The 72,089-nt window shown below is 33.7% G+C and overlaps 3 protein-coding genes and 1 pseudogene across 3 annotated transcripts; 1 reads left to right on the top strand and 3 right to left on the bottom strand.

Annotated features, from left to right (window-relative positions):
• Window positions 1-580: 580 nt before the first annotated feature.
• Window positions 581-10,514, bottom strand: LOC128189934 (fibroleukin-like). Its single transcript, XM_052861760.1, has 4 exons — window positions 9,779-10,514; window positions 8,303-8,399; window positions 1,491-1,655; window positions 581-978 (listed from the first exon to the last, which is right to left on the bottom strand). The coding sequence occupies exons 1-4, from the start codon at window positions 10,226-10,228 to the stop codon at window positions 728-730; spliced, it is 963 nt and encodes a 320-aa protein (XP_052717720.1). The 5' UTR covers window positions 10,229-10,514; the 3' UTR covers window positions 581-727.
• A 7,391-nt stretch (window positions 10,515-17,905) lies between these two features.
• LOC128187657 (uncharacterized) lies at window positions 17,906-18,852 on the bottom strand. Its single transcript, XM_052858063.1, has 3 exons — window positions 18,636-18,852; window positions 18,362-18,465; window positions 17,906-18,175 (listed from the first exon to the last, which is right to left on the bottom strand). The coding sequence occupies exons 1-3, from the start codon at window positions 18,850-18,852 to the stop codon at window positions 17,906-17,908; spliced, it is 591 nt and encodes a 196-aa protein (XP_052714023.1).
• A 16,732-nt stretch (window positions 18,853-35,584) lies between these two features.
• LOC128189931 (fibrinogen-like protein A) lies at window positions 35,585-46,524 on the bottom strand (annotated as a pseudogene).
• Window positions 46,525-55,750: 9,226 nt separating this feature from the next.
• Window positions 55,751-67,261, top strand: LOC128190622 (fibrinogen-like protein 1). Its single transcript, XM_052862740.1, has 4 exons — window positions 55,751-56,561; window positions 56,750-56,846; window positions 63,952-64,116; window positions 64,387-67,261. The coding sequence occupies exons 1-4, from the start codon at window positions 55,941-55,943 to the stop codon at window positions 64,635-64,637; spliced, it is 1,134 nt and encodes a 377-aa protein (XP_052718700.1). The 5' UTR covers window positions 55,751-55,940; the 3' UTR covers window positions 64,638-67,261.
• Window positions 67,262-72,089: the final 4,828 nt, after the last annotated feature.

A 72,089-nucleotide genomic window follows, 5' to 3' on the forward strand; every position in this document is an offset into this window, starting at 1 on the left:
TCAGAGTCGATGTACTGTCCATTAGGGTTGGTGTAGGTACAGCTCTTGAACCACCATCCCGATCTCCTGTAGGTGGCACAGTTACTGAATGTGTGGTATAAGTTTTTAAATTAACATACTATAGCAGAAAAAAAATCTGATAATGAGTAAAGTAGCTCTAACACACAAAGTAAGGTTAACGAACAGTTTATTTACTTGACAAAGATTTATGCCAGAATACACGAAGAGGCATATTAAAGATAAAGACATTGAACCCAAATAAAAAAAAAATATAAAGGGGATTGTCGAATATGTATTTAAGATTAAGATTCATCCTAGATATGGAAAACTGTCTATTTAATTTGTAATTGTTTGTAAAAGAGTGATGTCTAATTTCAAATGAATATAAATACTCTTATTGGTGCTAAAATTGTTCGTAATTTTGCATAAAAAACCGGTACCATTCAATATTAGAAGTGTCATCGCACTATTTAATAATTTATACAAACTAGACAAAATGGTTTAAACATTTCTTTTACATCATAATTCTTATAAATCAAAGCAAAATATAATTCATTTAAAATACATATATTTATAAATAATAAACAATACTTTAAATATTTACATATGGTGCAAAAGTGTCTGATAGTCAATTGACAAACAAAAACATGCAGGTAAATAAAGTAAATACACAGAGAGAGAACTGCTACATTTGGCAACATAATGAGGATAAAGTTACACTTCGGTGTCAGGCTCGGGGACGAATCATCAACTGCATTGATTTTAAAGATATCATCAATTTTTTCCAGTGATTCCATATCATGTATCCATGACTAGTTTTCTCAGAGTCAGTGTACTGTCCATTAGGGTTGGCCCAGAAACAATTCTTGAACCACCCTGCCGTTCTGTACTTGGTGGCACAGCTACCGCTGCTCTTCCCGTCGTTATCCTGGTCCGGGGTAGAGAACATACTGTTGTTGCTGTATTCCAGGCTATCCCCTACAATCACAGTGGTTGTACATCATTGTGTGAATTATTTCAATAGATAGAACAATCAATATGAATGGTATTAAAATACTTATACATAGATGTATACTGGTATATCATATTGAAGTTTTGTTCAACAAACACTCTTCTCAAACACTTTGTATGATTTAAGAAAATAATCTAGATATCAAATCAAACCATTACTGATCATTGTCGTTATTATGACAGCTGTTATTGTTGTAATCCAGGCTAATCCCTACAGTTACACTGGTTATGATGAGTGATTTATGTCAATAGAACAATCAATTTAAAAAGTGTAACCCTAAAACATACACCTGTATTTCAAATAAAAAAGTTGCCATCAATAACCATACTTGACAATTTGAATTGCTAAAAAAAATGACTAAAGAAAAATTACTTATCATTATTAAGTGCTGACTAATTTTGTTTTAGTTTTACTTGGTCAGTCAATGTGCAGAAAATGATTAAAGTTCTGAACGATGGACACGCTGTATAATTGTTACCTGCATTCCCACTGTATCCATTCACCTGTAGCTGATATTTACTGGCCTCGTCCCCGACAGAAAAATTAGAGTATACAGCATAGGCTTTCTCTCCATTAAATCTCTCCATATCTACTCGCAGTTCTTGGGGGTTCGTTGATGTCAAACTATGTAGCATGTCATTTCCTAAAAAAAAAAATCAAATGTGTATTACATGATAAGCCGGGCTCTGCTGAAAGCAGAGTCCTGGCTATAGCAGGCAAATCGCCAATGTAAATTTAAATAGCACAACTTCAAAAGTAAACAAAAAACCAAACAGCGTCATGGAAAAGCTTCCGCTATACAAAATAGTTACACAAAGAGCCACGTTTTGTCAAAAGTGTTGGCATTTTGTTTCTTTTTTTTAAATTTCGAATGAATTGTCTATCTTTTTTAGTTTTCTTATTAATAACGTGTTTTTAAAACATTACTATGCATTTTGGACACATACACTGCGCATGAAATCTATGAACTACTTTGCTGCGCGATGAAGAAATGGGGATTGAATATATAATGCTTGTTGCAAAATTCAAGGCAGCAACTGTTGAACTTTTTAACTTCTACTAGACAGACATATTTTTTTGTTTATAGCCGCTTACAAAACTTGGTCGCTCTCTGATGCTTTGCCGACATTAAAAGCATATGTGTGAGAGAGAGAGAGAGAGAGAGAGAGAGAGAGAGAGAGAGAGAGAGAGAGAGAGAGAGATTTCAGTCTCTACTACACAATATGCATAAAGACAGTCCAAAAGAGCCCGGCTTTCAGTACTTCAGTACTTTGATTTTTTCTTAGTTCCGTCGAACGCATATTTATATAACGTATATTTATTTAATCAGACATCATGAGTCTTAATCTTCTCATGCGCAAAGGACAATTCTGCTTATGAACAGTACACCGACGCTGAGAATTTTTTCCAAAAGGAGAGGAAGTCCATGGTGAGGACTGTGTGAGGAAGTCCATGGTCAGGACTGTGTGAAAAATTCTATGGTCAGGACTGTGTGAGGAAGTCCATGGTGAGGACTGTGTGAGGAAGTCTATGGTGTGGACTGTGTTTGGGGAATTCCATGTTGAGCACTGTGTGAGGAAGTCCATGGTGAGTACTGTGTGAGGAAGTCCATGGTGATGACTGTGTGAGGAAGTCCATGGTGAGCACTGTGTGAGGAAGTCCATGGTGAGTACTGTGTGAGGAAGTCCATGGTGAGGACTGTGTGAGGAAGTCCATGGTGAGGACTGTGAGAAAGTCCATGGTGAGTACTGTGTGAGGAAGTCCATGGTGAGTACTGTGTGAGGAAGTCCATGGTGAGGACTATGTGAGGAAGTCCATGTTGAGCACTGTGTGAGGAAGTCCATGTTGAGGACTGTGTGAGGAAGTCCATGGTGAGTACTGTTTGGGGAATTCCATGTTGAGCACTGTGTGAGGAAGTCCATGTTGAGCACTGTGTGAGGAAGTCCATGGTGAGGACTGTGTTAGGAAGTCCATGGTGAGGACTGTGTGAGGAAGTCCATGGTGAGCACTGTGTGAGGAAGTCCATGGTGAGGACTGTGTGAGGAAGTCCATGGTGAGGACTGAGTGAGGAAGTCCATGGTGAGGACTGTGTGAGGAAGTCCATGGTGAGGACTATGTGAGGAAGTCCATGGTGAGGACTGTGTGAGGAAGTCCATGGTGAGGACTGAGTGAGGAAGTCCATGGTGAGGACTGTGTGAGGAAGTCCATGGTGAGGACTGTGTGAGGAAGTCCATGGTGAGGACTGTGTGAGTTTATTATGTTTTATATGTTTGGAGAGTCCGTACCTTACCTACCCCAGGCCCCTCCCATTAGATTCGTGCATGATGTTTATCTTTAAACATCTAACTGATTACAATAATCTCTTGAGAAAGAAATTCAATGTCTAATGATAGTAACCATTTTATTTAATGTAATTGAAAATGTGTGTTTGCTTATTCTTGTCAAAATAATTCTGTTCATTCGTTAATATTTACACCTACCGAGTAGTACTTTATCTATGTTAAAAAATATATATATATAGTTCCTTTCACCTGCAATACGGATTCAAAACAATGTCTTGTGAAATTTTTGGAAAGGAAGTTTATTTGTTGAAAAACAGAATAAAGTGAAGGTCAGCATGACAAATTGTATATGTATGAATCCTGTCCGCATGTTATGTCCCCTAATCGGCGTTTACTTGTACTACACTCTTTAACACACATGTAACCTACTACATCTATGTAATATTAATTTACATACAGTTACCTAGCTTCACCTGCAAAACAGATTTAAACCAGTGTCCTTGATTTTTTTTTCAACCGAAAGTGTTTCATTTGCTAATAAAATGATGGTCACCATTATAATTGAATGAATTCTGTCTGCATTGTATTATGTTCACACGCCGACAACTTACTTTATATATTACAACTGGCAGTGCCTATATATAGTACCACAAATGCAATCGCACTGCAGCCAGAAAGCATCATAGCAGTGTCCTTATTCCGCATCAAGGTTCTACTTAGTGTATTGAGAAATAATTTGAAGGTAAAAAGTTTTATATAAGGATGAGAGTGGAGGTCAGAATGTCAAATGGCATGGCAATAATACGTATGTAACGTTATTTTTTTTTCAGCAGATTGATCGCTAACAATTGATCTGCATCCTACATACTATAGTCTGTCCCAAGTTATTGCTTCCATCCCTTTTTTATGATCTTTAATAAAAATACACATACCTGTGAAAGAAATACAGTTGAAATCGATAAAAGGCAATATATCCAAGATATCTTCATTGAACAATTATCATTTTCACTCATTTAAGTTCACAGGAACGAAAACAAATTTCTTACGGAAATGTTTACATCTTTTCTCCATTCGAAAGTACTCGGGATACATCATGCAATTTTTCAACCTTAATAATGGCTGATGCAATGCAAAATCCCGACCCATAGACTTTCTAATTTTGGATGAAACCTGAAGCGGTAGAGGGGGCGTTTCAAAACAGATAATCTGGAAATTTTTCATATTAGTGGATAAACGTAGTTTGAGCACAAAGGCACATTTATGATTATCGAAAGAAGCTCGGGACAGAGTATAGTATACACAGAGGCTAAATACAGCCGTTCCTACCTCCGAATATTGGCATATGGTCCTTGTAGTTACAGAACAATTGGCCGGTAGTTACTAATTGTTTTAAAATTGTTCTTAAAATGCATTAATCACTTCTTTCAAATGCACAATTTTCACTCAAAAGGGGGAATAAAAAGGTGGGACAATTGCAGTCTTTTACCTTTTCCATTTGCCTGATCATATATATTCACATATATCACGAGATTGTCGATTACTACCAGTGCACTTTAGTGTATGTTTACGTACGTAAGCGTTTTTCACACGACAGGTAAGTTATATCCATTGCATACGCAGTTACTGTTTCCTCCACGCAGATTCCAAACTCTGGGTTTTTCCCCGTTTACCCACTTTAACGGTCCTTTTGAGAGATGGTTTACTTCTTGTGACAATCGCAACTCCTCGGGCCTTTCCGGCAAGCTCGGAAAAACACCTCGAATGTATTAACATTACCGGGTGTTAGAATTTTATACAAAATGGAGTCGCTTCCCATTAAAATAAGTATCGACTAGACAGCCTTATAAGTCGTTTCTGTGCTATATTTTAGGGTATATCATCTACTTTATTGAAGTCTAGCTTACATCTCAACAGGTCGTATATATCAAGTTTTATAAAAAGGGGGGGTTGTCATGGACGCCTAGGTAATACATTCGAGGTGTTTTTCCGAGCTTGCCGGAAAGGCCCGTGGAGTTGCGATTGCTTCTTGTGAATGACATGTACGACGTATGCTACGCCATAAAGGATTATTATGCCTTCTGTCAGTTTGTCATTATATATTCAATACTCATCTATTTACGCACAGTATTAAAGGATTTATATAGCGTAAGCATACTATGCCGAAATAGAGCACGGCAAATGTTTTCAACGAAAATCTTTCAAGCGCCGACAGCGGGATTCGAACTCACGACGCTAAAATCATTCAAGCTGGAAGCCTAACGCGTTACCGCTATGCTAAATTAGACGTTATTAAATCTGACGGTATTTATATATATAAAACGTAGATATGTACGACTGACATCAAGCAATTAAAATTATTCATTTTTCCAAAAACACTTCATTATTGACGGTAATTTTAAAGTTAAAGTTTCTTATAAACTTTTGAACAAATTGATTGAACATTTTTCAAAGAAATTCTACATGAGAATCACAAAAACGCTTTTTAAATGACGCTTGATAAAGAATGTACAAGAAAAAAATTCATTGAGATTTCGTCTGCTAAACATTTCGAGTTTTCTCGGTAAGGACGTTTTCTTGAAAAGAACATAAACCTTTGTTGACTTTTTATTGTACAACAACTTGTTGATTAAATAAATAATCAAATCAATTGATTAATTTGAAGAAAAAAAAACAAAAAGCTTGCTTTTTCAGTGATAATTTATAGGGACTTGTCAACACTCGAACGCCACAGCTACTTAAATATAGCAAAGCACGTCAGTATATTCAACAGTCGGCATAATAATAACAATAGTGTTGTGTTGTGCATGTACTATGCCTAAATAGTAGTCAGGGTTTGATACATAGTGCACTCGCCTCCGGCTCGTGCACTATGTATCAAACCCTGACTACTATTTAGGCATAGTACATGCACAACACAACACTATTATATAAATAGTTACTGTAGCATAAACATCGCCCTGCTTACTAGCATCGTCCTCCCTAGGAAAAGCAGGCCTGTTTATAATGCATATACCATCATGCGTAATCCCCACTTAAGCATGCATCCTCTCTATTCGGCACTTGAATCTGTATTTCATCAATCGAAAACGCAGTTTATACTATTTTTGATGAAACGCAAAACGATAGATTTTATGATATTGACACTTATACAAATATATATAGTATCGAAATCATTTTTGACAGTCCACTGACATTTGAAAACACTTTGACTTAGTCTGATCAATTGAAAAATAAAGATGTTTTCCTGTTTAAAATATTATTGAGTTCTTTTCTTTTTACATGCCTTTTGGGTACGAATTGAGTGAACTACAATAATGGAACCGGAAACGGCAAGATACTTACGAAAAAAGAGTGAGGGTGCAGTATATAAAAATAATTCAGAAATCAAACGTGCACATATTCCGGATCATTTGAGATTGAGTTTAATTAACCCGGGCACCTTTTTCGACAGGAAAGACTTTATGCACAAAGGAATAAGTCAGTGTGCAACACAGAGGCCCAATTTTGTTCTGTAGCGGTTCTTTCAAATCTTCTCGGACTCTCACTAAATTTTGCACTTAATGGAAGCACACATGAAAGTCGGTCAAAGTGACATATATAATTATATTTCCTTACAATATTGTTAACAAACATGCAACATACAGCATTTGATTAAATAAAATAATGATACTTTTATATTTATTACGCGATTTTTTTCAAACGATGTTATCCCTTTAATTGTCTTCTATAATGTTACATTGCGAGAAGGGCTCAGAATTGTACACGTGGGGATTACTTCAACTTGTGCTAATTGTTCATATTGATGTCAGTGAGTGTTATTTACAATACTTTGCCTCTTATTACAGTTATAGAGATATCATTTCATAAACTATTGGGGGGGGGGGGGGGGGAGGGGGGGGGGGGCAGGCTAACCCAAAAAATTATTGACAAGGAAAAAAAACACAATTTATATACATACGCCTCCAAATTAATGGGGGATAACTCCATGATTATTTAATTTTCTATATGTTTTTTTTAAGAAAAATGTTTGCTGCGAGAAAAATTGGGCAGGTCCCCCTCCCCTCCCACTGATGCGAAATGCCTGATATTTACACATGCACAGATGCAAAAAAAAATTAGTAAGGAACAGGGATATGGTTTATATCAATTAAACTGACTATGTGAGTTTCCTATGAATCAATATGTTTATATGTTTGCATTACCTAGGAAGAGTCCGGACCTTACTGATCCGTAACCCCCTCCTCTTAGTTCTGTAAAAATAAAATCGATCATTGAGCATGTTAGGATGATCGCTTTTAAAAACGAAAACATGTATCATTAAAAGAATGGTCACCTGGAAAATAATCAAAATGATGTTGACGGCCGGTAATTATAAATTTAGCGTTTGGTGAAGAAGCATGTTAATGAAAATTGTGATTAAAAGTTATTATGGTTAGAACGGGCCCTAGATTCGCTTCTTGGTTTACTCTTGAAATCGGACTCGCTTTCCTTGTTCGTTCATGGCCCGCCTGAGGTTCGCTCGGGGTCCGCCCTTGTGGACCCAATCAAAATCCGGGAGGACACACAAAAGCGAGGACGGGTTTAGCCAATAGGTCCGCTTTCTTTTATATCATGTGTCAGTTGGTACACTAACAGTAAACATAACGACACTTTTTACATTTCCCCCATCGTCGTCATTGAAACTTCTACATTCATATTTTGGGGTCAGTGTAAATTTACGTCATGAAATGTATGTACAATTACCAACATCTTTTATGAAATCAACACCAACATGTCGCCTAATCAATTGTATTTTCATACAGCATATTAGTCTTTCCAATGTATTCATACACAGATGGTCACCAAAACGCCGTAAAATGTGTATCACTTTGAGCTTGCTGTAATTTCGTATTTTTTTCATTCTAATGTACCTTAAAAACAGCATGAATGAGTGATGTGTGTATAAGAGAGAGAGAGAGAGAGAGAGAGAGAGAGAGAGAGAGAGAGAGAGAGAGAGAGAATAAATTACCTATCCAATACTCGTGGTCAGCAAATCCAAACCCGTTCTTGTAGTCCGTCCAGTTACGGTAAAAGTCCACCGATCCATTCACTCTCCGCTGAATCACCTGCCGAATTAAGACAACATCAATTATGGTATCCGATCTATAATAGCCCCATTTTCAATGAATCTTGATACATAACAGATATGTTTAAGAAATAAAGTACGAGTTATCGTGAATGTTGCAGAATAAACTCCGAGGTTAAGAAATGTTGTTTTGAAATATAAAAGCCGAGGCGTTAGCCGAGGCTTTTAAACAACATTTCGAGACCGAGGAGGTTATCCTGCAACATTCACGAAACAAGAACTTTATTTCTATTCTACTAACAGCCCAGTATTTCTACAGTTCGCTTCTCCTATAGAAATACGATCTAGGTCATTTTGACGGTTGTTCCGTGTAACCCCAACGGTTTTGTTAGTAATATGGATCAAAGGAATCACATGCAGACGACAGAATTTTTCTTTGGATTTTTAATACTCTTCACTTATTTATAAAATATCTTATCTTAGGAGTTATATTCCTAATTTTTTAGGGCAATTTAATACGAGTATTACTACTACACGTTATATATTTTATGTAAAAATACGCAGTGAAAATGTGCTGGGGAGGTCCAAGGAACAGCCGCATTGATCTCCTAAAAATAAACATTTGAGGCAATACACATCGTTTTGAATGGAACTAACACGTGAAAATGACATGATTTTAAAACTTTTTACGGTTTGAAGTTTTACTTCCATGATCACTGCGAGACAAATAGGTATTTCTGATCTGATAATTTACTGATGACGTTCGTGGTATATTGGAGAATAATGTCCGCGGCATCTCTTTGATCTAGGCAATAACTGTTGTAGAGATGGGCTTGATACTCATTCATTAATACTCAGTATACTCAGACATAATTTTCATGGTTAAGTATCAAAATGTAAAAGCAAAATGTGTCCTAATAAATGACCTTTTCCTTTTCTTGAAGAGCCTTAGCGTTTAATTTATAAAAAAAAAATTACTAAAAAAATTATTTATACGGTAAAAAATTTATTTTCAATAGTTTATGTACAATAACTTCTAATGATGAAAAACATTTTTCACCCAAGCATTTAAAAATAATATTGATATTTAGTATTTAATTATTTTATTTAAAAAATGTGCTTGTCTCCATAGATTTTAATACAATCTTCACTGCTTAGTTAAGAGATATTTTTGAAAATTTCTCTCTGTAAATCTTTTTCTACTCTAAAATGCTTTAAATCAATATCAGAGTATTTAATACGTGATGGATATTCAAGGTTAGAAAAATTAAGTCCTAATATGGATCGGATACCTTAAAATATTTTTGTGCATAAACAATGTCGGCATTTACGAACCGACTTAAAATGAATTCATTTATGAAAAAAAGCTATTTCTTTTCGATCGATCGATCGATCGAGAGAGAGAGAGAGAGAGCTTACCGTCCATCCTCCGTTGTCAGTGGTCATATCACAGTACACAGCCTTTGCTTTATTTTTATTTAAATCAACGATATTATACACACCATCCCTCCCTCTGTTATATGGATAATTGTTCAAAATGTCAGCACAGTTTGTTGTAATCAGAAAATCAGTTTTAGATTTTAAAGACTCCATTTCCTGCTTTAGGAGTCGCTGCTCGGTCTGAGTTGTGGTAATAAGATCACTGATTTTCTCAACTTTCCTATATAAATTGGTGATCTTTGTCTCGATGACGTTTTCGACTTCCTTAAGTTTTTTCGTTACCATCTTTTCAATACCTTGACTAAATTGCTGAAGCTCCGTTTCCAAGTCTGCTGACCTCTGTCTATCTCCAATATCATCAAACAACACCTGTCCATTAAGTGATACAAGCAATGAAGTCAAAATCAGAATTCCAAACAGTCTACCCATTGCCGAGTTATCCGTCAGATCCGCTTACGATGCTGTGAAACCGATATCAAGTCATAAAACCATAAGGTGTTGTAAAACAAATGGATGTTAGTGTGGTAGTTGTTTCAATATTTTCGGAAGAGATCCAACTAGATCTAACTAAGTGAGCGCGTGTCACTGAAGCTACACTGACAGACCACCCTTTATATCTGACAAGGTTTATCTTGATTATATTTCATATTTCGTCCGGATGTCTAATTTTGATGCAAAATTAACAAAATTTATCTTGAGTATCACAAGGAAGTTTAACACTCTCAAACAGTCCATTAGAGTTCTAGGAAATGTTGACAAACTCGGGGTTTTAGAGGATGAACTTATATCGATTTCGTCCACTTGACTTAACAGTTTACTGTAAGCAGGTTTTCCAAAATGATTAATTCCATTTTGAGATAGAATATATGGCGTTCTTTAAAGTTAATAAAATGAAAAAGCCAAGTGATCCAAAATGAATTATCCACTAATTCAGATTTACACACGCGTTTGTGTGAGCTATGCTATTTCAGATTTATTTCGACCAAGATTTATTTTAATATGTTATATACGATTAGAGCTCTGGAGGAGGGGTTTGGGGTTGGGAGGGGGGATGAACGCAATGACGCAACGATTTCGCCTACTTGACTTGAGGGTTTTCTGTAAGCAGGTTTTTCCAAATAATTTCAAATCCCATTATGAGATAGAAAAAATCATGGCATTCTTTGAAGTTATTAAAACAAAAAATCCAAAAACCAAAATAGATTTTATAAAACACCATATCCACTCACTCGGATTTACACATTCGTTTGTGTGATCCATGCTTTTCAGATTCATTTCGACCTAAATTTAATGTAATATGTTTTATGAATAGCCTTGGATGCTTGACGTAAAACATCTTTATTAAAGCATCAATTTTGTCTTTGAAAATAAAAGCAAAACGTATTATAATTGTTTCAAAAAGTTTCGATGAGTGTCTGTGAGTATCAGTGATTGTCGTATCATTTAGTTGTCATACTTATGAGTTGTCCATTTGATGACTTGTGTCATTTAGTTGTCATACCTATGGGTTGTCCATTCGGTGTCTTGTTGTATCATTTAGTTGTTAACGTATGAGTTGTCCATTCCAATACTTGTTGTACATATGAGTTTCATGCATTACTTATGTTTAAATGACTTGTATAGGACCAATTTTAAATATGTTTAGACAATTATCCCCCGAAATAAATGAAAATCATTAATCCACAACAAAATTTTACAGTTACATGTATAATTAAAATAATTGGAAATCATAATTCAAAATAATATTATAGTTTACTAAAAATATCAATAAAGATCTTTTATATTAATAAGTTCGTACCACCATTTACAGCTAGATTGATTAATGTCCTACACAACTACTGTGTTTGAGTTCAGGTAGGAAATGCAAATGATGATAGTCATTCATCTATGAATTGTGCAAAAGTGTTGCGGGAATGGACCACTCCTTCACTTCTGCATTTACAACTTTTTGGAAGCTTATGTCTGATTGACCCATGGCCTCTTGTCTATATTTTTAAAATCAATTTTTCATTTATATTTATAAGAACCCTATAACCTACTTTTTACGGACCAATTAGGGTCAAATTTTGTAAAATATTTGTGCAGTAACCGTATTTTGTATTTTCTTTATTGTTGTAACATTGACTTTATTGATACCTTTTTTGGGAGTTGATTTTAATCAACTCTCCTATGCAGTTACTCAGACAAACCGAAAGTGAAACAGTGCTTGGACCTCAGCACAAATCATTGCTGCTGACAAGACTTAGTTCTTGAAATTAATTGATGAATTCGATGTAATGTATGCTAAAGCATTGTTTTTCAAGGAAACTTATTTATAGATACCTTGAAAATAGTCAGATTTTAAATGGTACGAACAATTTAAATATTTTTTGTAGTCGGATGTATTCCTACGCCAGAGTTAAATATAGTCTCGTTCTATCTCTGTAAATCCTTTTCGGAGATTTACGGTGTCAGCCGAGCGTTTGGTTGAACGAGACTAGAGTTCAATATTGCTTGGATCCATACAATTTTCGAGAAATATTTCTATCAATGATACATAGTATGATTAATTTAATTTTATCTTTAAATATTATTTAACATTATTCATATTGGGGTTTCTCGACATTCTTGTCAAAAAAGTCCAAAAATTCATATTATAAAAATGTGCGTAATTCAAATGATAAAGTAAACTACATGTACTTGTCATGCAAGATAACAGATCATTGGTTTTAAAATAAATAAACATCGACAAAATCAACTCCCGTCAGTTCTACAGTACTTTGATTTCTTTTTTTGTAGTGGTAGTTTTTTTTTTGTTTTTTTTTTGTTTTGTTTTTTTTGTGTTTTTTTTTTTTGGGGGGGGGGGGGGGGCTACATTGATTTATATTAAAAATCATTGTAAAATAGGTTTCTTTTTTTTTATATGAAAAATAAGCCATTTACCACACGTTTGGTTTAAGGGGTCATCTCAAAGCTTGTTAATTTTTAACATAGGATCCTATGGGATTTTGCTTGAAATGTATCAATTTTGCACATTTTTCACATTTTTTTAAAACTTCTGCCCTAGGGGTTTCTTTTCATGTTCTACATATTAAAGTTATTGCTAAAAGGCATCAAATGGTCAAATAAAAAAAACCTTTTACCTCCTGGTTAGCTCCAGGGGTCTTATAAAAGTTCGTTTTTTTTGTATTCCCAATATTTCAGATTTGTCAGATAATGGCTATTTTTTATTTGACAAAGGTGAAAATGGTGATCCTTATAGTATTATTGAAATATTCAGACATATTTAAGTAGTAAAAAAATATATAACATCACATATTAAGGGTAATTAATATAAAATACATGGTTACTGTCTTGAACTAATTGAATCAAGCTATATTTAGGCGGGTTAAGAAAACGTGACAGAGGGTTAAGCTTGCTGAACCCTCTTCACGATTTCGACCCGAGCCCAGATATAGCTCATACTTCGAGACATTTATGTTTATTCCACAATATGATATCAAGTTTACGCATCAAACGAGCTATTTTCAACAAATTTTCATGAATAACTGTAGTTGAAACTATCACGCCATGGCGTCAACCAAGCAAAATGATGACGTCACAATAGAAATAAAACGCTGCGCGAAAGCGTGCGTACTCGATCAGTACTCGGCCTCGTTAAATTCTAAAGAAGGTCTGCGGGAGAACTTGGTGAGCATCGAGCCTTTTTAAGAAAATATTTTATGTTTGCTATGAATATAACCTAACACGATGTGTTTTGATCAATTTTAAATTGACATTTGAAATTAGGTTTCTTCGAATTAAATTTCGCCTGCAGAGTTTTTGAAGCACGTGCTAAAGCTTTTCAGTAAAAACAAGCAACCAAATAGAGTATGAATAATTGGGTTTTCCCCTGGGTTGTTTTAAGGGTAGTTTTCGTCCGGGTTAATATAAGTGTTCAAAAGATGTGTTCGACTGATATATTTTAAAAAGTTGTTTTTTCCTGTTTCAACGAAATGTTTATCAAGAGAGGTATCGAAATAGTAACACTTATCAGGAATCTGATCGACCAGACCTAGAAGTGAAATGCTGTACATGCTTTATTCATCGAACCAAAGATGCGTATTCATAACTACTATGAGCCTACTTTTTCTGAAATATTTATTAAAACCTGTTTAATCTTTTTTTTTTTTAACCTACTTTAACTTTGTCTATTGCCTGTATGTGTAGATGATTCTGTAGTTCTCTTTGAATCTGGAGACACATCACATGACCTCTAACAAGACTTACGTGTGTGTGCACGTCTTGTTATTGACACGGAAGTGAATTTTTTTCTACGTTTTTGTGATGCACGGAAGCCTCTACTTTTTTTTTTTTTTTTTATAACTGTTTTTATTACCCCAGAACATGTAAGAGTATTCTTATAGCCGAGGTTGGGGAGCCTTGGAGTCTATAAGTTAACATTGTATATACTGAAAAAAATTTTGAAACGGGGTGTTTTTACAAATAACATCATTCATACACCCACTCATTCAGTTGCATGTATATGCACATTACTCTACATCATAATCAAGTACAAAAATTCATCATTTTACAGTAAACAAAAATAAATTACTTTGTAATATCTAAGATCATAGGGGCAAAAGGCTTAAAATCAACAATCATCATTAAAGGACAACCTCGCCCATCTTACATGAAATTTCTCTAATTCACAATTTTTCGTGTAAATAAATTTTTCACATTTGTAATAATAAAGTATTTCACGTTTGATTCCAGTAAAGGAGGGTAATTCTTTTCTACTCCTTTTTCTATATATATGTCTCTTTACAATACATATTATTATATTGAAAATGTTATAATATTTGTAGTATCTACCAAATATAACATCTATTTTGTTCAATGGTATATCTAATTCAAATTCGTCTTTCATCCAAACTAGTAAATTATCCCAGATTTCACTCACATATTCACATTCCCAAAAAAGATGACAAATAGTTTCTGCATTACATCTACAAAATGTACATAACTCTGATTCAACTATTCCTATCTTACATAAATAAGTATTAGTCGCAATAATTCGATGTACAATCCTGTATTGAAACCATCTTAATTGTACGTCGTTAGTTATTTTGAAAAATAATAAGTTTTGTCTTTTCCACCATATGTTATTTACATTCATGTCTAGTTCCTTTTCCCATTTCAATTCTGATTTTGGTTTATTCCATTTCTCATCAATAAAAATATCATAAAAGTCTCTTGAGCCTTGTTTATTTTTCCTAATTATCCGTAAAAATTCTGGATAATATGGAATATTTTGAAGAATAATTTCTGTATCATAGTTTAACCGTAACTTTTTAATACAATCTACAATTCCTAAAAAAATGTGTAAACGGAGGTTTAATATCATATTGGTTACAGAATTGTTCGTATTTCATTATTGTACCATCATTGTTGAAAAAATGTAGTATTTGATGTACACCTTTTAAAAACCATTGCTTATAAAAGACATATTTGTTATTAATACATATAGACTCATTAAACCATATCGGGCTTAAAATAGATAATTCACTGTCAGTACATTTTCTAAGTTCAAAAAATGACAAAAAAACATCTTTCCAAAATAGATTTTTACAAGTTTTTGACAGTTGATATAGTATTTGTCTTCCAACAATTGTCATATTTAAAATATTTGGAAAAGTACTTATTATCAAGTCTTTCCAACTTGACTGACAAGCATCATTAAAAAATCGCATCAAACGAGCTATTTTCAACAAATTTTCATGAATAACTGTAGTTGAAACTATCACGCCATGGCGTCAACCAAGCAAAATGATGACGTCACAATAGAAATAAAACGCTGCGCGAAAGCGTGCGTACTCGATCAGTACTCGGCCTCGTTAAATTCTAAAGAAGGTCTGCGGGAGAACTTGGTGAGCATCGAGCCTTTTTAAGAAAATATTTTATGTTTGCTATGAATATAACCTAACACGATGTGTTTTGATCAATTTTAAATTGACATTTGAAATTAGGTTTCTTCGAATTAAATTTCGCCTGCAGAGTTTTTGAAGCACGTGCTAAAGCTTTTCAGTAAAAACAAGCAACCAAATAGAGTATGAATAATTGGGTTTTCCCCTGGGTTGTTTTAAGGGTAGTTTTCGTCCGGGTTAATATAAGTGTTCAAAAGATGTGTTCGACTGATATATTTTAAAAAGTTGTTTTTTCCTGTTTCAACGAAATGTTTATCAAGAGAGGTATCGAAATAGTAACACTTATCAGGAATCTGATCGACCAGACCTAGAAGTGAAATGCTGTACATGCTTTATTCATCGAACCAAAGATGCGTATTCATAACTACTATGAGCCTACTTTTTCTGAAATATTTATTAAAACCTGTTTAATCTTTTTTTTTTTTAACCTACTTTAACTTTGTCTATTGCCTGTATGTGTAGATGATTCTGTAGTTCTCTTTGAATCTGGAGACACATCACGTGACCTCTAACAAGACTTACGTGTGTGTGCACGTCTTGTTATTGACACGGAAGTGAATTTTTTTCTACGTTTTTGTGATGCACGGAAGCCTCTACTTGACATGCGGCGTTTCCTGACTATCTTTGCGCGGTCTTAAACATTTTTTTTGTCCAATTTGTTCATTGTAATTGATTATTGACACCCACGTGACCATTTCGTGTGCCAAAACAGTCACTGTACAGTATCACATGTATCCATTATTATATAAATTAGGTATAAGTTAATTCCAGAGTCGGATCCAGGATTTGACGTTAAAGGCGCAAGTTATACCCAGGGGATCTGGGGGCGTCTAAGCGGCCCAAGTAAGTCCATAGCCTTGGTGTGGGTCAGGGGCAAACCCCCTGAAGCTCCCGGATTCTTGAGATTTTGTATGGGAAATTAAATTAAATTATACTAAGATAACCAGGCCAGCTTGTATTATAATACAAATACAAATACAAATATTTTATTGGCACAAACACAATTACAATAATTGGCAAAGGCCGAATGAATATATAAGAACATGGAAGAGTCGTTTAAACACTAGCTCGTTTATTACCATGTACTCAAAGGCAGTTGAATAGTCACATTTAATCCCAAGAGTAGCGTGACTAAAATGAGTGTTCAATTCCGTCACTGAAATCATATACTAGTTATTATAAAAAGTGGATATACATGTATATCAAGAATGACAGAGTCAGGATACACAATCTTTCACCCTATATTATTGCGTACTCCATCTCGTATTTTTGTGTTCACTGCTTATGCTTATGTCATATGTTACAATGGATTTCACAAAGTGTGAAATTTCGCAGGCATTTCTGGTAAAACATAAACAACGAAATTCATTATATAAAAGATAGTAAAACTCAGTAGAATTTAAATTTTATAACCCACTTTTTTCTTATTTCTTTCAGGAATTCAAACACGTGAACTGCAATGAATGAGATATTCATATTACATGTAAGCATACTGTCCAAAATTTGACATAACAAAACTGTTATGTACTTTTGATTCTCAATAATCGAACTTTTCTTGCGCAAATTATTACTTTTTTATTTATCTAAATATTTGTAAAGGACAATACATTACAGGGTCTCTTAGAGAATAATACAATTGTATTCGATCCATCTTTCAAATTTTTATTTATATCGATAACATTCACAAATTAATACATTCGCTTACAGCCAGCAGTTCAGTTTTTGGAACTCGAAACGAATTCAGCTGTTTAGAAAAAAAAAACGTAAAATGTTAAAACCAACGAAACTAAAGTGTATGTTTATCAATCGCAATTTCTCAGGTCTTTTAAAAAAAATATGTGTCAATTTTTGCTTGTCAGAAACGCCTTTTTTCAAACGAAAAGGTTGATAGTCGGTTGCTTTGGTGATTAATTTTTTTTTCTGCTGGAGTTATCTATCTTAGAGTGGTGGCTATATGTGTCTTGTCAAACTGTCAGTACTTCATATGACATTAGCACTTGTATTGTTTAACTACTCTAGTTTTTTTTCTGAATTTTTAATCGGTTCTTAGGGGGTAGGGTGGGGGGGGGGTAGTCGTTTTGTTTTGTTTAATAGTTTGTTTAATGGTTTTATATTTTTATTTTACTTCTTCTTTTTTTTAATCAAATAACGCTAACATTTTCTAGACAAAACGTGTTCCCATGCCAGAAAAAACAAATATCAGGTTTTCGAAAATACGCCCTTTCCTATTGCTTGGATCATCCTGTAGGCATAGTGTCCTCACCTTCTCTTTAAGCTCCTGGACCATCTCCCCCTTTGACGTTTTCTCCAAAGACACAATCCTCTCCTCCAAGGTTGTACCAACATCATGCTTCCTTTTTTGTGAAGGTCCTGCAGTTTCTAAAGGTACTGGTGTACTGCTTCCCCCTGTGGATGCACTAGTGCTAGGGTCCTAAAATATGACGTTATAACACTCTTTTAAAATATCATACCGCATATTCGGTTTATATGTAAGGGCAAAATTAGGTATTCATATTTAATTTCAAAATTCCAGATGTATATTATGTATATGTACCGGTTATTATCTGCATGTATGAATTGTTTCATGTGCATTAGCATATACATATATAAAACATACCGTTGAATCATCTAATGCCTGGCCTCTTGGTTGCCCCACTTCATTTGCAAAAATTATCAAGCAATGCAATAACCATTTTGCCTCGTTAACATCAATATCACTTCCTGTTTTAATAAAATGAAAGTTTATATCACAACAAATTCTTTCTAAAGATACCAATATTAATCCCAACATTTGCATATCATAGGTTAATAACTCTTGAAAAGATTTAAAGCTTTAATTTCCAACCATCACATAACCAGTTCAATAATTATTTAAGAAACTTAACCCCTACCAGCTAGTTCCAACAGCTCAATCATGTTTTCCCCTGTCAATGAGTTGACTATATTCTCTATCTCTTCCAACTCTAAGACGTCTGTCTTTTTTTCCTTAGACATGCGCGCAAATTCTTTCAGACCCTCTGGTCTTCCTCCTCTGACCTTCTTAATGACAGGTAAGAGCTTCAACCCCTTCAGTGAATGTCGCTTCTGTAAGACAGTAGGCTGCACCATCTATAACCAATGTATACAAAAATAAAATATCACGCATGTACGCATCAAGTGGGATAACTCTAATATAACTTAATAACTCAGTTATCTCGGTTTTTTGATAGATATATTATACTAACATATGTTCAAATATAGTCCCGTAAATTCTTTATACGAACTTAATGATGGACAAACAAGTTCAAACTTCAATTCATTTATCATGCATCATCTGGTCTAGCTAACAAAATCATAAACCGCACGTGCAGCTTGCCGCCTCGAGAATCTGCAAACGTGTCTCAAAGCTATTCTTTATATATATGCTACCCCTTTCACTTAAAGGTTATATGTCTTGCAATAGCTTTACACATATTTTGTAAGTAAACCACCTAGGTTCATTACAATAACTTATTTTATTTTATTTATTTATTATTATTTTTTTTAACAATTACGGCTCACCTAGGCCGAATATTCATACCACTCAGGTATGTGAAAATATTGACCACCTAGGTCAAAAACGGCCACCTAGGCCTAAAAGAACCAACTAGGTTCTGCCCCCCGGGCAATAAAATTTAAAAATTGTAATTACCTTTCCTATACTTCGCTTCGAGTACAGCTCCGTAGCATGCACGTCTGCTCGAGGGCATGGATGTCTAAAGAATGAATTATACGTCACATGTACTTCCGCTTGGGTATTAACCAATGAGGCTCTGACAATGAAACACGTAATGTCTGTCTCTCCGTCTGTCTGTAATTTTTTCTACGCTTAACTTCTTCTCCTGGAGTTAGTTTCACTCAAATGCGTACGCATATCGTACGTCTAAGCTCGGCATAAACCGAACTTAAAGGCGAAACTTTGCAACCGGCCTAAGTTCAGCCAAAATTCAATGCCTGGCAAAGGGTGGTTGTCACATTTGTTGTAAACATAAAATAATTGCTAATGGTATTGTTAAGATTATCATTGCTTACCATTATGTGAAATTATACAATCTGTCGATGACATGCAATATAAAATTCACAAATAATGAAATTAAGGAAAGAAGTTTGAATGTGTTTATTTGTGCAAAGAGTCTTAACTTTAGTCTAATTTAAGGACTTGCACCAAAACTTAGTCGGGCGTATAATGCAATTTCATAAAGCGGCTTAACTATAGAAAACGCATCACTTGCACAAAACTGTTTCTTAATTGTAACAATAACAAAATTTCTATTGTATACGTCATAAGAAAACATGAATCAAGACTTGAGGAACTAGCAATAACAAACAACAAAATTCTTTTACTTCAAGATTCAATAGAAGACAACCTCCGAGCAACACTTGTCAAAGTCAGTCGACGGGATGCCTTTCTTTTGTACGTGCACAATTGGAGATCTGGCATGCTGAATTTACAAAGATTGTTTGGTCCCTATCAAACATACAGCGGACATGGTTCATACAAACTAAACACTTTATCTTTAATGATGCATGTTTGGCTCTCACAGGGACCACTTCCTAACCCATGATGGTCTCAAAGGGACTGCTTCCTAACCCATGATTGTCTCAAAGGGACCGCTTTCTAACCCATGATTGTCTCAAAGGGACTGCTTCCTAACCCATGATGGTCTCAAAGGGACCGCTTCCTAACCCATGATGGTCTCAAAGGGATCGCCTCCTAACCCATGATGATCTCACAGGTACCGCTTCCTAACCCATGGTGGTCTCAAAGGGACCGCTTCCTAACCCATGATGGTCTCAAAGGGACTGCTTCCTAACCCATGATTGTCTCAAAGGGACTGCTTCCTAACCAATGATGGTCTCAAAGGGACTGCTTCCTAACCCATGATGGTCTCAAAGGGACTGCTTCCGAACCCATGATGGTCTCAAAGGGACTGCTTCCTAACCCATGATGGTCTCAAAGGGACTGCTTCCTAAGTGATTGGAAGTGAGCCTTACTATATCTTTTAAGGAATTAAATCCCTTCACTAATGTTTCATACTTAGTTTGGTTGAAATAGTCTTAGAAAAAGATGTCCAAAAACAGATAGTTAGGAAGGTCAATTGCTTAAAAAAAGTTCCATCTAACAGGAAGATGAGTTAATAAGAGGGATTGTGTTCTAACTTTACAGTTCATCTGCCCCCCCCCCCCCCAAAAAAAAATCTGAAGAGTAAAGAAACAGTCCTGGCCCCGCCGTCACCAACTTTCCTCAAGTCATTACTCAGCCTCAAGTTCAGCCTCAAGTCTGAGTTTTTACCTCAAATTCATGCACTTTTCCTTTAAAGATTTGAGTTGAGGACTGAGCTGAGGGATTTAAAAATGTTGGTGACGGTGGGGCATGATAAATTAAATCTTTATTCAGAAAAGAATACAATGTACAGTAATCACCTGGTTATCGATCCAGATTTTACAATGAGATATCATAGCTACACAGTCAATCCACGGTTAAACAATTATCATGCAATTATTAGAATGTACTAAACTATACATTAAAAAAAAAATTTCCTTTTGAATCTTAAACCAATGAGCTATATTTTTGCAATTATATGCGAAACAAAAAAAATTGTAAAACTGTTTTCTTTTCTAATTTTAAATATTGTTTGGGCAATGCAAGAATTGATTTAATATATATACTTATATTACATGTAATAGTATAAAATGAAAAAAAAAATCTTTGAATTAAAGTTATCGCATATCAATGTTTATACATTTCTGATTAATTAACGGTCGTTTACAAGATAATATTTTTATCTACTGAGTATGATTACCTCTATTTCTTACGGAAACTTATAGTCAATTCACAGTTCAATAGAAACAATCACACTGAAATCAACACGCCCCGTATATCAGTCTGAATAATAGAAAGACTTTCGTTGCTTTGTGTCGCTATTATATTGTCGATCTTTTCCTCAATGTTTTTGACTTTCTCGAGTTGTTTTGTTACAATCTGTTCAATACCTTGACTTAAGGTATCCGATGTACAATTGACCAAAAAATGATGCCTGGTAAGGTATATATTCAATGTACTCGTTTGATAGGTAAGGATATGTAGTTTCTAAAAATAGATGTTTTTCCCGCCAAATCACTATGGGGAAGTAACTCTAGCTCTGCAAATCACGCATGGTAAAATACTACTTTTCTTTGACGAAAACATGTGTAATCATTAATAATATTTATCAAATAAAAATTGCCAACATATTTTAATAAAAATAAAGTTTTTAAATAAATTGATTACCTTCATCAATATCTTTTTTTATTTTCTCGAATTTTTTTTTTACAATGACCATGACGACTCACGCGATTTTTACCCCCCTCCCCCCCCCCCACGTCAGCCGTCGCATTCATAATCCAACGCATATTCCCGTTAGCTGGTAATTTTCCTGTTTTCTATACCTTTACCATTTAGAACTTGTAATTTTAGAATTAAAAATCTAAACTGTTCGGTTTTTTTTCATTCAGCAAAATGTTTGCACAAAAAATATTGTTACTAATACAACGAAGTCGTGAATTGCGGGTCACATCAGGTGTGTAAAGCGTTACGAACAAAGCGTGCAAGAACCGTGTGAAATGTTTTATTAGAATTCATTCCAAACCAATTCATTCCAAACTCGTAGAAAACAATATATATTGTATTATCTTTTACTCAAAATTGTATCCTTTTTAACAAAAAAATTAAGTCAGTTTTAAAATGGAGACTGTCGATAAAGTCTGACTACGATGTTTCCGTATCGGTACAATTGTGGAATGTACAATACATCAACATGCTTTTCACAGTTATAACAAAATATGAATCAACCATAAATGACGCTGTGATGTTGTAATAAGCATGCATTTTTACACGATAAGATTGTGTACAAATACCACACATAACATGCATCGAACATCGGCTATCTGGCTGAACCTGTCAATCAAATTTCGAGTATTTGATTTCATTGGATGGTGACGCGCCTCTTTTATGTAAACAGCAAAATGAAACGAATTGACTTTAAAGCAGTCGGAATCACTATCTAATAGTATTATTTGAATGATATAAAATCCAGCGATTTTGAAAAAGAGTAAAAAATGTACCGTTTATGCACATACATGTGATATGAAATGCGAGAGAAGAAAATTGTTTGGAATCCCGATGAAAAAATAAATCAATGATTAGAAATTTCATTATTTGACTCTTGTTAACTTGATTTACGGAAAATAACAAGGAGATGTTTTAACACAATAATTACAATAAACGTGTACAAGCATTTTAACCACGAAATCCGTATGCATAGTACTTATTAAAAATAGTTAGTAGCAAATACGCCGTTATACAAATGTTAAGGTCCGCAACACTCTGTATGTTTAATGAAATTAGTTATACAAAAAATTGAACAGATTGAATAGGGCCATACGATTAACAAACAATTAACAATTCAAGTTATGCACAGTCACAATATCTACGAAATCAATGATTAAAACGACCTACTCAGTATTTTTCGACGAAATACGTGACTTGTGCACTGCAACATTTACTCTATAAATTAGGATTTTTTTCTTCACGTTATTGCAAGAGCGCCGCGGGAAAAAAAATTACGTCATACAACGGCAAATGACGTAAAGCTGCTACAACGTCACAATCAACGTAAGGGGGAAAAGTTAAAATAACTCGTTTTAAAATTAAGAAAAAAAAATATTGCTTTAGTTTATGCATCAATTGTTTATTATTTATCGATTATTATGTCAGATCAAAAATAGTGCGACTTTTTGAAAATTTATTTCAAGCTCCGTAATCTACCGAGCTCATCCCGGAAAATCCCGAGCTCTCTGGCTCAATTGTACATCGGATACCTTAATTGCTGTAACTCGGTTCTTATAAAGTGTAACGCCAAGTCTGCAGACCTTTGTCTTTTTTCCCATTTCATCAAACAACGCCTGTCCATTTATTGATAAAAGCAATGAAGTCAAAATCAGAATTCCAAAAAGTCTACCCATCGCTGATTTGTTAGAATTCGTCAAGTCTGCTTCAATTTTGATTACCGTCTGTATAGTTCTTTAATACTGGTTGCTGTCTGAAAGAATTCCAGTTGTAAAACCTAATTCGTCAAAACAGAAAAAAGCGTTGCATAGTCTTTGAGTTAAGCTAGTTTAGACGTTAGTTTCACAAGTAATTGTTCCTGTGATAAGGTTTACCCCATTAAATGAAAAACAAATAGAAATGCCATTGTCTAAAATATCTTAAATCAAAAAACCTAATAGATTTTATTATCAAATCAGCTCACAAATAAATTGAACCCTTACTCAAATGATTGTGAACTGTTTTTCTAGAGTATTGAATTTTTTTTATATTTGCAAATTAGAGATAAATTTAAAGTTCACTTATAGAATCGGTAATCCAACTGAAATACTGCGTTAGAAATTACCGTGCACACTATTTCTGGAATTATGACTTATTGGGACAATTTGTTTTCTCAAATACAAAAAAGGTAATACATTCTTATGATTCAAAATTGTTCAATATCCCTTCATTATACATTGAATACCTTAACTAAATACTTATATATTTTTGTAAATTATAGGTTAATCGAGATTTACAACTTTTTTGGAATATATTTTTGATTCAAAATATTAAATTTTTAAACAATAGAAGACTATATAGCAAGCTTGGAAAGTTTTGCAACCAACGTTAGTTATATTTGAAAACAGAACCAAATTAACTCTAGACAGTGAAATTACCTACCTCTCATTTGTAATATCAGTGTGCTTAGTCAACCCGATCGTCGTGAAAAAATCAACAGGGAATTTTTGTTTTAACTTAAAATTATTTTTGCATAAAAATCTTTTGAAATTTTATGCTTTCTGGTCTCTTTAAATCAATTAGAAGTGACATAAACGTACGGGACACCGATCTCTTTTTTCTTGAGATGCGTGCTACCTTCTTCCTTATATGTTTGTTGTTTTCATTGTACGTTCAATATTTTTTATTGAATTCTAAAGTATTTAGTTATGTTGAGTATATAAATGAATACTTCTTTTATTGTTGTCATATATTAATATACTGTAACCATGACAATTATAGGTTACCATGGTAATTGCATAATTGACATGATGACTGTAGTTGGTGATTAACATAATATTTGTAGGGAACGATTGTAGGTTTCAATAATGAAATCCGCAAGTCACATTTTTGTAACTATATTGTTTACCAAAATAAACAATTACTAAAATTTGAATCTTTGTGTTATATTTTAAATGATGATATAATTTTACAAACTATACAAGAGCCTTTTTACAAATTTTATAGTGCCCTCAGTAAAGGGAAAGGTCATGAGAGCAGGATGTCCTACAACACACCACCAGACGTCAAACATGGCACGTCACGGATACCTGACCAAAGCCGTCATCAACAAATTGAAGGAGAGATGAAGTTTATGTCTGACATTTGTGTCGTGTGTCAAAATTGGTCACAGATCCTTACATTGTCAATGTCTCTGTCTGATAATGTGAGTAGTATTTCTGATTGGCCATACCTGTATGTCTAGTGTATTCTGATTGGTCTTCTGTCCTTACATTGTCTGTTTGTCTACCTTATTTTGAGTCAGACATATGATGAATCTTTTTTTCAAAAATGTGTTATGCTAAAACATTTTGGACTGTTCATGATGTCAAATGCGCTAGATAAATCATATTGTATTCACTTAATAAAGTGACTTGAATTCATTAATTTTTTAATGCTTAGGAAATTGTTTTTGTAATATAAGGTTTTTACCTATAGTATGTATTATTTGAAATGAAGGAGTTTTATTTCTGTTTCTAAATTCACGTGTAGCAACTTGTTATTGAAGTATCATTTTAACAGACATTTGCTTTAAACGGATTGGCTTTGTGAATGGAAAGTTTGTTGACGAAACAATAGGCCAGCCTATAACAACATACCAATCAAAAGGACCAAAACAGCTGATAATGCTAATAAATGATAATGCCAACTGTGAATGCTGTATGAAGTATCAGAAATGCTGACAATGTTGTAATATGGGTACTGATACCCAGTTGGTACATATGCTATATCAGGTTTTTATAAAAATGCTTTAAATCTATACAGGTATATCAATAGTATTTCTATAATTCATGCCATATCTTTAAGAATTCTAGAAAATAACACATTTTGTCTTATTACACATTAATCTTTGCAATAGCACATGATACACGAAAAAGATATTTTACTTAACTTAGCCAATGCATCCTTATCTAAGGAAATTTTGTTTTTGAAAAAAATTGCCTAAGACCTTTATCAAAATTAAGAGGCTCGTAAACACTATGCTAATAAAAGGACCCATCAGGTACGAGTAAAGCCAGAAGCTTATATATGCAGAAATATTCCGCAAAAACAACAGGTTTCTCCAAAAATTTATACGAGAAACCATCAATTTAGAACGATAGTAAATGACAAATAACATCCCATAGATAAGTAAGTAGAGTATGCATAATCGCAATTTGACGACGCAACCGATCGATAAAAAGTTTTGTACAAGACTCTACAGATTCCTTAAGAATACTATCAACCATAAATCAACCATTATCAAATTCCTCAATGTCATTTTACATGGACGTCAACGCGTTGTTTCCCAGTGTAACCCCGACAAGAAGATCGGGATGTAACTGAATTGTTTTTAAAATTAATTACGAAAGAAAGAGGCACAAATTACATTTTGATAGTGTTAAATTCTGTCCAAGCAAATAGAAAATTTAGTGTTAGCAACAAACTTTGATAATTATTCAAAAAGAAGGAATTGCAGTTGGGTCCAAACTTGGCAGAAATTATGCATGCGTATAGTTGGGGTTGGGGACGTATTCTGATTGAAATTTGTAAAAAACAATCCATTTTTATATAAATATATCGATGACCTGATTGGAATCTGGTCTTGACAAAACCATAAATGATATACATCCGAGTATTCAGCTTGACATAGCACAAAACTTTCAGAGAGTTCGCAGATGTAAATATTACTTTTGAAGAAGTATTCATTTCTACAGTTAACCAAATGACAAACATATGTACATAAACAAAAAATTCAGTAATTCTGAATCTGCAAAAATAATCTATTCCCTTTGGACTTGGTATGGAAGCACGCCAAATTCTTATTGCCTGACATGTGCATTTCAAAAACACTTATTATGGCATCCTGGAGAGACAAAAATGAAATACATATTCATAAGAAACACAATAAGAAACACAATAACCTCTTCTTTAGAAAAAATACTTTAATGTGAGCCGTTGTGAAGGAAATGAATAATGTGAAAATATATAATTTGTTCTAGCAAATTTCAAGACTCTAATCGTTAAATTGTTCAAAAAAGGGGATAATTGCAAAACAGTAAGTATAGGGTGTGTATCTTCGAAAATCTTCTTCTTAAAAAACCACTGCACCAGATATATTACACAAAAGCTTGTTTTCTATAGTGAAACTTTCAAATTGCAAACATCGTGACCCTCGAACCAAAACTGGGACTCAATGCGGGGCTCAAAGTTTAACATAGAAATACGTAGTAAAAATGTTTAAAAATCTTCTCCAACACCACTGCACCAATAATCATTGTTGCTTACAGACATATTATGGTGGAGGTAGGCACTCCACACTCTAAATATAATCAGTATTATAGCTAACAGACAGATAATTGTGTAGGTAGGCACTCCACACTCTCACTGCAATCAGTCCTATATCTTTCAGACAGATTATAGTGGAGGTATGCACTCCACGCTCTCAATGTAATCAGTATTATAACTTACAGACAGATTATGGTGGAGGTAGGCACTCCACCCTCTCAATGTAATCAGTTCTATTGCTTACAGACAGTTATGGTAGAGTTAGGCACTCCACACTCTCAAAGTAATAAGCATTGTTGCTTACAGACAGATTAGGCACTCCACATTCATAATGTAATCAATTCTATAACTTTCAGACAGATTATGGTGGAGGTAGGCACTCCACACTCTCAATGTAATCAGTATCATAGCTTACAGACAGATTAAGGTGAAGGTAGGCACTCCGCACTCTTAATGTTATCAGATTTAAAGCTTACAGATAGATTATGGTGGAGTTAGGCACTCCACATTCCCAATGTAATCAGTATCATATCTTACAGACAGATTATGGTGGAGTTAGGCACTCCACATTCCCAATGTAATCAGTATCATATCTTACAGACAGATTATGGTGGAGGTAGGCACTCCACACTCTCAATGTAATCAGCATCATAGCTTACAGACAGATTATGGTGAAGATAGGTCTCCACATTCTCAATGTTATCAGCATCATAGCTTACAGACAGATTATGGTGAAGGTAGGCCCTCCACACTCTTAATGTTATCAGATTTATAGCTTACAGACAGATTATGGTGAAGGTAGGCACTCCACACTCTTAAGGATGACGTTTACCCAGAATGAAAAAAAATTCCACTGATGATAATGAAAAACCAACTACTGTGTGTTGTAGACCTTACATGGTAGTGTTATTCTTCACTTTCAAATAAGTAGGTCAATGACCTACTTTTTGAGTTAATGGCCATTGAATATTTTTTGAAAATTGAAGAAAAATCCATAAAAAATTTACTCTATGATTGAGATTTTCTTCATTGTGAAAATAATACAAATTGCTTAATTCTTTGACAAATGAAATACAGTTTATGAGTGGTATTGACATGAAATAGATACAAAGAATAACGTTTTCATTCACAATTGTTTAGGGTATTTCAGTCCGAATTTCCTCTATTAGTTTTCAAATTAATACCCATTTTTGATTCAATATAACAAAAAACTGAATGATGATAATGCTAAAACATTTATAGTATTAAACTAAGTATAATCACCTTTCTCTCCTGGCATAAAATTTATATGAGGTCAATGATCAACATTTTGAGATATGGTGTCTTTTATCATTTTAGGCATTTTTCAATATGTTTGTAATGTGTGCCATACGAATATCTAAACGAAAAAGCAAGATAAAACCAACAGAAAATATGCAAAATTATGTTGACTAACAAATAAAATCTGAACTTTAAATATTATAGTACTACCAAAAATATTTCAGTGAAAAACCAGATCTGAAAAATTTAATCCGAATTTCCTCTGCTTTGCTAAAAGTCAAACTTTGTCAGAGCCTAATTCCATAATTTAGGAAAAGTGTCGATTGTTATGTCAATAATAGTTCATTTCATAAATACTTTTTGTATTTAAAACAAATTTTACTCATTAAATTGAACTTTTTAACAATCCGGATTTGAGAACTCAAACCCTGAGTAAACAACGTCCTTAATGTAATCAGTATCATAGCTTACAGACAGATTATGGTGAAGGTAGGCACTCCACACTCTTAATGTAATCAGTATCATAGCTTACAGACAGATTATGGTGAAGGTAGGCACTCCACATTCTCAATGTAATCAGTTTTATTAAATGTTACTAAGATCTCCCAATGTGCATCAGTACACTTGTTGTCAGGAGAGATTTTCTTTCATTTATGTGTAATTTTTACAGAATAAATGTAATGTTTTCTTTCATCAATATTATATTCAATTATTATGATAATCATATATTGATATTAGTTGTTTACAGTGTTTTCCTTAATTCTATAGACATTGATGGTAGTTAACTTGATACCTATATATATATTATGTGTTTGATGTCAGTGTTAAAGTTTTCTTTTAACTTTGACAGACATTTATGGTGGTCTCCACAATGTTAGAGAGGAATCCAGAAGCTTCGTTTGATCAGGCCGTCAACATGGACAAGGTGGGTTACCATGATGACATAGGTTACCATAATGACAGTACATTACTGTATGATAAGCACACATTACCATGATGTTTGTAGGTTACCATAACGGTTGTAGGTTACCATGATGACAATACATTACTATATGATAAGCACACATTACCATGAAGGTTGGATGTTACCATGATAATTGTAGGTTACCATGATGATTGTAGGTTATCATGATGACAATACATTACTATATGATAAGCACACATTACCATGATGTTTGTAGGTTACCATGAATGTTGTAGGTTACCATGTTGACAATATATTACTATATGATAAGCACACACTACCATGAAGGTTGTAGGTTACCATGATAATTGTAGGTTACAATGATGATTGTTAGTTACCATGATGATTGTAGGTAAACATGATGATTGTAGGTTACCATGATGACAATACATATCTATATGATAAACACACATTATCTTGAAGGTGGTAAGTTACAATGATGATTGAAGGTTACCATGATGACATTACATTACTTTATTATAAGCACACATTACCATGAAGGTCATAGGTTACAATGATGATTGTAGGTTACCATGATAATTGTACGTTACCATGATGACAATACATTACTATATGATAAACACACATTACCATGAAGGTTGTAGGTTACCATGATAATTGTAGGTTACCATGATGATTGTAGGTTACCATAATGACAATATATTACTGTATGATAAACACACATTACCATGAAGGTTGTAGGTTACCATGATAATTGTAGGTCACCATGGTGATTGTAGGTTACCATGATGACAATACTTTACAAAATGATTAGCAGACATTACAATGAAGGGGGTAAGTTACCATAATGAGGTAGGTTACCATAATGCCATTTCACTACTATATGATAATCACAAATTACCATGAAGGTTGTAGGTTACCATGATGTTTGTAGGTTACTATGATGATTGCAAGGTAGATGGTGGTTGTAGGTTATCATGTTGAATTCTGCTCTGTTAACGCTAGGCCCAGTCATTCAGTAACACTTTTTTCATATAAAAACAAAAATAGGTACTTTGTGTGAATGTTAGGTTATTATTTGTATTTTTAATGCTCAATTGAATGTGTTTGCTTATTGGAATATTTTTATTTAACAAATAATCATAGATGCTTTTGAGGAATTTCAGCGTGACCTTAGTAAAAGTGAAGGTCTTGAAAAGCAGGATGAGATGACCAAGTTCAATAGCATGCCGCCAAACGTCAAACAAGGTACGTCACGGTATCTGAACAAAGCTGTCATCAACAACTTACTGGAAGGGGAGATGAAGTTTATGTCTGACGATATGTGTAGTGTGTCCTGATCGTAGTACATGCTTACATTGTCTGTGTGTCCGACGGTATAATGTTATGTGAAGTGTTTCATAGATGGCCACAGATTCTTACATCGTCTTTATGTCTGCCTGATGCTTGGTCATGGATAGAAGAAACTTAATTTGAAGTGCATTGGAATTTTCAAAACTGTGTTTTGATAGACATTTGTGGATTGTTTATTGTTGTTTATGATGTGCTTCATGAGTTACAGTGGATTGAATTAATTAATGCAGTGACAAAATTCAACTTACTTTTTGGAATGCTTAGCAGGTGCTTGTTATGATTTTGTAATGTGACGCTTTTAGCTATAATAAACATTAATTTAATATAAAAAGGAATTTTGTTACTGCTAATACCAAATACATGAATAACAATTTTCTTTTGGTTCAGTATTTTGTTTCAGTAGACAGTGTCAAAAATTGGCTTTCAGAAATTTACACTCTGCAAATATCTGTGGAAAAAAATGATTTATTAGATAGTTACAAGATAACACTACTGGTCAGCCTTTTACAGAATAAAAAGAAGCTGAACAACATGACGGATAGAGGTTCAAAACAGCCGAGAATGCCGGATAGAGGATCAAAACAGCCGAGAATGCCGGATAGAGGATCAAAACAGCCGAGAATGCCGGATAGAGGATCAAAACAGCCTACAATGCTAGATAGAGGATAAAAACAGCCGAGAATGCCGAAGCTTTATAAAGGTTCAGAACAGTGTAAAAGCCGTATAAAGGACCTGAACAGCCTCTATTGTTCTACGAATACTATTTAAAAGACCGGAACAGCTGACAAAAAAGCTGTTTAAAGGAACGTGATACGAATGCGAAATGTAGCCTTTATATTTTCTTTCGCCCCGGCCCTCTTCTTTGAAAACAAAGTAGAAGATGGCTACGTTTTGCAGCTAAAGCTAAGCAAACTTGTAGGGTTTTACATTTTACTGTATAGGTCATCATTCTGCTGACAAACCCTTCTCTCATATCACTGCTCACCATTATCATATTGGCCTCATATCAGCCAAAAGCGGTAGGTTTAGCAGTAAAAATATAGATAATCGACAAGTGTTTCAGTAAAACTAGTTTTATGAAGTTCTTTCTTCCTCTTTACAAAATTCTTAACAAACTCTTTCAAATTTTTACGGTTATAATGAACTTGGTTACAACTAATTTACTGCTAAAGCAGATTCAGTTTGATTTTGTGTATTGAAGAGGTGAACAAAAGCGAAATGAATACCTTTTATATCGAAGTGCTTCATAGTTTTAACAATAGCCTTACCAATGAAGCTATTCTTCGAATAAGTTTATTCTCTCAGAAATCGTTAAATTAACCATTTAATTATTATAGGTTACCAAAGTATATTTCATGCAACCATAAGCATAAATGGTAGCATATGAAAAAAACCATGTATATAACGAATTTGCTATAATAATTATAACAAATTCGTTAAACGGATACAACGAATTACGAATATAAAGAAGTAAATTCACTGGTATGTAGGACTTCGCAATAACCGAGTTATACCTGTTTTGTCGTTTTACAAAATTCCCGCAACCATGACCGTTGATTCGTGTTGCCTTGCCCTAATTAATCTTTGTACTGGGAAAAAATTAGGATGGAAAAGAAAGAAGGCACCACAAAGACACAGGTTCGAAAGGTAATTATTTGTGTTTTAGTTTCTCCGGAAATTGAAAAAATAAACGCACCCCACCCCCCTCCGAAAAAAATAAACAATGACAAGACATACATTTTAACGAGGGCTATCGCTTACATTTCAAAAACAAACCGAGGTAATTCTAAATTTAAATCTTTACAATTCAAGTTGAAATGCTTTATAAAGGACCAAAACAGCTAAGAATGCTTTATAAAGGATCAAAACAACCGAGTGTGCTCCATACAGGATCATACAGGATCATAGAAGCTTCGAATGCTAAATTAAGAATCAAAACAGCTGATAATGTTTGATAAGGGATCAGGACATCCGAGAATATTGTTAGGAATCAGAACAGTTAAGTTTATTGTATACAGGGTCAGGACAGCTCAGAATGCTGTATAAAGAATTAAAACATCTTAGCATGTTGAATAGAGGATCAGATCAGCTGCAAATGCAGTATAAGGTATCAGGGCAGCTAAGATGGGAGCTGGTACCCAGTCTAATGACAATGAGACACGTCTGTCTCTCCGTCTGTCTGTAATTTTTTCTACATTTTTAACTTCTTCTCCTGGAGTCAGTTTCACTCAAATGCGTACGCATATTGTACCTCTAAGCCCGGCGTAAACCGGACTTAAAGGCGTAACTTTGTAACCGGCCTAAGTTCAGCCAAAATTCAATGCCTGGCAAAGGGTGGTTGTCACATTTCTTGTAAACATAAAATAATTGCTAATGGTATTGTTAAGATTATCATTGCTTACCATTATGTGCAATTATACAATCTGTCGATGACATGCAATATAAAATTCACGTGTAATGAAATTAAGGAAAAAAGTTTGAATGTGTTTATTGTGCAAAGAGTCTTAACTTTAGTCTAATTAATGCAATTTCATAAAGCGGCTTAACTATCATCTTCGCTAGCCAAGAGTTTTCGGTCCACTCTGCTCCCCATAAACCCTTGGCGGATTTCATTACGAAAACTCGGTGACAAGCTCCGTTTTATGATTGGCTGGAGCTGCGAGTAGCTGATCCAATCGCAGTGCTTGTAAATATAAACTTTAAAAGAAAACACATGTGTGATCTTTGATAAAACATTCGGTGCTTTTAACAAGTTTTAACAAGTTCTCGAGTACAGTGCCTCCCCAACGGTGGTCTAACCAGATCGCTTTAAAAACCTACATATTTTACTGGGATGATACAGAGTTCTGCAAACTTGTCAATGCTCGCGTGATAGCATGGGAAGTAAACATGGCGAATGTAGAAGTTGCCTATCCTGTTAGTATATTCGTTCCTGCTTTTGGTTATTGCTTTTAAAGGTTCAATGAGCTCTGTTTTATTTAATTTCTTTGGTTCGCATTATTCATGACAATGATACCTGGTAGCTTTTATATAAATAGGCGACTTTTTCACTCCCGGTACATATCCTTACAAAACACTATGAATAAAACATGTCTTGCTTTCCCTAGGTTTTAACTTATTTCGTATTTAATAGCATCGTTAATTATGTACCGATGTTCGGTAGTCAACATCTTTTCAAATTGTATTAATGCCGTAGTGTATATATAACCCGTTGTTTAATTCGATTAAAATGTTAATATGCAAGGGGCGCAACTCAAGTTGCTCGCTAGAAAGCGCCACCACATCACCGAGTTTTCGTAATGAAATCCGCCAAGGGTTTATGGGGAGCAAAGTGGACCGAAAACCTTTGGCTAGCGAAGATGCTTAACTACAGGAAACGAATCACAGGACTTGCACAAAACTGTTTCTTAATTGTAACAATAACAAAATTTCTATTGTAAACGTCATAAGAAAACATGAATCAAGACTTCAAGATTCAATAGAAGAAAACCTCCGAGCAACACTTGTCAAAATCAGTCGACGGGATGCATTTACTTTGTACGTGCACAATAGGAGATCTGGCATGCTGAATTAACAATGATTGTTTGGTCCCTTTTAAACATACAGCAGACATGGTTCATACAAACTAAACACTTGATCTTTAATGATGCATGTTTGGCTCTTACAGGGACCACTTCCTAACCCATGATGGTCTCAAAGGGACTGCTTCCTAACCCATGATTGTCTCAAAGGGACCGCTTTCTAACCCATGATTGTCTCAAAGGGACTGCTTCCTAACCCATGATGGTCTCAAAGTGGCCGCTTCCTAACCCATGATTATCTTAAAGGGACCGCTTCCTAACCAATGATGGTCTTAAGGGGACCGCTTCATAACCCATGATTGTCTCAAAGGGGCCGCTTCCTAACCCATGATGGTCTCAAAGGGACCGCTTCCTAACCCAAGATGGTCTCAAAATGACCGCTTCCTAACCCATGATAATCTCAAAGGGACCGCTTCCTAACCCATGATGGTCTCAAAGGGGCCGCTTCCTAACCCATGATTGTCTCAAAGGGACTGCTTCCTAACCCAAGATGGTCTCAAAGGGACCGCTTCCTAACCCATGATAATCTCAAACGGACCGCTTCCTAACCCGTGATGGTCTCCAAGGGACCGTTTCCTAACCCATGGTGGTCTCAAAGGAACCGTTTCCTAACCCAAGATGGTCTCAAAGGGACCGCTTCCTAACCCATGATGATCTTTAAGGGACCGCTTCCTAACCCATGATGGTCTTAAAGGGACCGCTTCTAACCATGATGGTCTCAAAGGGATCGCTTCCTAAACCATGATTGGGTCAAGATTGGAACAAAGTGGAATTGTGATACCAGGTTAACTAAAAAATTTCCTAAATATATCTCATTGGAAGTGGGCCTTGCTATATCTTTTAAGGAATTAAAGCCCTTCATTAATGTTTAATACTTAGTTTGGTTGAAATAGTCCTAGAAAAAGATGTCCAAAAAAACCCAGATAGTTAGGAAGGACATTTGCTTAAAAAAAGTTCTATCTAACAGGAAGATGGGCTAATAAGAGGGATTGTGTTCTAACTGTACCGTACATCTGGCAGTTATACCTACCCAGCCCCCCCCCCCAAAAAAAAAAAATAAAAAAAAATTAAGATTAAAAAAAGCCCTGATAAAATAAATCTTTATTCAGAAAAGAATACAATGTACAGTAATCACCTGGTTATCGATCAATATTTTACAATGAGATACCATAGCCACACAGTCAATCCACGGCTAAACAATTTTCATGGAATTATTAAAATGTACTAAACTTCAACAGTATACTCATGAAAATGTTCATTGTGGCCATAAACAAATAAATGATATCTCATTGTTTAATGAATAACAGAGGTTTTATATATGAGTGTAGCTATTAGGAAAACTAAAATTGAAAAAAATGAAATTCCAATTTAAATGGCGTATAACAAACTCGACCTGTCAATAGAACCATAATATAAGTAATAAACTGTACACATTAAAGAAAAAAGATTTCCTTTTGGATCTTAAACCAATTAGCTATATTTTTGCAATTAAATGCGAAACAAAAAATATTGTAAAACTTTTTCGGTTCTAATTTTAAATATTAATTGGACAATACAAGAATTGATTTAATATATATTACGTAATACTATAAAATGAAAAAAAATCTTTGAATTAAAGTTATCGCATATCAATGTTTATACATTTCTGATTAATTAACGGTCGTTTAAAAGATAATATTTTTATCTACTAAGTATCATAATGATTCCCTCTATTTTTTACGGAAACTTATCGTCATTTCATAGTTCTATAGAAACAATCACACTGAAATCTTCACGGGCCGTTTATCGATTGGTCGAAATCTACAACGACTGAAGCTGACAGGACTGAAATCTACACGCCCGCTTTTATCGATTGTTCGAATCCTACAGCGACCTCGGAAAGATCACGGACTGCACGAAATAATCAAGATGATGCCGGACTCAAAGTTTCACAGGAGACGATTTAGCTGTTTCTTTTAGTTAACGTACTGATGTACCATAACAGTAATATGATGAATTTTACTTACTTTTTACAATCAATTTTATTATGAAGGCAGCAATCATTGCAGAAAAAAATTAAATATTCCGCTAACGCGGGTTATCTATTTTTTTTCTGCAATGTCGCCTCCTTCATTTCCTGCATGAATCACCAAAGAAAACATTGTTTAAATGTATCACAATCGGATATTGACGAATAAATTAACAGAAATATCAATGCAGAGAGAAATTCCATTGGCTTCTTACGATGTTAACATTCAACCTAGATGTATAGCTCGGGGACGAATCATCAACTGCATTGATTTCAGAGATATCCACGAGTATTTCCAGTGATCCATACAATGTATTCAGCACCAGTTTTCTCAGAGTCGGTGTACTGTCCATTAGGGTTGGCATAGAAACAGTTGTAGAACCATCCTGCCGATCTGTACTTGGTGGCAGTTAACGTTGCTCCACCCGTCGTTATCCTTGTCCGGTGTAGAGAACATACTGTTGTTGCTGTAAGCTAGGCTATCCCCTACAATCACAGTGGTTGTACATCATTGTGTGAATTATTTCAACAGATAGAATAATCAATATGAATGGTATTAAAATACTTGTATAATAGTATTTCATAATGAAGTTTTGTTTAACAAACACTCTTCTCTAACACTTTGAATGATTTAGAAAATAATCTCAATATCGAATCGAACCATTCCTGATCATTGTCGTTATCATGGCAGCTGTTTTTGCTGTGATCCATGCTATTACCAACAGTTACACTGGTCATGATGCGGGATTTATGTCAATAGAACAATCAATTTAAAAAGTGAAACCATAAAACTTACACCTCTATCTCAAATAAAAAAAGTTGCCATAAATAACCAAACTTGACAATTTGAAGTGCTAAAACAATGACTAAAGAAAATTACTTATCATTATTAAGTGCCGACTTATTGCGTGGACCCTGAGGTCCACGCAGAAAATATATAAGCGAGGTTAAACCGGATGCTATGGGGAAAATTCAACCTGCGCATGAGCTAGCCTGGTTCCTGTGTGTAATGGGTAGATCAGGGAACCAGGCTAGCACACGTTTATCTGAATCGGGATCGGGATTCCGTGCCATATGTACACATAAGTTCAAAGGCGCTGTAATTGTAAAGTTGTCGGTAAACAGTACAAAAACAAAGTATACGTTTAAAGAAATGACTGGATTGTGATATGAACTATCAGTATTAAGAAATAGGTTAATGTTATGCCGAAACTACAACATGCATCAACTAGCATAATTTGCAATGTATTGTTGTTTTATAGTAGGCGAGGCTAGAGAACTTCCCGATTAAATTTTTTTAAGCATTTAAGTATGATTGAATAATTATGTCACTGTATGAAAGTTAAAATCTCAAGAAAAATACATTAAAATATGAAATTTTTAATTTAAACAAAGCTGTCACTGCATAGTTAACAAAGTAGTGCGAATCGCAATGTGTGCGCAAATAGTAGAATTCACCGAATGCCTGATACTATACATGCAAACTTCATTCATAGATAGATCATAATTATTTTAGAAGTATGAATCCTTTAAATTCTGAGATAAAAAGTCAGGGCTATACATACATGTTTACGTAATACACCGTACAAATTTAGTGGTTAAAAGCAGAGGGCTAAAGTCGGTGGAATCTCTGATAATCTTAAGGCTTTCACGTTTTTGTTGGAAACACATGCAAATGGTCCACGTATTGTAGTCCTTTTTAAAGGACAGCAACTTGTTTTGTTTTAATTTTACTTGGTCTGTCAAAGTGCAGAAAAATATTAAAGTTCTCAACGATAGACACTCTGAATAATTGTTACCTGCATTCCCACTGTATCCAGTCACCTGTAGCTGATATTTACTGGCCTCGTCCCCGACAGAAAAGTTAGAGTAGACAGCATAGGCTTTCTCTCCATTAAATCTCTCCATGTCAACTCGCAGTTCCTGGGGATTCATTGATGTCAATCTATGTAGCATGTCATTTCCTTTAAAAAAAATAAATGTGTATTACATGATTTTTTTTCTTAGTTCCTTCGAACGTATATTTATATAACGTATATTTATTTAATCAGACATCATTAGTCTTAATCTTCTCATGCGCAAAGGACAATTATGCTTATGGACAGTACACCGACGCTGAAAATTTTTCCAAAAGGAGAGGAAGTCCATGGTGAGGACTGTGTGAAAAATTGCATGGTCAGGACTGTGTGAGGAAGTCCATGGTGAGGACTGTGTGAGGAAGTCCATGGTGAGGACTGTGTGAGGAAGTCCATGGTGAGGACTATGTGAGGAAGTCCATGGTCAGGACTATGTGAGGAAATCCATGGTGAGGACTGGAAGTCCATGATGAGGACTGTGAGGAAGTCCATGGTGAGGACTGTGTGAGTAAGTCCATGGTGAGGACTGTGTGAGGAAGTCCATGGTGAGGACTATGTGAGGAAGTCCATGGTCAGGACTATGTGAGGAAGTCCATGGTCAGGACCGTGTGAGGAAGTCCATGGTCAGGACTATGTGAGGAAATCCATGGTCAGGACTGTGTGAGGAAGTCCATGGTCAGGACTATGTGAGGAAGTCCATGGTCAGGACTATCGGAGGAAGTCCATGGTCAGGACTGTGTGAGGAAGTCCATGGTGAGGACTATGTGAGGAAGTCCATGGTGAGGACTGTGTGAGGAAGTCCAGGGTGAAGACTGTGTGAGGAAGTCCATGGTGAGGACTGTGTTAGGAAGTCCATGGTGAGGACTGTGTGAGGAAGTCCATGGTCAGGACTGTGTGAGGAAGTCCATGGTCAGGACTGTGTGAGGAAGTCCATGGTCGGGACTGTGTGAATTTATTATGTTTTATATGTTTGGAGAGTCCGTACCTTACCTACCCCAGACCCTTCCCATTAGATCTGTGCATGCTGTGTTGCAACCACTATTGAAATAAAACCACTATTGAAATAAATTATTTCAATAGTGGTTGGGAATGCATTTCATTAGAATAATCACTTTGCAACCACTATGGAAATAAAACCACTATTGAAATAAATTATTTCAATACTGGTTGGGAATGTATTTCATCTGAAGAATCACTTTACAACCACTATTAAAATACAACCATAACTAAAATAAAATATTTAAATATTATTCCGGGATGTATTTCATTTTGAAAATCAATTTACAGACAGTGTTGAAGTACAACTACAATTAAAATAATTTTTTCAATCGTAGCTTAGAATGAATTTCTTCATTAATTTTTCTCTGAAAATTTACATTTTTTTCTTTACATTTCTCTTTCTACAAACATATCATGTCCTATGGTATATTATTTGAACAATTGTACATCTTGTAAATTGCCAGAACTTCTATTCAAACCCCCTGTATATTGAATAATTATTTATTGATGAATATTATTATAAATATCTTTATAAATATAAATTATTTTAAATAGGGGTTGGGGGTTACTTCACAACAACCACTATTGAAATATATTATTTCAATAGTTGTTAAGGATGCGATTCATTTCAACCACTATTGAAATAATTTATTTCAATAGTGGTTGGGGATACCTTTCATTTCAACCACTATTGAAATAAAGTATTACAATAGTGGTTGATGATGCATTTCAGTTTTATGTTTATTATTATGTCTGTTTGTAACACTTTCCTTTCTGCTAGGGAAGTTTCTTAAGAAAAGAAGTATGTCTTATGAGATAATGAATTCCTTTTTGATTATGATGTTCTTTGATTTACCTCTATATGGTCATGTTTCCCATACCACCTGTCATCTGGAACCGAAAGTGTTATGCACAGTCGGAATAAAAGGCATTAGAATAACTTCCTACCACGATTAATTTTTTTTTAATTTCAATAATGGTTGTAATAAACCGCATCCTTAACCACAATTGAAATAAAATAATTCAATAGTGGTTGTAATGAAATGCATACCTAACCACTATTGAAATAATTTATTTCAATAGTGGTTATAATGAAACGCATACCCAACCACTATTGAAATAATTTATTTCATTCAATATTGGTCTTAATGAAGTACATCCCCAACCATCATTGAAATTATTTATCTTAATAGTGATATTCATTATTACATAAATCTTTAATGATATATAAGCTATAAATTATTTTTTAATATGCAGGGGTTTTGAATAGAAGTTCTGGCAATTTACAACGTTGTCTTCTAGTACAAATAATTTACAATTTCCATAAAACATGATTTATCTATATAAAGAGAAAGGTAAAGAAAAATATGAAAACAATTCTATATGTTAATCTGCGAAGATTGGTTATTTCTGCACAACAGTGACAATCCTAAATTAAGTACATTTACACATAGTCTTGATTACAATTACCATAAAATATGCAAGTCTTTAGTACCTTAATTGTGTATTTAAATTGTTTGTTAAATAAAAACAAATGTATATGCATGTTTATCTGCGAGCATTGGTAATTTACTTCTACACAGCAGTGAAAATTGTACCATAATTGTCTATTTGATATTATTCGTTAGATTTCTTGCATTTCAAAATAGTTTGCAAATATGATATACAACTTCTTTCTTTCCAAATGTGTAACAGTGATTACATAGTTATGATTATAAGTAATTCATTCCCATCTACAATTAAAAAAAAATTAATAGTAGTTGAACTTTAATGGTGTCTGTAAAGTAGTTCTTATCATTAAATACATGTACATCCCCAACCTCTATTAAAACATTACTTCAATAGTGGTTGTATTTCAATAGTGGTTGCAAAGTGATTTTTCTAATGAAATACGTCCCCAACCACTATTGAAATAATTTATTTCAATAGTGGTTTTATTTCAATAGTGGTTGCAAGGTGATTTTTCTAATGAAATACATTCCCAACTACTATTGAAATAATTTATTTCAATAGTGGTTTTATTTCAATAGTGGTTGAAACAATGCTGCATATTTTTGAAAATCTAGCTAATTACAATAATCGCTTAGGAAAGAAATTCAATGTCTAATGATAGCTACCGTATTACTTAATGTAATTGAAAATGTGTGTTTGCTAATTCTTGTCAAAATAATTTCGTTCATCATTCAATATATTTATAACAGCTACCAAGTAGACCTTTATTTAATGTTAAGAAAGATATATATAGTTTCTTTCAGTCGCAAAACGGATTCAAAATAATGCCTTTTAATATTTTTGAAAGAAAGTCTCCTATATGAGAAACAGAATAAAGTGAGGATCAGCATGGCAAATCGAAAAAATTCTCTCTGCATTTTATTTTCACACATCGGTATACTTCACTCTTTTTTTTTAAACCAAAAGTGTTTATTTATTTGCTAATAAAATGGTGCTCAGTATGACAAATGGATGAGTTCCGTCCGCTTTTTTATGTTTACACGCCGACAGATCACTTTCAATATAACCAATGGCAGTGCTACATGTACTACCACAAATGCAATTGCACTGCACCAAAAAAAAACAAAAACAACATCATAGCAGTGCCCTTATTTCGCATCAATGTTCTATTTTAGTGTATTTAAAAAAATTTGAAGGTAAACAGTTTTGTAATTTTCTATTCAAATGTACCTTAAAAAGCTTGAAAAAAAAGAGAATTTAAACCTATCCAATACTCGTGATCAGCATATCCAAATCCGTTCTTGTATTCCGTCCAGTTGCGGTAAAAGTCCACCAAACCATTTACTCTCCGCTGAATCACCTGTTCCGAATTACGACAACACAACACAAACATATATTTTTCAAAAGCACCAATCAAAAAAATTTTATTGCATAAACAATGACTGCATTATTGAACTGACTTAAAATGAATTAATCTTTGGAAAAAGCTATTTCTTTTATCAAAGAGACACACATGTAACTCAGAGAGAGAGAGAGAGAGAGAGAGAGAGAGAGAGAGAGAGAGAGAGAGAGAGAGAGAGAGAGAGAGAGAGAGACCTTACCGTCCACCCTCCGTTGTCAGTGGTCATATCGCAGAACACGGCCTTTGATCTATATGACGAAGCTGTAACATGTGTTTGGATATTTCTCCAAAATGTCCGCGCAATAAGAACCGTTTATGTAATGTACCTTTGAAAGAAATTGGCTTATCCTTTCTACATTTCTAAGCATATCAATAGCTTCTCCTGAAGAAAGTTGTTCGACCACATACAAGCTAGCATTTCTTATATCGTCAAGAACGTTCTCGGTTTTCATCAAATTATTGGGTTCACTATTGTTCAACAGAGTATCAACTCTGGTCGAAAGAGACACCATTTCCTGCCTCAAGAGTCTCTGCTCGGTATGAATAGTAGAGAGACTTTCGTTGCCCTGTGTCGCTATTATATTGTTGATCTTTTCCTCGATATTTTCGACTTTTTCGAGTTGTTTTGTCACAATCGTTTCAATACCTTGACTAAATTGCTGTAGCTCGGTTCTTATGAAGTGTAACGCGAAGTCTGCAGATCTCTGCCTGTCTCCCATTTCATCAAACAACGCCTGCCCATTTTTGATACAAGCAATAAAGTCAATATCAGAATTCCAAGAAATCTACCCATCACCGGTTTGTTAGAATTGGTCAGATCTGCTTCAAATATTATTCCTATCTATATAAGTCTTTAATACTGGTTGGTGTATGGAATTCCAGTCGTAAAATCCTATTTCGTCAAAACTGAAAAAAAAGTGTTGCACATTGTTTGAGTTAAGCTGTTCTAGAATGTCACAAGCAATTGTTTCTGTGATTAAGCTTAAGTTTACCTCTGTAAATGACAAATAAATATTGCCCAAAATATCGTAAATCAAAAAAACCTAATGCATTTTATTATCAAATCAGTTTGCAATTTAATTGAACCCTTACTCAAATGATTATGAAATGCTGTTCAAGAGTGTTGATTAAGGATTTTTTGAGACTATTATTTAAATTTGTCACAAGATCGAATTTTGAATGCAGTTTAAAAGGAAATAGCTCGTAACGATATTTGATAACAAAAACTTCGTGTACTTCAATTTATTACATTCCCACTTTATTACATTCTCTATTTATTAGATACTCTATTCATTATATACCTAGCCCGATCTTTTGTTTATGAAAAGACATAGTTACATTATAAATGGTAATAAATTAGAACGGACATACATAATCTCTTTGTTATCTAAACATTGAATGAAATTTGGTCTTCGACGAAGATAATGGACAATGAATAAGGATGACGCAGTTAGAGAATTTGCGTGATTGAATTTTTTTCTTTTCATTCTTAAACATATAAACATTCAGATATCTTGTACAACATATATTATTTTCAGGGCTACTTTCTTCGTTGCAAGGTAAATACTTTTATATGACTTACCCCCTTTTCAGGCATTCTGATTCCTATTAACATTTTGACACGTTTAGTTTTCTGATAAATTATCAAATTTATAGAATAAATTTGCAAAAAATATTTGCAAATTAGAAATAGATTTAAAGCTCAAAATAATAAAGTATCGGCCATGCAACTGAAGTACTGCAATAGGAATTGCCCTGTACACTAAATCTGGAATTATGACTTATTCTGACAGTTTCTTTTCTCAAATACTAAAAAGGTAATATATTCTTCGACTTTATTCATTCTTTATAAATTGAAAGAGAATTATATATATATATATATATATATATATATATATATATATATATATATATATATATATATATATATATATATATATATATATATATATCTATCTATCTATCTATCTATCTATCTATCTATCTATCTATCTATCTATCTATCGACCACTTATAATTTTACATAAACATTACCAAAATTAAAGATAATCATAAACTATGGTCTTTTAATTAGAAAATAAAATAAAAGAGGACACGTTAATGATTTTTCCTTTCATTTTTCAATTAAAAAAATTAATGTAGAGCCATTTTAAGGGAGTGGTAGGGGAGTTAGGGTAGCTCGTAAACAACGAAAGATACTCGCTTTTCAATACTAATATTTTGACTATACAATCATCATACAAAGGATTTCAAAGTATTTCAATTTAGCAAAAACAAACCCAACAAGATTAATTCAAATTTTTATTTTAGGAATGAATTCAATATTTATTTGTATTATACGATATAAAATGGTTTGGGTCAGTTTACGCTTTATAAACCGCGGTTTATAAAAAAAGTGTAAACTGTTTCAAACCATTTCATATCGTGTAAAACTAATAACTATTGAATTCGTTGCTTATAATTTAATTTTTTCACTCTTCATTGTAGATAAAAACGATCATTTTACCTTTAAAATGACGTAAATTTTGTACAAAATTCAAACGTAACGTCAGGCGTATTGATACGTTTTTGACGTTAGTCTTACTATGACGTAGGCAACATTCTTTATACGATATAACATAATTTTTTTAGCCAATCACAAAGCGCGTTACAACAAGAAATAAATTATATATGTATGATTATGAATCAAGATAATTTTTGGAAGACGTCAGAACACACTTATAAAAGAAAGGACATTGACAAATAAAAAGAAATTAATATCATTTAATATTTATTCGTTTGATGAAATATCGGCGCTTCTGATTGGCCGAAAAATTTCTTTGATACCTGCATCAATAAAATTTTAGCCGGATCTACTTTTCTCATATGTTCTGATTTAACACTATTTATAGAGCGGGGGTTTCCAAAAGAAACACTGTCAACAAAGTGTAAAGTGTAAAGTTGTGTCTGTTTAATTATCAGCAAACAAAATACAACTTAAAAAATATAAAAAATTAAAACTATAACCTTCAAATATAGACATTATTTAATTCACTAAATAGTAAATTAAGCGTCTTCTAACGATTTCGTCTGCTTGAGATCAATCAACATTTACTGTGAAGCTGGCTGTTCATTTTCCAGGAATAATTTTAACGAACATATAGGCCTATACACTTTCACGGTAACACACTGTTCAAATTTGGTAACGATGAGTTTTAAATTTACATACGTACATAGTCAACAGAATAAGCATCGTAAAGCAAAGCTATTGTGAGAGTAGTGCATCAACTCCTTCAGCGCATTCCAAGCGGCAGGTATCCATTTAAGTACATCACTGACTATCTATTTACCTAACGTTTACAAAAGTCGCTTATACATACTCTTTTTTTGTCGGCATATAAACTATTTTCGTCCACAATCGCCTCTTCTTGCATGGTTATTCCCAGATGCATATTCCAGCTATCTCACATGAAAACCAGTTTTGACGAATCTTTCTGCAAATTGAACAACATCACAAGCTTTCGCATGTATTTTCTTTTCGTTTTCAATTCAGCTGGTTCAGATTTAAACTCACTGTTTGGGTTTAATCCATTAAATTCAGCTCAATAGTTCTGCATCAGGTGAAGGCGCATCCATTTTGAATATTGTTGCTGTTGTTGTTTTGTATTCACACGCGCCGCTTCGTTTACATTATTTACATTTTTGATCAATGACACTTCACATTTTATGATTTGAAAATGTTTTATTAAATGATAAGAAATGAAGATAATAATTTTTCTATTGATCGACGTATCAAAGAAAAAATTGACCGGAAAACTTCGGGATCATGGAATTAAGTACTTATTTTGTAATCTCGGAGACATAAACCAGTGTCTGGATCAAACCAGTGAACTTCTATAGTTGCGACCAAATGTGACAACTGCGGTCTTAATAAAGTATATATATATATATATATATATATATATATATATATATATATATATATATATATATATATATATATATATATATATATATATCTTAGTGAATTATAGATTTATCGAGATTTAAAACTTTTTCGGAATATATTTTTGATTTAAAATATTAAATTTTTCAACAATATAAGACTATATACCAAGCTTGGAATGTCTTACAGCCATCGTTGGTTATATTTAAAAACAAAACCAAATTAACTCTAGACAGTGAAGTTACCTACCTCTTATTTGTTTTTTCAAACATCAGTGTGCTTAATCAATCCGATCGTCGTGAAAAAACCCACAGGAATATTTTGATTTAAGTTACAATTTTTTGCATAAAAATCTATTGAAAAGTTATGATTCCTGGTCTCTTTAAATCAATTAGAAGTGACATAAACGTACGGGAAACTGTTCTCTTTTTTCTTGAGATGCGTGCTTCCTTTTCATTGGGGTCTTCTTCCTTATTTGTGTGTTGTTTTCATTGACTGTACTCTCTATATTTTTATATTGAATTCTAATGTATTTAGTTATGTTGGGTATATAAATGAAAACTTTTTTATTGCTGTCATAAATCAATATACTGAAACCATAACGATCATAGGCTAGCATGATTATTAAATGATTGACATGATGACTGAAGTTGTTGATTATCATGATACTTGTAAGTAATCCTGTTGATTGTAGGTTCCATTAATGAAATCCGCAAGACACATTTTTGTAACAATATTGTCTACCCAAATAAACACAATTACTTAAGATTTGAATCTTTGTGTTATATTTTAGGTGAAAGTATAATTTTTTCAAACTATACTGGAGGCTTTTTGCGAATTATGACTTCAGTAAAGAGAAAGTTCATGAGAGCAAGATGTTCTACAACACACCGCTAGACGTCAAACATGGCATGTCACGGTATCTGACCAAAGCCGTCATCAACCACGTAAGGAGAGATGAAGTTTATGTCTGACGATATGTGTCGTGTGTCAAAATTAGTCATAGATCCTAACATCGTCTATATGTCTGTCTGACGATGGGTGTAGTATTTCTGATTGGCCACACCTGTACGTCTAGTGTATTCTGATTGGTCGTTGGTCCTTACATTGTCTGTTTGACTACCTTATGTTGAGTCAGACATAAGAGAAATCTTTTATCAAAACTGTGTTATGCTAAAACATTTTTGACCGTTTATGATGTCAAATGTGCTTTATAAATCATTTTGTATTCACTTAATAAAATGACTTGAATTCATAATTTTTTTAATGCTTGGGTGTTTTTGTAATATAAGGTTTTTTTAGCTATAGTATATATTACTGTAAACCAATTTTTATTTGCGACGACTTTATTTTGCGATTAACTGTCGATAAACTGGTTCGCTACTAATGTTCGTGATCAAGCCTTATCCAGACCTGTATTGTTATAAAAACTATAGACAAAGGATTGGTTCGTGGCGAGAAATATTTGCGACGACAGGGCTAACCCCGGGGAAAATTCTTGCACGCGAATAAAAGTTGGCTAACAGTATTTAAAATAAAGGATTTCTGTTTCCAAATACATGTGTAGCAACTTGTTATTAAAGTATCATTTTTAACAGACATTTGCTTGAAACGGATTGGCTTTGTGAATGGAAAGTTTGTTGACGACACAATAGGTCAGCCTTTAACAACTTACCAATCAAAAGGATAAAAAACAGCTGAAAATGCTAATAAATGATAATGCCAACTGCGAATGCTGTATGAAGGATCAGAAATGCTGACAATGCTGTAGAATAGGTACTGATACCCAACTGATGTAGAGGCTATGCTTTTGAAGAACAGGTTTTCATAAAAAATGATTTAAATCTATACATGTATATAAATAGTACTTCTATAATTCATGCCATATCTTTTAGTAATCTATAACAACACATTTTGTCTTATTACACATTTATCTTTGCAATTGCACATGATACACCAAAACTTATTTTACTAAACTTAGCAAATGCATCCTTATCTAGGGGAATTTAGTTTTTGAAAATAATTGCCTAAGACCTTTATCAAAATTAAGAAGCTCGTAAAAACTATGCAAATAAAAGGACCCATCAGGTAGGGGTAACGACAGAAGCTTATATTTACAGAAATATTCCGCGAAAACAACAGGTTTATCCAAAAATTCATAAGAAACCATCAGTTTAGAACGATACTAAATGACCGTCAACATCCCAAAGATAAGTATGCAGAGTATGCAAAATCGCAACTTGACGACGCAAACCGATCGATAAAAAGTTTTGTACAAAACTGTACATATTTCTTCAGAAAACTATTAACCGTAAATCAACCATTATCAAATTCCTCAATATCATTTTACATGGACGTCAACGCGCTGTTTCCCAGTGTATCCCGACAAGAAGATCGGGATGTAGCTGAAAAAGTTTTAAATCAATAACAAAAGAAAGAACAGGACACAAATAATATTTTAGTATTGATCGATTCTGTCCTGGCCAATGGAAATTTAGTGTTAGCAACAAACTATGTAATTATTCAAAAAGAAGCAATTGCTATTGGGCCCAAACTTGACAGAAACTATGCATGCGTATAATTGGGTTCAACTTGGAAACGAATTCTTTTTGAAAATTGTGAGAAACAACCCATTTTTATATAGATATATCGATGACGTGGTTGGAATCTGGTAGGGACAAAACCGTCATTGATATACATGCGAGTATTCAGATTTTACCTACCCTTTAAAAAACTATCAAGAGTTTGTAGATATAAATATTACTTTTGAAGAAGGATTCCTTTCTATATACCTCTAAGGTAAACCCAATGACAAACATTTTATGTACATCAACAAAAAAATCAATAATTCTGAATCTACAAATATAATCCATTTCCTTTGGATCGGGTATGCGAGCACGCCAAATATGCTCAACAAATCTGAGATATTACAAACAACGGGAAAAAAAAAAAAACAATTCACGCAAATGTGAATATTCTACCAAGGAAATAGAAAACCAACTTTTAAAGGTAGACAAAATCAACCGGTCCGATTTAATGTACATCAGAAAGAAAAGACTGCAGCCATGTTCAGTTGGTGTTGAACTATTCGATAAGGCTACCAAACATTCATATATATTAAAGAATCTCATAAAATTCTTGAGAATTCCATTCGCCTAAAATTTGCGTTTCAAATACACTTATAATGTCATTCAATAGTGACAAAAATGATATACTAGTTCATAAGAAACATTATAATTTCTTCTTTAGAACAGAACATTTATGTGAGCCGTGCGGTATTTGTTCTTACAAATTTCAAGACTTTAATGGCATAACATATTATGTCTAAAATCGTATCGATTAAAATAAAGAAATGTTGTTTGTGGAATGCTTTCCTCTTAACTTTTTCATCAATTATTTCAAAAAGTTTTTATATCTCTGGTAAAAAAAATTCTGATCATTATGTTTCATCTGCTAACAACAGACAACTAAACTCAACAAGGTAGAAATATCATCAACAATTTGTATCCGACAATCGTTTTTTAATGCATTTAAATATTGCCAATGAAAGTGTTTAAACGGCATGATAAGGTAATTCATTAGCTCTTAAAAAAGCATTAAAATTTTATGCATTTGCGATTAATGATTACTGAGAAAGGAACCAGGAAGTTACAAGAAAGGTGACGTCTGTGGTGTACAAAAATAAATCCCACCATTTAAAAAGCCTTTTTTTTTTTTTAGATTTCAAGCATTTGCAGTTAATAGTTGCTGAAAAAATGCGACAGAAATTTGTTACGAATGGACGAACATACGGACGGACGGCCAGACCGACAGACAAGGATATACCCTCCCCTTCGGAGCGGGGAAAAAAAACCTTAAAATTTCCGATACACAATAATAGTGCTATTTCTAGAATCATATTAATTAAAATTTGAATGAAAAGTAATAATAACAAATTTCATGACTATTGTTTAAAAAATGTATTTTTTTTATTTTCTCGTCAGAAATATTTTATTTGCCTTAGAATGACCAACGAAATCTTACAAGACAGGGAGTTTATTAACAGTCGATTCAATAATTTCCTATTTAAAAATCGTATCGAAACGTTAATTTGAAACATGTTTTAACAGGTTTAAACGAAATAAAGAATATAATAAGCTACATACTTAAAAAAAACATAGTAAGGAATAACGAGGTAATTAAATACCCCAAAAAACTTTTGATAGAATTAAAGTGAAGTTATTTGTTTCCCTTGTTTGTAATTCCTCAAGCCATCCACCCACCCAATCAAAATAAGTCACTAAACAATGTTAGAGCAGAAAACTGAAGCAAACATGGTAAATTTTAAACTCAAAATATTTACGAAACCCATACTCTTCATTGTTTCAAGTTATATTTTTACCTACATTTAATGTTAAGATGCACGTTATATTTCCAATCTGTATCCAGACCCCGGCAGTTACCGTATAGGAATAAATTCTAAGTAAATATCTCTTATACTGACTGACATCAGCATATATAAAATGTGCAATGCCCTTTTGATTAACATATAGATATTTAAAGGTAGGTCAACCATAAAAATTGCCTCTGTATTGCTTGGAGTAATCCAGCGATAAGCTATCCATTCAATGTCGTCAAAATTGTATGGGATAGAGTGAAATGGCTTTTAAATTTCATACGATGCTAAAAATCATGTCCGTGCTTAACTAAAGCAAAGTACCCGACCTAGAACGTATGTTTGATCGTAAAATAGATGCATGTATAATCATTCTGTCTAATCAAGCACGCGTCAATATATACGATGCGCAAGGATTTACCTAATGGCCAGTAATTTGTTAAAACAATAATGCAAAAATAGACAAAAACAGCTCAAAACATATTCAGAGGTTTAAGTAAGATTAGGGAACTAATCTAATAAGATCAGATAATCTAAAGCTTTAAGGAAGTCCATCAATCGACTGAGTTAGTGAGATTATTGACTCCATCATATAAAACGATGTAGGGTAGAAAAGCAGGATAACGCCAATTTTATTTCAAAAACAGTTTTAGATTTCATTTAACAAGAAAAATGTATTCGTAATTATTATCAAATTGCTTTAAATAACATGAACATTCCATACATTGGGCATGTAAAACACGAAAACAATCGAGAGCGTAAAATCAGAAAAAGATGTTATGTATTTCCAAATTCTTGATTTTGTTTACAACATTCTTTGCTTAAAATATAATGCATATCAAGATATTGATATTCAGCTGCTTATGATCTTTTAAACACCCAGTTTAAGGGTTTAATAAAACTATCACCGTCTCATTGCCTCCGTTGAATTTCAAATATAACAATGCGCTACGATCAGCAATTTTATTCTGTTCATTAACTTCCAATGCATGTGACTTTAACATTAATAAAATTTAATTTTAATGGTATGTAAAAACAAAATTGTTTATGAAAAGAAAGTGAACTGCTATCGATTTTTATGTATTTTATTATTGAGATAATTTTTCGAATTTTTGTTTTTATTTACTTAAGCTATGCATATTATGATTACATTTGTTGCAACATGAAATATTTACTACTATCATATTTCTTATTGATGTTAAGGGTAAGCTATCGGGATAAAAAAAAGTAAATGATTGAAACGTTTAGTTTAGATATGAACCGAAGACGAAACCAAGACGTAAAACGTCATCATACTCAAGCTCTGATAGCCAAGGCAATTTTGGCACAATCTTCTAGTAAAATCGAAACAAAAATGAGATGAGCCGTCTGGAAGGACCCAACAACCCTGGCAATGGACGGTCTCCAATTAATGACTTAAGTCTACTGTGACCTATCTCACAAAGGTCAACAATTCATCATCCAATCCTAACAAACGCTGAATTGTGGGTGCTCTGTTCAAATGACTATCTCACCAACAACAAACTGTTTAACGGGATGGATGAACTTGGAAAAACGGCCAAAGAGATCATTTAGGCAAATAAGGTTGGATCGAAGGTTAGGTTGCAGCAACAGACCAGTTTCCAAATCGGATATACCAGGAACAAATATCCTACAACTAGACCTAGAGCCTTGAACATTTTTCTAATGAAATTCCAGGGTTACAAAAGGAAAATACAACACCCCACAAACTGATAAAGACACAAATCACGTAGTGTCATAACTAGAAATCGTCAGTTTAGAATTATTAAATGTTTACTCAAATGAATATCAGAATACGCCATTTTAAGGCGGGAAACCAAAACAAAGTGATCATTGACACTGAAATCAAGGACCTTTAATCAATGAAATTCGTAACAGAGACAAATTGATAACAAACATCTCTATCAGACTAAATAAAAACGGGAATTTCAGACTTACATTAAACATTAAATACGCCAAAGACTGTGGCCACCGAAAATCATTATTCAAAAATAGAATTGTATCATCCACAATCGTTATCAAAAATGTTATTTTGCTTTGATTGCGTTTGCAAGACGCTTATTATTAGTGCAATGTGTGTCAAACCAAAGAAAGTGTTTGAAATCAAAGATAGGAATGACAGCGAACCAATTTAAAGATTTTAATCAAAGATAAAATAAAACAATAAAACCTTAAGATTTGATCACATGTATATTTTCAATATCTTTATTTTGTATACATATAGTTTATTCTATCACTAAAAAGAATATAATGTGTATGAACATGCATGTATCAAAGCTAATTTTAATTTTGAGACATTCATGTAGAGTGCTAATCTCCAAAACCCTAACATACTGAACTGACAATTACATTTAAAAAATACATTGTATGTACATGTTACTTATTATTTTGAATTGTAATCTTGCACTGTGAACACCTGTGTATATATACTACTACAAAACTCATATCCGGACACAATCCAATCAGGCAAAAGGTACAAGAAAAATCACCACTATTGATTCCCTTTACACACGTGCTGCACCAGTGACACGGAATAGGGAAGCTGTTATCATTAATAAATGTGAAGTGGTGATTGCATCGAACTTGTCAGCAAAAATATTTTAAGCATGGTTTAGCTTGTTCCCTTGAGAAGATATTTTTAAGATAGGAGGGAGGGGGTGATAGAGGATAGGTTGAGGGGGTATTATTAGCGAATTATACAAATGGTGTCTATCATATTACTAGAAATCTTGATATTAATCATCAATGTCCAATCTTCCTTCACTGACCGCGTTTTTACACGCACCAGGGTAAAATACACACAGGGGGAGCAAAACTACATATATTCAAGAAGCAAACTGTGTTCTCACTAGTTTCATTATTATTCTGTGTGACGTAATTCAATCAATTCACTCTCCGCTGAATTGCATGTTTAATGATAAGACAACTTACACGTGCATCTTTTTTTTTAAGGAGTGATAAAAATTATTTCTGTGCCAAAATAACCCCCAAAATAAAATAATTAGTATGATATAATTTCATGAATAGAAAAACATTTATTCTTTCAGTGCATCTCGGAATTAAGTATGTTTAATACTCAGTAATTGTATATGTTTGCGAATCATATGTTTGTTGAAATTTAAAACTTTTCCGGAGAATATTTTTTGATGTAAAAATATTTAATTTCAAATATTTGAACAATTTAAAACTAGGTGCCAAGCTTGGTAATTAATATAGGAATTGTTGAATGTATCCAAATACCAAAACCAAATTACCTCTACAAAGTAAAGTTACGTACCTCCAATTTTATTTCACAGTATCAGTGTGCTTCGTTGATCTGATCGTCATGAAAAAAATATTTGAAATGATCAATTCTTAATTTAACTAGAATTTATTTCAAATGAATGTGTTATATTTTAGACATTTGTATTAAAGTAATTTCCTGTACCACTTTTTTGATTTAAAATACAGAACATATTCTATTAAAAATTATTAAAATATTATGTTTTCCTCGTTTCTTTGAAATATTGAAATATTATAAATAATATCAGTGAACGAAACACTGGTCACTTTCATCTTTGGATGCTTATTTCTTTTTATCAGGGTTTTCTTCCTTATTTTTTTTTTCTTTTTTGTAATTTTCTTTGTACTTTTTGTATCTTTTTTTAATTGAATTAAATAACTGTGTGCATAATGACTACTTCTTTATTGTCATCAACAGGCTGTAATTTATGTTATTATACTTTCATGTTAAATACTAAAATCTGATTGGTTTAGACGCAGTTGATAATCCGTTCTATTACCCTCAGCGTTAGCAACACACTTAGCAACGGGTAACACAACAAATTGTTTCACTAAAAACTACTTTTGAGTTTATACATGACGGTGATCCTCGTAGTTTTATAAGTTTATTATCGTCAATGTAGATATATGTTGTAACTTTACTTTGTGAAAGTTTGATATCTTTAATTATATAATTTGTATCATTTGAAAACTTATATTCTGCATATTGAGTCTTTTGAAAGAAACTTCCAATCGGCGTGAACCAGTGCAACATCTCAGTAGTAGGTCATAAACCCTATTACGAGCGAAAGGTCTTATGCCAGGCTATAGGATTAAGAGTCCTTTCCAAAAGATATCAGACAGGGATATGGATGTTATAAAAATGTTACAATATTATAATTTTAATTTTTGTATGGGCTATGGTACTCAGGTGACTGTAGAGGCATATTGGCCTCTTGTTTGTTGAGGAAATGTTAAGCAGATAGTGCTCATATATGAGTGGACTCTTAAATTTGCTAATATTGGTTTCATGCAGATGACACATGGTCCTGACTCTTGAGAATTTGTGAACATTTCAGAATAAAACTTTCAGAACTATTATGACGGCATGTCTTATGAGGTACAGACAGGGGACTCTCTACACATCGTTGTGTATTCAATTGGTCAGCCTTAACATACCTGCGAAGTAAAAATGTTTTAATTTACCACTGAATAGTTTGATCAGATTTAATCGTCTGCAGACTAAACATGAGGCTATGACGTGATTACGTAATAAGACGTGATAAGAAAAAAAAATGATTTATTAACTTTTCTTTATTTTCAAGTCGAGTATATGCAACCCTGGATTAATCGAATTGTGCAAACAAGGTGCTCCTGTGGTAACTGCGCATATTCTTAGACTATGTTTAAATAGTCCCTATATTTTATTAATTCTTCGTATAAATTTGTTAACACTTGCGATTTTTTTTGGTGATGCACCATTTTTAATTTCCCTGTTTAAGATAACATGTGTCTTATAGTGAGTAAGTGTTATTAAGTATATACAATTATATTCGTCTGATAATTGGACAGTATGATTGTGTGCCAGTCACTCCCTACTTGAGAAGGATTGCTATAATCCTATTATTCGCTGAATAAAGTTGATCAATTTATGCATAAAAACTGACTTGTCACCTCTAAAGCAAAACACTAGTAGGAAAATCTAGATATATAGCGAATGTTCAGCTCTGGGTGAAATCTTATTGAGTCCATTTTAAAAAAAACGTCTTAACGACTGATTTTAAGTTATCATTACTTACAGCAAACTAAGGTCGACTGTTTGCGACTGACATTAGTACTTGTACTTTTTTGACACTTGACTTTTAGCATTACTAATGATGTATACTAGAACGTCACTTATACATGAAGTGGTTATGCAGATTTGATATATTTTGTAACAAAACTAGTTACAATATGTTTCAGTACGGAAGACGATATAGAATCAGATTAAACCTTTGTAGATATTAACTGTTGTCTTGTGAGAGTAGCTTCAATAACTCGGGTTTTCTTTGTTGGATCTTCTTTTAAAATATCAAACATTTAAATTCAAACATTAATATTACAACTGTGTGGGGTTTTGCGACTTGAAAATATTGACGCAGATCTGATGGATAAGTCTGCGATGGGTAGATTATTTAGAATTTTGATCTGGACTTTCTTGCTTGCATCAATGTATGGACAGGTGTTGTTTGATGACATGGGAGATCGACAGAGGTCTGCAGACTTGGCGTTATACTTCATGAGAACCGAATTTCAGCAATTTAGTCAAAATATTGAAAGAATGGTGATGAAAAAAATTGAGAGAGTCGCAAACATCATCGAGGTAAAGATCAGCAAAATGGAAACAAAAAACAATGAGTGTTTCACTACGATACACAAAGAACAACGACTATTAAGTCAGAAAATTGAGTATCTTGTGACCAATTTGTCTACGAATTTTGAGAAAATCAATGATCAAATGACCACAATTCACACTGAGCATCGACTCTTTAGGCCGAAAATGATTTCTGTTGCAACCAAAGTCGATACTTTGTTATACAATTGTAAAAAAAATAATTTGGAGGAAAGAGAGAATGTCCTTAACGACATGAGAAATGGTTCCGACTGTGCTAACATTTTGGAAAATTATCCAGACACCAGATTGAGGGATGGTGTGTATAATATCATGGTTTCAAATAAAACAAAGGCTGTGTACTGTGATATGACCACTGACAATGGAGGATGGACGGTAAGCTCTGTTTTTATCCCTTCCTTTCTCTCTTTCTCTCATAAAAAGATATATTCTGGTTACAGATAAATTAAATATTTTTATATTAAGCCAGTCCATAAATGCAGATATTGTTTATTGTTTAAAAACAGATTTGAAAATCTCTCAAAGAATGGGTGCAAACATTCTGTTGTCTTAATTTGGAACAGGTAATTCAGCGGAGAGTAAATGGATCGGTGGACTTTAACCGTAACTGGGCAGATTACAAGAACGGATTTGGATTTGCTGAACACGAGCATTGGATAGGTGATTTCTCTCTCTCTCTCTCTCTCTCTCTCTCTCTCTCTCTCTCTTATAGAAGTTTTGTTGATCTGACTCGTGATAACGGGGATGGCGAAGGCGAACAAAAAGTGTCTCATGTATACAGTACAAACACACAATATAACAGAAAGCTGGCCCTACCGATCCCCGTGTTTGTTTCTGTTGTCCACTCTAGCTTTGGTTTGTTCCACTAGACAATATACCTTCATCACTTGCATATGGTGTTTTTGTCTCTCAGTTAATTCGATACACAAGGGTATGTTCTTCGTATAAGCAGTTTCTAAGGCGAGGCAAAGTACTGACAAACAAGTTTATAAAACAGGATAATCAACTGTCTTGTCTAAAGTCATCTTTTCGTAAGTTCTATGGTCGATACAACGACCTTGTCAGCAAATACAATCTTCCACTGAGTCGCATGCTGACTGACGTTTTTCATACCAATTGTTAGGCCATAATTAATCACCTAATTGTCTACGGACTTTTCCGTTTTTTCCCCGATTAAGACAAAGAGCAGACCGCGGGTGTGAGCGGTCAGCAAAGGATGCTCACTCCTCCATGGCACCTGATCATTCCTCTATCTTTTTAGAGGTCCGTGTTGCTCTGCTTTGAATTTGTATTTCGTTTTATAGATTTTTGAGATGGGTGACAGTTTGTTATTGTCATTTTTTCATTGCGGATGACGATTTCAACTGTTGTTCAGATTACATCCGGTAAACTGTACTCCGTACCTATAGCATGGCCCTGTAATGATATGAACATACAAAACATATTTGACTAGATTGCACTGACTTAGTGAAGTGATTACAGGTACAAAGCATTCGCACACCATACTCACTATATATGCAATATAAAATGAAATGACAAAAATTACAAAATCTGTAATGTTCAAAAGTTAAATCCTTCACCGTGCCATGCAGGCGCATAGGCCCGGTGCTTATCTCCGGTTTTCGTGGTGCTAAGCAGATGAGAGTCATTGACTCCCCCTGGATGGCACACCAGTCCATCGCAGGTGAACCCCCAGCGTAGGCCGGTACCCGTTTTTAGCTGGGTGGACTGAGACAATGTAGAGAAAGTGCCTTGTCTAAGTGCAAATCACAACATCAAGTGAATATAGCGGGGTTTGAACCAGAGACCTTTCGGTTACTGACCTAACGCCCATAACCACTGAGCCATGTGCTCCACAATCATGTTAAGCAAGTAAATTACTTACCAGATTACGCATGGTATATGGAAACATACCATTGTAAGTTATACATTTAACTCTTTTACAGCTACCCATGCATAAAACATACAATCAGTTACAATTACAAAACATAAAATATATGTTACTATGCATCATTATACATATGTATTGAAAGTAAAATAAAACATCTATATTATGCATTCCTTGGCAATATAGCTATCAAAATACATGTAAACATTTCACAAATCCAGAACCTAGTGTAAAGCTTGACATCGTTATCTCTCTCTGCATGGGCTTAGTAAGTCTTCAAAACATTTCGAGCCCTTAGTGATAAGCGAATTTATCCTTGAAGTGTAGTGACATAATCATCAAGATTTTTATGTTCGTCTGTATTCGTTGGACGAAATACTAAATCTGCTGGTAGGGTAACTTCACGTCCAAGCATTAGGTAATTTGGTGTAAAACTTGTATTTCTGTTGACATATGATCTGATTGCACCGGCAAGTTGCGGCAAGTGTTCATCCAAATTGTCCATTGATTTACCAACGAAACATCGTGCAGCGTCCATGATGGTTTTGTTGAAACTTTCAACCTGACTTTGGCAGAAGGTCGGTATGACATTGTGTGACGTTTGTGAATTTGCAGCATTTCACATATGGATTTGAAAAGTTTGCTTTCAAATTTTCCGCCTTGGTCTGTGAAGATGTTGACGGGAAACTAAAACGTGCAAAAAATATATACATTGCTTCACTTGCTGTCACTTCTGCTGTTTGACTTGGAAGGGGCACACATTCCACCAACTTTGTAAATAGATCAACTATTACAAGTTTATTAGTGTTTCCAGCTGTTGATTCGGATAATGGACCCAAAAAGTCTACATGCAATCTTCCCATCGGCGCTCCTGAATAATACTTGGACATCGAGCATCTAGCTTTCCTATTAGCCTTTTTGAAATTGCTGCATACATCACAAGTTCTGACAATTTTTTGTTGCTTGGCTCACACTTAACCAGTGGAACTTTTATCTGACACGTAAATATGTTCTGGAAACTCCTTGGTGTCCCATTGCTGGAATCTCATTGCGTAAGAGTAATACTTTATCAACCAATTACTGGGTACTAGTCTGGATGGTTTTTCATTATTTGGGGTATTTCGCAAATTTCCAGCTGTATCCAGGAAACAAATTTATTTATTTACACAATATTTCTTACCAGCTTTACTGTTAATAGAATTTTCATTTTCTGTAGGAAGTTCATTTTTCCTCAAGTAAGACAGAATGAATCCAAGGTCTGGATTAATTGTCTGAAATTCTTTCAATTCTTCAGCTGTATATTCAATTTCTGTAAAATCGCTATCACAGGTTGTACTGCATACGTGTAGGTATTGTCCTGCACATGTTTCAGTGATGATGGCTACATCTTCTTCTGTGAAAGAGATATTTATGCAGCTGTGGCAGCAGCATCATGCTTTTTTCTATTAAGTAGTATTACAGCACCAACGTGATGTGTAAAATTGAACCAATTTCGGTGCGCTCTAACACTGTACCTACAACCGCCGCAATGAATACAGGTAGGATCAATATCCACGTTCATATCAAGGCATGGTTTGTTGCAAGGGATACGGGGAAGCGGATCAGCATTCCCATGCTTCTTGCCAGGTCGATGCGTAACAGTCATATTGTATTGACTTAATACCTCGAGCCATCTGGCTAACTGACCTTGTGTGTTCTTAAAGTTGAGAAGCCCGGTCAGGCTCCTGTGATCGGTCCTCCTAACTACAAATTCTCTGCCAAGAATATAATGATTGCATTTCTTGGTGAAACGTACGATTGCAAACAGCTCTTTTCTTGTGAACAATAACGCTGTTGCTCTGGAGTGAGACTAAAACTTCCATAAGCAATAACGCGCTCCTCACCCTCCTGCACATGCATAAGTTCTGCACCTATTGCAAAATCTGAAGCATTCGTGTCTAGGATGAATAGATCCTTCGAGTTTGGCAATGCTAGAACCGGAGTCGTAATTAGTGCCACCTTCAAATAGGAAAAAGCGTCTCGCTGCTCTTGCCCACACACACATGGCTTCTTTGCTGTGAACCGGTTAAAGGATGTCGCCATCTTTGCATAGCCTTTGGTAATTTGCAAAACCAAGAAATGTGTCGATTTCTTTAGTTGTTAATGGAGTCTTCCAATTCTTTACAGCTTCAATATACTCCTCTCCTATAGCCAATACGGTTTGTTTACTTTTCGGCCAAGAAATTCCACTTCTCTCTGGAATAGAAGGCATTTTGTTGCTTTCAGCTTTAATCCACATTGCCAAAATCTATCCAGGACTAAGGTTGTACGAATATTTGGTATGATTTGTAAAAATTTACAACGACTTTACCTTAATTTGTTTGCTTAATTAGTTACTGTACCTAATTGTATGCGTGGTATGCACCACTACATACACTTGATAAGGGAGTTCTCCTAGGTACCGACAAAGGGGTTGCTGTATGTCGAGGATGAGTTAAAGGCTTTTCTGTGAAGTAATTCATCTTGTGTTCGATATGTTCTTCACAATGGTCTTCTTGATCCTAAAACTCTATGAAGTATCCTTCCATACCATCACAATGAGGGCTTGTCATAGCTATGATCTTTACACACTGAAGATAGAAAAATCTATAAATTCAATTAATTCTGAAGTGATCGTAAGTTTAGGTATACCCGCAAATGTCTCTATGTCAATGGGGCTTTGCTTTCCCAATCCCCATGTACTGTCAGCTATAACCCGACCAGCACCTTGTAGGACTCTGAGATCTTCATAATCACAAGTATTAATGATTTGTTCTTAGACATTATTTTAGAGGGGGGGGCATAAACGATGAATTTAATCTGAATGATTCGTAATAATTCAAATGTTCTTATTTCACATATCAATAAATACATTTATGTTATTAACAGCTACTGAACCTTGGTGACCAAGTGCTCCACTCAGTTTTCGGTGATTAGCATCATCGCGTGTTTTCAAAATTGCGAAAATGCATTAAACAGCATACACTTCTACGAAAATCATTGCGCTTTAACACTAGTATTCGTTCAAATATGAACCAATAATTCTCATTTCTTTCATCAATTACCGAGAGAATACGTAAGAAATATACGTAGCATGACTGAATCCAAAAAAAATCATCAACAGACATCTGTAATATTTTCCCTTTGATGAAATTCGGAATGCTTGCAGCGCCAGTAAAGTACAAATAGATCGGACGACATGCTTTATTGAGAACACAAATGACAAATGGTTTACAATGAGTTCCACACTTACATGCACCCTATACTGCAGCTCAGCTCCGCCGATCTACACTCTCGACTAATCCAGACGACACACACACTCTCTCTGCGCACAAAGTGACATATCCATTAATTTATCTGTTCAGCTTTTTTTAGATGTCACTGTTATTTACCGTTACAATTATCATTATTGTACCTGCTGTAGCCGGTGTCTGTAGAATATTAAACTCGGACATCAAAGGTTCACTTCATTCTCGTATTCCATATTTAAATACATAATTATCATACATAGAGCAATTTCACAATAACATTAATATAATGTCTTACCGGGACAGCTTCACCCAAGGCAGACAATAATCATCAGTATTAATTTTGCATTCAATGTGTCTATTTTGACAACGAAGTGGAAAGTGTCCAGGTATATAACATATACCATATAGTGCAGTATTTTGGCGGGAACAGGTAAAAGATCAGGTTTTCGTATCATTAACATAGTTATTTATAGATGAAGTCGGTCGTCGCTAGGCTAAAAATATACACTCACACGAACACTCTCAAAACAAATTCTATAGCGCCAATACATATTTAGTAATTTAACCTTGTTAACACTACAATCAATGTGTTTATTTAACTTTTTTCCTTTTACAAACGACATCAATTTTTTACATAGGAAATGCAATTGACTAAAGCGGGCACATTCATGTTACATTGTACTACACTGTACAATCAGAATAGTTAATCATTTCAAATGGATATTTTAATACATGTTTGTAACTTGTCATGAGCAGACTTTGTTTTGAGAAGTGAACTGATTGTACTTCGAGTTTGCAACATGTAGGCATTGAAACTATTTCATGACTTTTTGCTCGCGATCGTTGTGAAAGATTTTTTTTAATATCCTTTTTTACAACTTTTAACGTCTATCATACTTTGATTAAAATATTACAAGGTATCATTATAGTGCTTTATGGTTATTTATTACAGTTATGAAATATTAATAGCATGTTAAAATCTGCGTATTTTGATACGAGTAACCGGTTAATCGCCCGGAACAAATTGCGATTAACAAGTTCAAGTTCAGTTTATTCACTCAGACCAAATAATTTGGTACAAGAGGAACATATATATAATACATACAAATACAAATCGTCAGAGGTACAGACAAACAGGTACATTTTTATACAGGGAAAAAATATAAATAAAAAAGAACAGACTATAGAATCACTACTTATGTTAGATTTTAGTATAAAGGATCATAATAGGAAAACAACTAAGAGGAGCAGACAGCATCAACAATTTTTGAAATAAATACACATAATTTTCTTAGCGATTTACAATTGCAATTAGTCATGAGTTCAGAAAACTTTAAAAAATTTGGTCTTTTCCAATATTTTGTGTTTATGTATTTTTTCCTTATTTCTTCTAGTGCCGAACATTCTAAAATATAATGAAATTCATCTTCAATAAGGCCTTTATTACACAAAAGACATAACCTCTCATTCAAAGGAATGTTATACCATCTGCCTGTCTCTACAGGAAAACGATGGTTTGATGTACGAAATTTAATGAATTTTTTTCTTAGTTTTACAGGTAAAATATCAAGATACTTCTCAAAGCCAAAATATGGTTTTAAAATTCTATACACTTGACCTCTGGAAGAACAATTTATATCATTTGACCATATTTGCATAAATTGGTCTTTTAATCTTTGGTTTACAGTAGCAGATAACCATTCTATATTGACAAAATTATGGTTCTGCCAGACATATTGTAGCCCGCACATGTTCAAATTTTAACCGATTATCAATTCTGCAATCGATTGCCATCCCTAATTTAGATCCTTATGCAAACAAAGACAATTACCTGATTTCTTGCGGAAAAACACAATAACTTAGTTAACTTAATTTATTAATTACTCTATTCTTTATGGTAGGTCTAACTTTTCTCACAACTAAAATTGTATATCATAGCTTTTAAGCGTGTTTTGTCTCCTTATTTTTAGTACTCTTTTTAATTACTTTTCCTTTCAAATGGGCTGGATCGTGAAAAGTCCTTACTTATGTTTGTCTTATGGTATGAATGAATGAGGTGGTTTTATAAATGTAGGTATGAATGTGTTCATGTATGTGTAAAACAACAAAATAATTAACACAATTTATATGACAAAAAGTCAAGATTATTATTTAATCTCCAATTATCCCTTGTCTTGTATACAAAAAATATCAATAATATATCACTCTGTAAACTGGTAAGTCTACATTCTATAGATTATTTTATAACACCACTACTTGACTTTGTATTTTGGAGAGGGTTTATATATGCTTTGTCTGTTACCCATTCCATTTGATTACTCAATAAAATATTTCTGAATTAAAATTAAAGCTCTGGGGATGTTAGTGGGTTAAGGGCTATCTTTGGAATTACTTACAATCAAGGTACATAATCGACAACATCTTTCCACATGGAGAAAAATTTGGATCTGCACGTGTACAGATGAAAACTTAATGAGACAAATATTTCGTCTTTTAACAGTAATAAACAAGATATGCACAAATTATTTTTTTAAACAAATAAATATGCAAAGATAAAAAGTCGAGGGTGTAAAGGAACATAATTGATAATGTGTTATTTTTTTTACAGGAAATGACATGCTTCACATGCTGACGTCACTGAAGCCCCAGGAACTGCGAGTTGACATGGAGAGATTTAATGGAGAGAAGGCCTATGCTGTTTACTCTAATTTTTCTGTCGGGGACGAGGCCAGTAAATATCAGCTTCAGGTGAATGGATACAGTGGGACTGCAGGTAACAATTATGCAACGTGTCTATCATTCAGAACTCTACTCATTTTAACGGCAAACCGAGTAATATTAAAATCAGAAAGTCTTTACATGACAATCATCAGTTATTGATTGATTCTATAATTTGATTATTTTTTAAACTAATCAAAGTGGCGAAGAATTAAAAGTTATTGTGTGTCTTTCTCTTAGCTACATGTACAAGTATTTGCCTATACTATAGGCAATAATTGTTGTATGGAAATGATGAACGCTATCATGACCAGTGCAATTGTAGGGGATGGTCTGAATTACAACACTAACATGAAGTTTTCTACACGAGACCAGGATAATGATGAGTGTGACTGTGACTGTGCCAATGAAAGGAGATCGGCATGGTGGTTCGATTACTGTGCCTACACCAACCCTAATGGACTGTACACAGACTCTGAGAAAACTGGTAGTACCTACTACATTATGTGGTCCAAATGGAGAAACTCGTACATGTCTCTAAAAACGATGCAGTTGATGATTCGTCCTCGAGCCTGACATCATGATTTAACGTTCACATGTTTATAAAGCCATTAACTATATATATAGTGGCTTTATTCCTCCATATGCAAGATAAATTATGTTAATTATGTCAGCATGTAAGAAAATTATGTCTTCATCCAAGATAATTATGTCTACATGCAAGATAACTATGTTGACAAATCATTTAAGATAATCTAATAATAATAATGGTAAAATCAATCACTAATGCTGGTATGTGACATCATAGATAAGGATGCAACATAATTTTGCAACATGCGACTTATTAGTGTTGACATGGAAGATGATTATCTAGATATACAACATATTTATGTCGACATGCGACTTATTTATTTCAGCTGACGACTTATTTAACATGCAAGATATTTATTTTGACGTGCGAGATAATTATAGTGACATGCCACTTATTTATGTCAACATGGTAGTTAATAATGTTAACATGAAAGATATCCATGTCAACATGCAAGTTATCTCGCATGTTGTTATAAATAACTTGCATGTAAACATAATTATCCCAGATGTTGACATAAATATCACCCATGTAACATAATTAACTCACATTTGGACATAAATATGTACCATGCCAACATAATTATCTTCCAAGTTGACATAAATATCTTATGTTACAAAAGGTTCAAAATGGTGATACATCTTTATTCCATTTACTTACATATACATTATTATTTAATATATCATTTAAGAGTTTGTAGTTAAATTCTGCTATTCTTTTCTCATACATACTCTTTATTTTGTACACATATATACATTTTTCCATATATATATAATCATTCCTCAGTGTTGAATATTCGCTTCCATTTATTTTCTTGAACCGATTTTTGAAATTTATATCAATGAATATTGAGTAGTAAAAATTGTTTTTGTAGATCTTCTTTGTTATAGATGTTGTAACATGATTTTTAAAAATAACATGTACATCATGCATGTTGACGTAATTTATCTGGCTTGTAGGGGCAAAAATATATCGCCATAATAAACAACTATATCTCTTTCTCTCTGTCTCTGTCCGTCTCTCTTTCCCTCCCAATCTCTCTCTTTTTCTGTGTTTATTTGTTTACTTTTATGTTTATCGCAAATCTAGTTTAAACATATTTTGTCGAATAAATTCAATAAGGATTGGACACTGGGATAGCCTATCCCTGTATAAGCAGATTATAAGTACAGATGTACTGTACTTAGTATGTTTACATCATAACATTCACACGTGTTGTAGTTGATTAACAGAAACTTTTCCAGAGATATGATCAATCATACCAAAATGTGTTCACTATAAAAAAGTAAACAACAGTAAATATATTAACCTTTAATCAACTGTTCAAGCTTGTTGTTAATAATTCATTAGATGTATATTCTGCTCCACTTATCAAATTCGAACATATTGTAGCGTTAAATCATTAAGTTCCCTGTTCATTGACAATATTGGGTTCTGTTATATCATCATGCATGTTTACAGCTGTTTAAGCTTAAAATGTATAACTTGGTCTGTCTTTTCTTTTAGTTTTAATAATATTTTGCTCTATTTAACAAGGATTATAATATCATAGAAAACCTAAGGAGTATTTTGCATCACTTTTTATTTTGTACAAAAGTTTAAACACTGTAATGACACTTCTAGTACATTATGCAGTTTGAAAACGAAAGTAATATTAATTATAATCTGTGTATCTACACATTAATAAAAGTCAATAATTCCTTATACAATTACTGAACATTTTTTACAAACGAATACAAACGAACATTACTTAGAATGACTTGTAAATACTAGCCAATCTTTCCATGCTATTTGTTTTCGGATTCAAATATTAAGTCATTGCATATCACATTATTTTTTTTTTAATGATAATTCTTAGGCGATTTTAAAATGTTTAGGTTTTGTATGATTTAATTCTTGTAGCCATCAACTGAATTTAATTTATTTCACCATATTTTATATATCTGTTTTAGATAATCTAAGACCTAGTATAAATAATATCTGCTTATGCTGTAAAAATCTTTATTTTCAATTAAACATATTAACTAAATTTTAATCCTGACATATTTTCATTATTTTCACAAGTTCACATCTATTAAATAAAATATTAAATGATAGATGCAAGCAACATTGAGATTAAAAATTTGGTTTCAATCCAGGTTTTTCAATAATTGATTACATAAGCGGTTAGTGTATACGGTAAAGGCTTTATGTCATGTAACCAAAACGCGGACGCTTTGCAGAGACTCTACCTATGATGAATCGAAGTATTGAAAGTACTAAATGCTAGACTTGTTTGATGTGTGCCTATTTTAAAACTGGGTGACATATTATCTCTATTTTAAACTATCTTAGCGATTGTACTGTTAAACAAAGCAAGCGTTTTATTGAATTTTGAGTTGAGTAGGGAAACGACAAATCTAATGACAACAATTAAATCTTTTACTGGATCAGCACTTTGAAAGAAAAAACATATCGACAAAGTGAACATGTCAGTACATTACAGACGTTTCAAAACATATAATCTTGACATTTTTCATATTAGTGGATGAATGTAGTTTGAGCACAAAGGTATTTATGATTATTGCAATATCAAGCGAAAAGTGGTGGAAGCAAAAACTCGGGACAGAGTATAAAAAATATTTCTGAAAATCAAAATTGTAATTCTTTTATATTTTTTTAATCTTTGGTTAAAATTTAAAGAATACCATATGCTCACATATAGTACTTTCTAAACAATGATATTTTACAAAGAAATTGAAACGAAAATGCGAAATTTTAGAAAAATTGCTGTTTATCAAATTTAAACTGGTCCCGATTGAAAAAAAATTGATTCCGATCAGAATTATTTTAAAACTGAAATTTTACAAACACACTGCAGTTTATTCTGCGTAATTGATATGAATTATCAAGTAAATGAATGTCCAAACCATTTTACAGCTTCACAACCTGAAATGTTTGCAAAATGTTGATACATTCTAGCATTATATGATTTCGTTCGGGATCATTTTCATTACAGTCGGGATCGGTTCGATTTTATTTAATTTTTCTTTAATTTCACTATTTCGTTTCATTTCTTGTTGAAATATGATTGTACAGCACATGTTTAATGCGAGTAACTGTTTATTTGCATTTTTTCATAGACTTAAAAAACATCTACAATTCTTGTTTTTTTTTATTTCATTAATATTTTTTTTAGATTAAATATTATAAAGTTTATATGGCCGTCTTCATAATGAATTTATAGATAATTGTATTGTGCATTAATTGATACCAAATTCTTAGCTGTAAGATATCCTGTTCGCAGCTAAAACGATGTTTCCGGTTTTTTATAAAAAAAAAAAATCATATAAAAAATTGGAAGCCGATATCAGTGTCATTTTTCTATGATCATTTCTCGAAAACGATTCTTCGTCGATCCATCAAATAACGCAATGGTGTGTCGAGCCACCTTAAGGAGAGAGAGAGAGAGAGAGAGAGAGAGAGAGAGAGAGTTGCCCTTCATAACGTTAAAATCTAGATGCCAGGCTCGATAACAAATCATCAGCTGTATTATCTTTAGAGACATCAACGAGTTTTTCCAATCATACCATGCAATGAAGTTAACAGGATCATAACCAATTATCTCAGAGTCGATGTACTGTCTATAAGAATTGGTCCAGAAAAGTATATTAACCATCCTGCCGACCGGTAATCATTGTCTTTAAGTCAAATCTATTTTTTTTAGCTTGCAATTTTACATTTCTGTCATCATAAGAAGAGTCCTTAAAAATATAATTTTTACAAAAAATATAACGAAAAAAAATTAAATATTACAAGTAATGTAACTTTTTATTACTTGACAAAGAAATTGCCAGAATACACAGAGATATTGAAAGGTTATATACATTTAAACCAAAATAAAAGAACGATGAAGAAGATTGTCTACTATGTATTAAAGGGGCATGGTCACGATTTTGTTCAAAAATTAATTTTCCGATTTTAGTGTTTACAATGCTTCATCAAAGCATATTTTTTAAACTTTGAATGCTATTCGTTGAGATATAAGCACGTTACAGGGCTTACAATTCTTTGCTATGTAAACAAAGCGTTTGTTAACATTTTGAATGCTGAGGTAAAACTCCTAATTGAAGACCTAAAATAAATGTGTTAAACGTTAAGAACTGTTTATTTATGCCTAAAATAATATAAAGATAGACAATTGAGCTTGAAAAAAAAATTGTTACTGGTATATTGAACCTATGTAAACAAAAACAGGGCTTGAGTCTTGTTTACATAAAAAAGAATTGCTAGCCCTGTATCTTGCTTATAACTCTTCGACTGACTATCAAATTCCATCTGATCATACGGAATGCATTTTTTGAACATTGTAAATAATAAAAACAGAAAAATAGAATTTGACAAAAATCGAGACCATGCCCCTGTAGCGTTTTCCGGGTTCGAAGATTCGGTTGCTCTGCCTGAGCAATTATAATACAAATCAAATTTTGCAATCAAAGCGTTAAATCAGTAATATGTACAATTCGCTCCTTTCTACTTGAGCGCTCGCGCTTCCTCAACAGAAATTATTCTGTTATCAGCCGACACAACACATACAATAAAACCTCGAAAGCCTTATGCAGGCACGTAAGGTATTTATTTTTGTTCTAGGTTTCACCCTATTAACTGCTTCGTTCGCAGCTTCTTCGCACCTCGGCTGTCTGTTCAGAACTCCTCTGAGAACTCAGAAACTCTCCTTATATACCGTAAGTCAAGTGAAACTTGGGGATCTAGAACAGGAAGTAGTACTCTAGTATTTCAAGCGATTATGATTTTGATTCCGACTTTCATTTCACCCCTTTAACGAATTATTCTAAGTATGGACAATAACCTACTTTCTTTGTAATTGTTTGTACAAGGTGAACTATAATTTTTAAATACAGCTAGTAAAACACGGTTATAGCGAACACGCTTGTAATGAATTGACGCTAACAGCGATTTTCATTCCCCTTTAACTTTATTACATATTGTTAACTAGACGGATATAACAAATAACGCTTATAACGAAATAAAATTGCCTGTCCCTGGCACTTCGTTATAAGCGTGTTTTACTGTAGATTTAAAATCAGAAAAGTACTAAACTTGCTCTTTTGCAATCATCAAATTGTCATTATACTGGTTAATAAATTGTACAAAATATAAAAATGATGCAAACCTTTCATAATATAATATGTTTTACGGTGCGACCGTTGGGGCGAGCACAGCATGTGATCAAACAATGAATTATAATAAATTAATAAAATAAAATTAACAACGTGAAATTTGAATGCCAAAAAATAAAACATACCTATTTTTCAGTAAATTTTCATTATTCATAGTTTATAAGATTTGTTATAATTTATTTATTTATATGTAGAACAATAGTTTAATCTCAGATACAATGTTGTTAAATAATAAAGATTTTAATATATAAATATTTATTGCACTGCATCTCCTCTTTTAAAGTGATTGTGATTATGATTGATTGATTGATTTCCCCCTTTTTTTTGCAGTAGACATTTTTTCTTAAACTTACATACTAGTATAAAACTTGACTCATCATAGAGCTCCCCCCCCCCATGCTAAATTTTTTTTCATTTTTGTCAATTTATACATAGAAAATCGACTTACCATGGATTTGCCCCTCCACTTAGAAAAAAATAATTAATGTTTAATTTTATTTTTAATTTACGCTTAAAAATATTTGCTTATCATGCTAAAAAAACGTGGTGTTGTCCCCCCCCCCCCCCTCCCCCCGCATGTAATAAATGGAAGTGAAAATAAAGAAACCATTAAACTGCTAAAGAGCTGAAGGATTAGAATTTTCATGATTTATTTTTCTTTTTGCTTGCAAAGATTTTTTGGATGAGGCTGCCATCCACCCACCCACCCCCTTTAAAAAAAGGCGCTGCTACGTATAACGTTACGTTTCAGGAAATTACCGTAATTATAGTGAATAAAATATTTGTGAGCATTCATCCAAATTAGTGCAATTTACAACTGTTGCCTGTATCTGAAGAAATGTCCTTATTCGTCAGCTGTTCTTTATCTTAGCCTTTGCAAGATTTTAAGAGGATTTTGGTCATTTCAGCAGATTTACAATAACTTCAATTAGAGTAATTTCCCCTTATCAGTGCTTATTGTGACGTCAAAGCTGACGTTGGTTAAGTGTCGTCTTACTCTTTAAAACTCCCCTGAGAAATAAAAGTATGCGAAGTATACTGTTTTATTTACTTAAAAAGCATGATGTTCTTAAAATTACACATCTTATAAGCTTTTCAAAGGTTTTACTTTGATTCTCGGGAGAACGTGATGTTGGAACGTGAGGTTGGAAACCATTGGTAATATGTTTTACGGTGCTACCGTTCTGGCGAGCGCAGCAAGAATTACACATACCTTGCATCATTGTCAACTTATAGTTTTATTTAGGTATCAACGAACGTCAAAATTTTTTTTGAGAGTATTGCTCTACAATGAGTATGCCAAAGGTACTAATTTCAATGGTCATGATACATACAGCGCAACCCCCTACCCAGAGAGAGAGAGAGAGAGAGAGAGAGAGAGAGAGAGAGAGAGAGAGAGAGAGAGAGAGAGAGAGAGAGAGAGAGAGAGCCCGTTACCTGTTTGTAGGTGTGTAATTTCCCACTTTTAAATTTAATGGTCTGACTATATGCAATGACGTCATCCATGACTTTGTTCGTCTTTGTTTACGTTTCTCGACTCAATACGGAGGTATGGAAGCATGAAACAAATCTTTTGAGTCTCGCCAAATCATATGCGGTACTCAAAACGTGTCTTTAAACTTTAAGTCACCGTAAATTACGAGTTAAAAGTCGGCCATTTTTGGCATAGCACCACGGGTGAAAACATTAGAGAGCATTATGGGACGTAGACAAAAAATTTTGTTTGATGAACTGTAGGTTTAGCTCGTTCTTTTTCCCGCGCACACTGGTTCTTAGAGCTCGCTTCGCTCGCCGGCGCTGCGCTGCGCGCCGGCGAGCTGCGCTCGCTATTACTTATTAGGTTAGTTACTGACTCACTACGGAAATATATTGGGTTGATCAATCTCATAGGTGGCGAGGCGAAGCCGAGCCTGCTATGAGATTGATCAACCCAATATATTTCCGTAGTGAGTCAGTAACTAACCTAATAAGTGTTTTGTTTTCTCGAGGACTTTCAAGCGACATACAATGTATCTATTCACAAATAGCGATGATCTACGCAAAGCCATGTACAAGATGCCTTACATATCGTCCAATTTAACTCATTTAAACTCTTCAAAATTTTCAATCCCACCTTTCAAATACTCTTTCAAAATCTTTGCTTCACCCATGTTTACTTACAATGTTTTGTTGCTATTCAATTTTAAATGTTTTCACCCTTTCCTCTGTAGAGATTTGAGCAAATTTCGACGCTGCCATTTTGTTCTGCTCCAGACAAAA

The sequence above is a fragment of the Crassostrea angulata genome, chromosome 6 (genome assembly GCF_025612915.1).
Source record: "Crassostrea angulata isolate pt1a10 chromosome 6, ASM2561291v2, whole genome shotgun sequence".
NCBI lineage: Eukaryota > Metazoa > Mollusca > Bivalvia > Ostreida > Ostreidae > Magallana > Magallana angulata.

Bases quoted from the DNA above. Each gene is read 5' to 3' on its own strand.
- LOC128189934 (XM_052861760.1), bottom strand. From the start codon at position 10,228: ATGGGTAGACTGTTTGGAATTCTGATTTTGACTTCATTGCTTGTATCA. The intron at 1,656-8,302 runs GTAATTTATTCT...TTTTTTTTTTAG, and splicing joins TGACCACGAGTATTGGATAG to GAAATGACATGCTACATAGT. The intron at 979-1,490 runs GTAACAATTATA...CTGTGATTGTAG, and splicing joins TGGATACAGTGGGAATGCAG to GGGATAGCCTGGAATACAGC.
- LOC128187657 (XM_052858063.1), bottom strand. From the start codon at position 18,852: ATGGTGCAGCCTACTGTCTTACAGAAGCGACATTCACTGAAGGGGTTG. The intron at 18,466-18,635 runs GTAGGGGTTAAG...TTATTAAAACAG, and splicing joins TGAGCTGTTGGAACTAGCTG to GAAGTGATATTGATGTTAAC. The intron at 18,176-18,361 runs GTATGTTTTATA...GTCATATTTTAG, and splicing joins AGGCATTAGATGATTCAACG to GACCCTAGCACTAGTGCATC.
- LOC128190622 (XM_052862740.1), top strand. From the start codon at position 55,941: ATGGATAAGTCTGCGATGGGTAGATTATTTAGAATTTTGATCTGGACT. The intron at 56,847-63,951 runs GTGATTTCTCTC...TTTTTTTTACAG, and splicing joins TGAACACGAGCATTGGATAG to GAAATGACATGCTTCACATG. The intron at 64,117-64,386 runs GTAACAATTATG...GTGCAATTGTAG, and splicing joins TGGATACAGTGGGACTGCAG to GGGATGGTCTGAATTACAAC.